This window comes from Podarcis bocagei (assembly GCF_964188305.1).
Source record: "Podarcis bocagei genome assembly, chromosome: 5".
In the NCBI taxonomy this organism is placed as follows: Eukaryota; Metazoa; Chordata; class Lepidosauria; order Squamata; family Lacertidae; genus Podarcis; species Podarcis bocagei.
Window position 1 is genome coordinate 9,731,611 of NC_138129.1, and position 72,089 is coordinate 9,803,699.

The 72,089-nt window shown below is 44.9% G+C and overlaps 1 long non-coding RNA gene across 2 annotated transcripts; it reads right to left on the bottom strand.

The window, feature by feature from the left end:
* Positions 1-2,075: 2,075 nt before the first annotated feature.
* Positions 2,076-27,377, bottom strand: LOC308588417. 2 transcript variants are annotated; one of them, XR_014008735.1, is made up of 6 exons: positions 27,300-27,377; positions 25,982-26,072; positions 23,505-23,575; positions 21,505-21,623; positions 4,871-4,936; positions 2,076-2,130 (listed from the first exon to the last, which is right to left on the bottom strand). It is a non-coding gene; the product is annotated as an uncharacterized lncRNA (long non-coding RNA). The 2 variants fall into 2 exon arrangements; XR_014008734.1 differs by lacking the exon at positions 23,505-23,575.
* Between the last annotated feature and the right edge of the window lie 44,712 nt (positions 27,378-72,089).

The following is a 72,089-nucleotide window of genomic DNA, read 5'->3' on the forward strand; positions in this document are numbered from 1 at the left end:
CATCTAGTCCAGTGTCCTGTTCCCACAGTGGCTGGTCAAATGCCTATTGGAAGCCTGCAATTAGGATTCAAATACAAGAGCATTTTGCCCACTTCAGATACCCAGCCACCCGTATTCAGAAGCATTCCTGCCTCCAACAATGTAGGCCCCTATTCCCCTCCCAAACCTACAATGCCCAAAGTCCTCTGGGAAGAGGGATTGGCTGTGAAACCAGACCGGAAACTGTGGCTCTGGGAGAGGAGCTCTGTGAACTCTCAGCACCCGTGACAAACTACAGCTCCCAGAATTCATCAGAGGAAGCCATTACTCTTTAAACTGGCATCACAGTGCTTTAAAGGTGTGGTGTGAATGTGGCCACATACAAAATTCAGTCTTGAGGTGCCCTTCAGTTCTTAAGTATGAAGATGCAACTCACTGCAGATCAATGGGAGAGCAAAAGAAAGCTGTCAACAGGTTTATTTATATATCTGTTTTAACATGCACCGTAGGTTGGCTTGATGTTGCAGACGATCACATGGCCCAGTGCGGGAGGGGAGGATAATAAATTATATCCCCACTTTATTTTTTGTTACAGGAAACCTTGTGGGATTTTTCAGCAAGCTGGAGCTCTTATCTGCCTTTGGGCAACAGCATTATCAAGCGTTCATTTTTGCTCCCCAGCAGGATAGATGGCCTGCAACATACGATAACCTCTGCTTATGAAACATACTACAGAAATTGCGGATAATAGCTCAGCTTAAAGGGGGAAAGCAGCGAGCAAAGTGCTCAGCTTTTCGGTCTCCAAGGAGGATTAAAGGCACAAGCCCCCTGGGTACACGCGACACAAATACATGCCGTGCAGACTATATGCAAAGCATAGCCGTGCAACCCATTTGTCCGTCAAACGGCAGCAGTGTTTGAAACCTGCAGCAAGGGACTAAACTGTTGCGCAGTGCTCAGATTGTTTGCGGAGGGGGTGGCAAAGAAAGAAGTCTGGCCTGTGGGCGGCTGATGGGGTCACAGTGGGTAGGATCTATGCATAGGCACTGTTGCAGGAATTTATGTACCGTATTTTTTGCTCTATAAGACTCATTTTTTCCCTCCTAAAAAGTAAGGGGAAATGTGTGTGCGTCTTATGGAGCGAATGCAGGCTGCGCAGCTATCCCAGAAGCCAGAACAGCAAGAGGGATTGCTGTTTTCACTGCGCAGCGATCCCTCTTGCTGTTCTGGCTTCTGAGATTCAGAATATTTTTTTTTCTTGTTTTCCTCCTCCAAAAACTAGGTGCGTCTTGTGGTCTGATGCGTCTTATAGAGTGAAAAATACGGTGAATGTAGGGGGTGGTTGCTCCTCCAGCAGATACCATACACACACACCCTGACTACCAAAATCAACACAAACACTTCTGCAAATGTCCCCACAAAACACTTCATCACAGTTTTTCCTATCTCTATTCAAAGCGCCTCTGCTGCACATTACAGTTCACTGATAAATGTCTTCTTCTTCTTCTTCAGCAATCACTCATAGCTGACTAAGATTGCCTTCCATCAACACAGTTTTAACAATGAGTCCGTAAATGACTGTGGAGGCCAGTTCTGGATCCACATGTCCTACCACAGTGGGGAGACTGGTTTCTGGGTGGGAGTTGATCACGGTGCAGATTTGCCAAGAATGTCTTCCTCTTAGCACCTTTCTCCCTTGCGTTCTGAGTTTGAGCGTCTTCAATGTCCATGACACCTTTGGTAAAGGCTGTTCTCCAACTGGAGGGCTCACAGGCCAGTGTTTCCCAGTTGTCAATGTTTATACTACATTTTTTTTTTTTAGATTTGTCTTGAGACAGTCTTTAAACCTCTTTTGTTGACCACCAGCATTCCGCTTTCCATTTTTAAGTTCGGAATAGAGTAGCTGCTTTGGAAGACGATAATCAGGCATCCGCACAACATGACCAGTCCAACAAAGATGATGTTGAAGAATCATTGCTTCAATACTGGTGATATTTGCTTCATCCAGTACACTGATGTTAGTTCACCTGTCTACCCAATTGATGTGTAAGATTTTCGGAGACACTGTTGATGGAATCTTTCGAGAAGTTGGAGACGGTGTTTGTAAGTGGTTCATGTACAATAGCTTTGTAAACAAGCATTTTGGCTTCCCTGCGAATGTATATATATAGATATATATAGAAGGTATATAGATAAATGTATCTATGTGATGGCTCACTGGGAAAGTCATATAAAATTATTCCAGTATGGATTTGCACCATTCCAACTTTGTTCTGTTCAGGAAAGTAATGGCTACGAGGGAGGGGGAGTCTGGGGTGCAGGCAGCCATAATCCACGAAACCTGGGATCATGTTCACAGCAGCCTCTTGCACAAGAGATAATCACTGGCACCCTGGCAGATGGGTGCCAGACAGCCAGTCATCCCAGGAATGGATTAGGTTCTCAGTCAGGACAAAGGAGTGTGATTACCTGACTGGGAAACCCAGGAACTTGTAAACAACAACAACAAAAGAAATGATAGCGCCCCCTGGAATTCCACCACGGACAGAAGCTAACTAGAAAGGCTCTTGAGTAACAGTTAGGTCTAGGGCATTGTGAAGGATGCAAACTGGTGTCCAGGCTACCCACAAAGTAGCTGTTGGTGCCATTTGCAGCACAGGAGGGATGGGGGAAAAGAAGGATCGTGAGCTACTGCCAGAAGCAGTTCAGGTAGGGCAAAGCTGCACTGCGCCTCTTACTAGGATGGAGATAATGAGATATGGGGCTGTGTGGATGCCCCAGCAAGAGTGCTGGATGGACTCCACAGATACGGCCCCACGGCCTCCACCTGCCTCAGGCGCCCCCACCACTCCCTCCCAGTGCACAGCAGCAACACCACTGTCAGGAAGTGAATGCTGTGGCTTCACCCCATTGAATGAGCTGCTTCTGGCTGCAACCACTGCAAATGATGATTCTCCACCTCCTAGAAACTGTCTGAACAGTGCTTAACTTTGACACTGCCTGGCTCTGTGGCACCAAAAGCAAGCAGTTTAGCTTAAGTTATGTTGCACACTCTGCCTAATGCAAGAGCCGGCCCCAACTGCATCACACTGAGACTTAATTGCATTTGTTGAGCAGGAGGTTCTCTCAAGAAGGCCAAAACTTCCCTCGTAAAACTAAGCCAGGCCTTGGTGGTTGTTGACGGTCTCTTATAGCACAAGACATCCGCCAGGTTTTATTTTACACAACCAGAAACCACCGCCATCGAAACAACTTCTGCTCATGCACACATACCAACCCACGGTGCTCAATTTCCTACCCCTTAATTACTCCTACAGGTCTAATTATTTGCATTTCACACACGCTCCTGTCTTAGGGTGCAGACAGTTGGAAGGAGATAGAATTCACCCTTGTTCTCATCTCCTTGCTAAGAGTAGGTAATTATCTTTGCATTCCTGGAGGAATGTTACAATAAATATGGCTGTCATTTTTCATTACTGCACAGCGAACAAAGAAAGTGAAGAGAACAAAAGAGAATGTGATTATGCTAACCTGTGTATGGGAGCGCGTGTTTGCTGGGGATAGTGATGAAGGGGGCTTTATTGCTATTATTTATTTGGTACACAAAGGACTGGGCAGCTGTGTTGCAAACAATCGCTGATACACTGGTTGTTGTTGTTTTTTTAAAAAAAGTCATCATCATCATTATTCATATATGAGAAACCGTGCGGATTTAAGACCAGAGTTTAGGTTGACTCGAGCTACACAAAACTGAGTAACTGGAAGCTAAGCTGTGCCCTGTATATAAGTAACGTTATTGTGTGGTGTCACAAATTGTGCTTGCTCACAACTTACGCACCATACACAGATGTTTTTTCTTGGAAGACACAAGATCTACCCACCTTGGAAGAATGGCAGATGAAGGTGATGGACTATATGGAATTGGCAGAAATGACTGGCAGAATCCGAGACCAGGGAGAAGAGTCGGTGGAAGAAGATTGGAAGAAATTTAATGACTATTTATAGAAATATTGTACAATTAATGAATGATAGAATGATGTTGGATAGCAATTAAGGGGTTTCCAGCTGTAATGCTTTAAGAGAATATGAAAAAAGGGTTATAAATGGGTTAAAATCTAATGGTAAGGATTTGCTGAACCAATAATTTGAAGTGGAATACAAAAAAGGGAGGTATGAGGAGGTCCGGGAAATAAGTTAAAGGAAAATAAGTAATAGAAAATATGTGTGTTTTTAACTGTTTTTATTTTGTATTTTTCTTTTTTCTTTTTCATTTTTACTGTATTATTTTAAAAAAAAAACCTTAATAAATATATTTTTTTTAAAAGACCAGATGTTTTTTCTTGGTCTTTAAGGTCAAAAATGGAGATGATGGAGTGTCTGCTGTACTGGTCCTGTCCTGCCTTATGAAGTATCAGAGTCTTACTATGTTTCTAAAGCAGGGATGTCCAACAGGTCAACCGTGGGATCTTGATCCCCCTCCAAGTGTTAGTTTCTGTTTATGCCACTGGTGCAGTGCTTGAAGTCACAAGACTCTGTTTTGCATTCCAGAGATGCCAGGCTATTGGAAGTTTCACGGAAGACAGGAGACGGATGTGATGTTACTGGTTTCCTGTTCCTTTGTTTTCCAGTTGCTCTCTGCTCACACAGAGAGATGTATTTTCTTTTCTGTCTACGTAGTTAGGAATAAAACTCTTTGCAATGTAGCTCATATTTTCTCGTCCTTCCCTGCGTGCTGGATACTCTGCGTAATGAGGGAATGTGCCTGGAGGAGGAGCTCAACAACTTTGGCTCCCCCCAAAAATCTCAACAACTTTGGTCAATCCAATGGGTAGATCATTGCCAGATTTGTTAAAGCGGGAGTATATTGCAGTTTCTTGGAAGTTGGACATACCTGTGCTAGAGGAATCTTCCTGGGAGTTTACCCATGCCTTTGCTGGTCACAAATCTGGTTTTAGATCTGAAAGACCAAGGAAAAGTGGAGGTGTATATTCAAGGTGTAATTCAGCAAAATTTGTGACTTTGCACATTGGGTTAAACCACAGAACCTAGGACTTGCCAATCAGAAGGTCAGCGGTTCGAATCCCCGCGACGGGGTGAGCTCCCGTTGCTCAGTCCCTGCTCCTGCCAACCTAGCAGTTCGAAAGCACGTCAAAGTGCAAGTAGATAAATAGGTACTGCTCCAGCGGGAAGGTAAACGGTGTTTTCGTGCGCTGCTCTGGTTTGCCAGAAGCAGCTTAGTCATGTTGGACACATGACCCAGAAGCTGTATGCCAGCTCCCTCAGCCAATAAAGCGAAATGAGCGCTGCAACCCTAGAGTCGGTCACGCGTCCCCTCCATCCTAGATTACTTAAACTAAAAGGCTAAAACTAGCCTCTCTAAGCTTCCTCTGAAGCTGCAAAGGGATACATTCTGCTGAACTCCCAAACGCGAGGAAGGAAGAATAATAACTAGCAAATATATCATCTCCCAACATCTATCAACATCCCTACGCCGCTTGACATGTCAGAAGCAGCAGCCAGCTCAACGTATTTCCAGTGTGGCAGTGTGGGAAGAACGCTGGCAGACAGCACTGGGAATGTCTACCACTTCCTGGGTTCACAGTGAACTTGTCTGACACATACTATTCAGTTAGTTTACCTTGGTAGGGTATTACTTTCTTATCTCCTTACATTAATTGATTCTACATCCCTTAATAGCTCAATAGCTTATCAGGCTCTTCCACTCAGTAGACCTGCCGAATGTCTGGAGGCAATTAGAGTGTCATTTTCAGTAATAACAAGTTTCCTCGAGAAGTTCCTGATGAGCCGGCTTTATGGCTCAGATTATAAACTGAAGCCCTGTCCTGTTATGAACACAGGTACAAATTGAAATGACTTCTCAAGAGCAACGGAAATCTCCCTGTTCCAGCCCTGGAAAGGGGATTTCAGGCTTTTACATCGAGGGCTGCCTCTTGCCTTGCCTTCCCCACTGGCCACCAGACTTTCCACTTCATAACATTGTGTAGTCCGCTTCCAATTTTCTGTCAGGTGAATGTCATTTACAACCCTGGAGTTTCTGCGACAAAGTCCCTAGCTGTGTTCATTCCGTTCGTTTCTACCTCAAGGGTAGCGGGGCTCAACATCACAGTGTAATTATTATCGCCCTTGTTCGTGGCTGCCAATCGCATGGTTAAGTGTGAAGTCGGGGATATAAATACCCTGCCTTCAGATTCGCATGTTCAGTTGGCCAGCTGAGAACTAGCAGCTTTAAAAAGGAAAAAGGAAATAATTCTAATTATTTACTCTGTGACAGGCTTCGTTCCCACCTCTCCCCCTTTTGCTGGAAATGAACAGCACCGAGGTATTTGGGTCCAGTCAAACCGGATTTCTGATCTCAGCCTGGGGGAGCAAAGAGAGAGGTAGACAGAAGGATTACAAGCCCTTTATTGGGATATAGACAAGATTAATGTGTTGGGAAAACAGAGACATCACCTTGCCAACAAAGGTCCGTATACTTAAAGCTATGGTTTTCCCAGTAGTGATGTATGGAAGTGAGAGCTGGACCATAAAGAAGGCTGATCGTCAAATAATTGATGCTTTTGAATTGTGGTGCTGGAGGAGACTCTTGAGAGTCCCATGGACTGCAAGAAGATCAAACCTCTCCATTCTGAAGGAAATCAGCCCTGAGTGCTCACTGGAAGGACAGATCGTGAAGCTGAGGCTCCAATACTTTGGCCACCTCATGAGAAGAGAAGACTCCCTAGAAAAGACCCTGAAGGGGATGACAGATGACGAGATGGTTGGACAGTGTTCTCAAAGCTACCAGCATGAGTTTGACCAAACTGCGGGAGGCAGTGGAAGACAGGAGGGCCTGGCGTGCTCTGGTCCATGGGGTCACAAAGAGTCGGACATGACTAAACGACTAAACAACAACAACAACAAATGTGTTGGGAGAGCAGGCAACAGTGTATTTTAAAATATTTTGTTGTGGTTACTTTTTAATAAAAAGTACCAGTGTATCGGTGCAGATCAAACATCTTCATCTTCTCCCCACCCCCAAGCAAAGGTGATTTGTGCCTCTGGTATTTGCATATGCATTGTTCCACTTAATTGTTTATAACAAGTCACTTAGGTATAGAAGTAATTGAGTTTGGTCAGAAGTTTTGTCGCTGCTGAGGAATAATCACAAGTGGTCTGAAATTGTCTCGGCAAGACTTCTGAAACCTCATTGAAACCAGAGAAGTTTCACATCTTCCCTACTAGGTTATATATAGTAAGGAGTTCCTTGTTAGTCTGTGCAGCTGCAAATGAGTGAGAAATTAGAAGGGTAGAGGCCAGCCAAGAGGCAAAACTTCCCCACAGGAAAGACTAAAAGTGAAATACACAACAAGAATAAGCAACGGTTGCTGGCTTTACCCATAGCTTAAAAGGTGAATTGCACAAATTCATAGGGAAGGTTTTATTACCCATGAGAACAACCAGTAGTATAGCTCTGAATATAAGTTGCTAGCAAGTTGGTAGGTATGTTGACGACACCTTTGTAATTTGGCCACACGGGAAGAAAAAACTAGATAGCTTCCTCACACATCTCAACAGCCTACACCCCAAAATACAATTCACTATGGAAATAGAAGCCAACAACCAACTTCCCTTCCTTGACGTCCTAATCTACAAAAAACCTGATGGCTCCCTAGGACACACTATCTACCGGAAAAAAACACACACCAACCGCTACTTACATGCACAATCACACCACCACCCTGCACAAATAAACTCCGTAGCCAAGACTCTCATCTCCAGAACCAAACGCCTGGCTGACAAAGACCACTTGACAACTGAGTTACAGAATCTTTCAAATGTGTTAATCGCCAACGGATACCAGCAAAACAGGGTTACGAAGCTAATCCAAAAAGAAACACCCCCCAAAAACCAAGACACAGAAGAAAACAATGGCATGGCCCTCCTTCCTTATATCAAGGGCACTACAGATAAAATTAGCAAAATCCTCCATAAACACAATATCAAAACAGCCTTTTGCACCAACCAAAAAATAGCCAATATCCTCAGAAACCCCAAAGATAAAATCCAGTTAGAAAACCAAGGGGTCTATGAAATACCCTGCAAAGTCTGCCCAGCCACGTACATTGGACAAACAAACAGACGAATAAATGCACGTATCGCAGAACACAAGAATGCCGTCAAAAAAGAAGAAAAAACTTCCTCTCTTTACCAACACATGAAAGAAACAGGACACGAAATTAATTTTTCAGATTCCAAATTGCTCTTTAACATGGAACACCACCACAAGAGAATAATCATGGAAGCCATCGAGATAGAGAAACACCCTCACAACATGAACAAGCGTGACGATACATCCCGCCTGCCAGACATCTGGAAAATAGCCCTCCCCACAAAAACCGACACCAGAACCAGAGGCACACAGAACGCCATCTCCAATCAACCACACCAGACCCAAACCCAGACCCTCTCCACAGATAAATTACAGACACCATCCAGTAGCCAAACCATAGTGGCACCTCCGGATGCTGCACCCCCCTGCAATCCCTACACAGATCTGGCTGGCACAGGGCACAAAACCACAGCTCGCCCCTATACACGAAGCCAAGCCAGAGCACAACTAAATGCAGTACAGCCATCTTCTCAGAAAAAACTCTTCACTAGCTCAAGAGGTCAAGACACGAAAGCTTTAGCAACTAATCCACACCTAATGACCCTCCTAAGTGGTACTCAGAATATCACTCAAGAAATCACTCAAGATATCCCTCAAGTAATTAATGAACAAAAGAAGAAAAGACACACTAACCTGGGAACCTGGGAACTTCCTCTCTGCCCAGAACGTTGGAGGCTATACACCACACCCCCTCAACAGTATTTATAGGAACTCAAACACTGAGATCCTGCTCTGTTCCAGTAACAAGAAGCCGAAAGCACCAGCCTGAAGATGACGAGTGAGACCTCGTCGAAACGTCGCCTAGACACCCCAACTCTTACACGGGAAGACACCCGAAGACACCAAAACCTGCATATATATATATATATATATATATATATATATATATATATATATATATGAAAAACTCCAAAACAATTTTTTTGGAGAGGAGATGGAAAAGGGCACCTACACCAGCCATTGCTGTTCTCACCCACAGAGAAAATAAGTTATTGGATCTCTCCTCTGTTCAGAAGGGAAGGTGGGTAACCAATCCTGGTATCCAAGGTAACTATCTGGTGCCTCCCAACCCATCTCTACATCCAGCAAGTCCATGATAACCTACAATGAAGTGCATCTAGCCATTCAGTTGGAGCCAGCAGGGCACTGCCACTTTTGAAGAACAGTTGGGATCCACCAATGGTATCGATTCCATTGGCACTGGATTTCAGCCTATAGGTTTCCACACATGTCCTTTCCATTCATGTATTTTTAATCTTTTGTTGGAAGCTGCCCAGAGTGGCTGGGGAAACCCAGCCAGATGGGCAGGGTAGAAATAATAAATTATTATACTATTATTATTCACATGAAGTTAATCAAAAGCCAAGTTCCTTCTTCACCAACAAAAATTGCAGTATTACTTCCAATCAGACTAGGAAGGCTGGGCCAACACTCTTTGGGTCTTCACATGCGCACAAAATCTGGTAAAGTATTATCACATGCAAATACCAAATCTGAGGATTTGAAGTAGTCCCCCTCACCTACTAAACAAATTTCACCTTAAGCAATAATTTGCTCCAGCTCTGAAGATAATTGATAGATTGCTTAATAGCGGCCATTTCCCACTGTAATGAGAGAATCATACAGTACAGTGGATGCTTGGGTTGCAAACGTGATCCGTGCGGGAGGCATGTTTGCAACCCACAGCAGTCACAACCCGCAGGGCTGCATCTGTGCACACGCAGGTTGTGATTCGGCGCTTCTGCACATGCGCAAAGCGCGATTTAGTGCTTCTGTGCATGTGCGACCGCTGAAACCCGGAAGTAACCCGTTCCAGTACTTCCGGGTTTCAGCACGTCCGTAACCCAAAAAAACACAACCTGAAGCATCTGTAACCCGAGGTATGACTGTATTACATCAATAGCAAGTAGCACACACGTCAGTGACTACATTATTTTTGTTGGGTTGTTGAAATAGCATACATATATTATTACTCTTTGTTGTAAATTAAAATGTCAGAACTATTTGTGGATGTTACACCTAAAAAAAGATCCATCTGACACCCAGATTATCAGTATGCAAGAGCCACAAGGGTGTCTATTGGAACCCGCCATGAATGATTAACCAATGAGTTAAAAAATAAATAAATGCAATTCAGTTAGTACTGAATGCTGCAAAGCTGGTGTCAAAAGCTTGGCTTCTTCACCAGTTTGCAAGGTAGTTCCAACACACTGGGTTCTCTCTCCCTTTTTAATGAACAGCTCAAGTTTATTTATTTAATTTCATTGTCACCTTTTCATTCTCAGCTGATTTTCTTACCAAATCTGTGCTTTGCATTCATCTCCCCCCCCCCATAAAAGAGATATCTTGTTTTCCTACCCTCCCCATCATCCCCACCCTTCGATGCAGCTGCCTCTCCTGATGGTGTTATCTTGTGGGCTGCCAGATAAATGTTTCCCATCCATTTTTATTGATTTTATCGATATTTTCCCTCTGCCCATTCATCCATGGGCATTTAACATTCTGCCAAAGAAAAGATGTAGAAATCAGGCTCATATACACCTGCGTGTGCGCATGTGCATGTGTATTGTGATAATTTACAACATTTAAATAGTTTAATATCTGTCTTGTTCCTGTCGGCACAAATATTAAAATACGAGTCTCAGGAACAGAACATTTTGTGCACAAGAGAACTTCCTTCCTTCCTCTTCCTGTTCATTTTCATCAGAAATGCATATAGACTTCAGAACCAAACTGGAAATTGGGCATAAATTGCACAGTGTAGTGAATTAGACACTTCCTGTCTTAACTGCGGCTAACCACAAAAAGGATCAAAGGACCTGTATCTTGGCTTATTAAGATGAGATATGATCGACCAGACCAGTCAGAGACGCTATCATAATGGTCTTGTTTTGTTATAATAATAATAATAATTTTTATAGTTACCGTATTTTTCGCTCCATAAGACACACCTAGTTTTTAGAGGAAAACAAGAAGAAAAAAATATTCTGAACGAAACAGTGGATGTATAATTTTTGTGGTTCATGCTGTGGCCACAAACATGTGATTTGACGGTGTGTATGGGGTAGCCCAATGCAAAAATCCTGAAGATCCACGTGGATCTGTGCTTTGTAACCACATTTTTGCACCATTGTGTCTCCACAAAATAGTGGATTTTTTTTGGGGGGGTGCAGGTTGAGGATCCATGGGCTTTTACCTCCCCATTCCCAGGCAGCCTCCTTTATTGCTAGCGTCCCTTATCTCTCTCCCCGATCACTTGCCGATCAGCTGCTTCCTTTCAACACCCCCTTCCCTTTTTCAAAAAAAAAAACCACGATCTGCTTTTCACCCCTGGGCAATTCAGCTCCAGGGACCACGCATTCGCTCCATAAGATGCACAGACATTTCCCCTTACTTTTTAGGAAGAAAAAAGTGTGTCTTATAGAGCGGAAAATACGGTATACCCCACCCACCTTGTCAGGCATGCTAATCAATTTTGGTGCTGAATCGCCCGTTCCCAAGTCTAGAAAAGTCCTTGCTACAGCTTCTCCTGTTGAGTGGAGGAGCTATTGCAACAATACTTTTCTGAGTCACTCTTTGGCACTGATCCAGTTGGACACTAGTGTCGTGAATTCTTCAGGTACACGCTCAGCATACATGATAACAGGTGTTAATGAACTCCTCTTAGTCCACAGGCAATTAGGATACCTGTTCAACCTCTCATAAGGCAAGAATATACATGGATTCCTACTGTAGCTTTACTGTAAAGAGTCCTCTCTCTCTCTCTCTCTCTCTCTCTCTCTCTCTCTCTCTCTCTCTGTGTGTGTGTGTGTGTGTGTGTGTGTATGTGTGTGTGTGTGTGTGTGTTTAAACTGCCCATATAGTTTATCTCATGTTTGCTAAATATTTAAATTGAACTCAAACAGTGTGGCCACAATATCCAGCGATTAAAATTGTTTTAGAATGCAGTTAGCAGGGGGGAGGAGTGAAATGTGTGTATATGTAAGTGCTAATAAATTGCTATTAAACAGTATTAATCCCTCCTGCTTGAACAGAGATAATGTCAGCTATTGGTACTTAACCACACAATTTATTGCAACTGCCTTATCTTGGGTTAGTGCTTTCTCATTCACACATAAACTTGAGATTTTGTTCTGGGCCATTTTTTTAATGGAGTCCTTCAATTTTTTTTGAAAAAAATAAATAAATCCAAACCTTAATTTCTTATTTCCTCATCTCCTGCTGGGCTTTGCATAAAAGTTTAATTTGGCTGAGATTCCTTTTTTAAAAATCATTTCTGTTTAATGCTTTGCAGATTTTCTGTCACCAAACTGCCCGTCCTTTTGCACAAAAGCCTGAGGAGTGGTAATCACCAGCTCTTTCCTGCGCTTGCAGTAAATGTCAGGTTTTCTTCAGCTGGATTTTTTTGGGGGGGGGGTGATGGGAAAGGATATACTTGCACTCCTCTTGGGAAGACAAATTAATCAGCCTGTCTTTAAGAACTGCTGGCACGAAGAGTTCCAACACTGGCGCTTTCTTGGTGAAAAGGAAACTGGACATGTTGCACTGTGAGGAGTTAGGACCACACTGGGTACTGCACCTGGGACTACCTGAGCATAGCTGTCAACTTACAGATTTGAAAATAAGGGACCAGCAGCCTTGAAAATAAGGGATCAGCAGCCAAAATAAGGGATTTTCCGAACACTGGTATGTTCAACTTCTGAGCCCCTCTGAGCCAAAGGCAGAAAACCCAGCCAGCAGCCAAACGAAGCCTCAAGCGGTGGTTCCCACAGTGCAGCAACCCGGCAAAGGGGATGCAGCAAGGAAAACCACCGCCACCTCTCCGCTGGGAAGCACTGAGCAAAAGCGAGTCCCCAGGCAACGCAGCCGATTTGATTGGCACAAGGCATGCAAGCTCCACCCCCCCGTCGTTCTTAGACTCCTTATTGGGTGAGCAACGCAGCCTAGCAACACAGTTGGAGCCTCCCTCCTCCCTGGCCGACAGGGAGGGAGGGAGAGGAGCTACTTCCTTTGAAACCCGGGAAATTTAAGGGCCATCATCAATAAGGGACAGCAGCGGGACACAGCGCTGGAATAAGGGACTTTCTCACCAAATAAGGGACAGTTGACAGCTATGTACCTGAGGCCCATCTGGCAAAGATTCAGCCATCACCTGGTTCAATAAATTGTGAATAGCTCCAACTACAATCTGGCCCCATGATGGAGGCCTCGCAAGACCTCTTCACCACAAGCAATCAGCACTCTTATTCTTTAAATGGGCTGTTTTATTAAGATATTCCACAGATCCTGTTTGGGTGCAAGATTTGAGGTAGAAATGATTTCATAAACAAATGAATCTAGGTCAGGGTATCTTTGCGGTTTTGCAATTCGGCCTTAAGAGATGCCATCCATATTGAGAAATGGTTTCTACAGCAGGTCTTAGCAGGCTGTCAATCACACAACTAACTTCCAGCTTTCTCTGTACATGTGAGAGAAAGAAGCTTATTTCCATATCTTAATTAAAATTTCTATTAATCCCATCTGAGGCTTTGTAACTTCAGGATGCATGCACAGAAAATAATAGCATTATTATTTCCGATAAACACTTGAGGCAGATTATTCCATAGGGTTTACCATGTCTTGTGTTGATGAACAGCGGCGACAAATCTCTGTTGCAGGACAAGAGTTTAGAAAGCAGACATTGTGTGTGTGTGTGTGTGTGTGTGTGTGTGTGCATTTGCATGTGCGCAAGAGTCTGGAAAACTTAACTCACGTGAACCACAGTTTGGTCAGCTGTGCCGGATTGCACACTGATGTGCACAGTGGGTACATGTTGGCAGCGAGTGCGCATCAGAGAAGGAGATGGAAGAGAAATGTATGGCGTTTTCTGTTTAGTTGTCCTCTAGCGTCAAAACGTCCAGAGCCAGCCCTGGATTCTGTGGATACAGGGAAATGCCTGGCACGCCCTGTTTTTGGACCCATTGCCCACAGGGCACAACCAGCAGAAGAGAAACATTCCTGGACTTTTGGAAAGAGAACTCTGCAACATTCTATGGCCCTCATCTGCCCTTCCAGGGAACATAAGTGTGATGGCCTGGGATTCAGACTCGGAGGCTGAACCTGAGGGATCCCAGCCTGCACAGGATTCCCTGCCTCCAGAACCAGCTGAGCCGGGGATGAGGCATGAGCCTGAAGGGTCCTCACCTGGGCTGGATCCTCAGGTGCAGGCACAAGCTGAGTCTGCTCTGGCTCCTGAGGTGATGGAGGACCCATTGCTTGCAGGTGCTCCACTCTCAGCCCTGTCAGGGGAAGGTGAGGTTGCCTCTGGGTCCGGTAACCCCCCAGCCTCTACTGAGCTGCAGAGGCTCAGAGCAGAGAGGTGGAGGGAACAAAGTTCCTGCAGGAGGAGTGCTCGCCTCCAGGCCAGGAAAGGCGAGTCACCTGTGGACCGGGGCTGCCCTATGCCTCGGGCCAAATAAAAGACAATCAACCCCAGTCTCAGGTTGTGGGAGCAACGTTGTTGCTAGCCTGTTCCTGCCTGCACCCTGTCCTGCTCTTCTGCCAGAGTTCCTGATCCCACCCGACTCCCTGCCTTGGACCCAGCTACAGCTTTGACGGACAGCCTCCATACCGCATCATCAACCTTGGACTGGACTCCGACCTCGCCTCTCAGTTAGCCCCAGGACCAGCACAATAAGGTTCCTCCCTCAATCAGGGGAGGAGGAAGGGACAGTGGGGGCGGTCCGCCCCTGGTGTCACCACTAAGGGCGGGTGACAAAATGCCAGGCGGCACTCATTGCAGGGCCTGAAGTGTGCCCAAGCTATGCATCTCTCCTGGGAGTGACACAGTGACTTGGGGGTCCGCAGGCTCTGCGCTGCCCCAAGCAGTTCGCCCGCCGCCTCTCCCTCAGCTGTAGGGTGGCTGAGTGGGAGGAGGCAAGCAGACTCCTCGGAGGCCCCACAGAGCATCCTGCCCCAGCTGGCCCAGCCCTGTGGGCAGCTGGCCCCACCCCCATGGGCAGCTGCCCCCGCCCCAGGGCGCAGGTCACACACGCTGCCCCTGGCATCCAATCGGCTTGCTCCACCGCTGCCATCAATGACTGATGGCATAGCCCTGTTTTCTTCAAGATATTTTGGGGAAAATTCACTCAGATTTTTAAAGGATCAATGTTGAGCTGAGGGTACATGTCTTAAAGGGATTGATGTTCCCCAATTCAAATAGCACAGGTGTCACCAACCTTTTTGGGTCTCTAAGCATATTTACATATTCGATAAAGCATTGTGAGCTTTAAATGAATTGTAAAAAGAAGACCGTCCCCCACTGCAGTCCAGCACACAGGGCAACCTATTCTATTGGATAATTTCAGGACAGGGTACCAGATGCACCCATAAGTGCTATACTAGCAACCTCTAAAGCAGCATAACAGAAATGAATAAAGATTTATTTATAAACCAAATATTTTATTTTTATTATAGGTGTGAGTGTGTGTGTGTGAGAGAGAGAGAGAATTAATGCATGTATGTATGTCTATGTGTAAGGTACATCTGCAGCTCATAAATGTGAGGAATGTGGGCCATAGAATCCAATACACAGCAGCAAAGCGACTCCGTTATTAAGTCTGTAATTGCCAATAATTAATTTGCTAATTGCATGCAACTAATCTGTGTCCTTTTTGTTTTATATCAATTAACAGAGTAATTTTTTAAAAAGCAATCTACTTGATAGTTCCTCACTGGCAGACCTAGCCCAGCAGAGCTAATGAAACAGGGCAGCCCCTTTAACTAACCTCATTAGGATCCCTCCTTTTGTTGAACGTCCTGGAAGAAATAGTTAATTCTGCTGCAGGAGAGCCTTTGATGTTAAGAGTGCTAATGAGGGGACTGAGTTGCTCTGATGATGTTTGTTTAGAAGGCTGTTTTGCTAGTCGCAGTGGAATCCAGTAGTTTCCCCCCCTCTCCTCTCTATTTCTGAAATCTTGGTACAACCAGATTAATTCCCCCCACCCTCCATCAAGACATTACAGAACACTGCATAGCTGACGTGGTCACTAATCCATTATATATCTTCAGGTTTTATGGGGAAAGCAGTTTTGCACCCACCAGTCATCCATGAGGGGTGTTCCAAATTTCCCATGCCCCCAATGGCATGTGGAGGGGAGAACTCAACTCTTCTTTATGTCTCACAAGTAGTATCGTTTTGTTACTGTGGTTGTTAGTTGTTGTTGTCGTTTAGTTGTGTCCGACTCTTCCTGACCCCATGGACCAGAGCACGCCAGGCACTCCTGTCTTCCACTGCCTCCTGCAGTTTGGTCAAACTCATGTTCGTAGCTTCAAGAACACTGTCCAACCATCTCGTCCTCTGTCATCCCCTTCTCCTTGTGCCCTCCATCTTTCCCAACATCAGGGTCTTTTCCAGGGAGTCTTCTCTTCTCATGAGGTGGCCAAAGTCTTGGAGCCTCAGCTTCAGGATCTGTTAGTTACTTGTTACCAAAGGTCTCCAAGTGACTGAAAACTCATTTAAAAACAGTAGAGCATCACAACTGTCAGCTGGATCAGACCAATGGCCCATTTAGTCCAGCATCCTGTTCTCACAGTAGCCAAGCAGATGCCTGTGAGAAACCAAGGAGCAGAACACAAGCACAAAAGCCCTCTCCCCTCCCTGTCGCAAATTCTTCGCGGCGCTTTAGCAGAAATGCTCAGAGCTCCAGGTTCTTCAGTGCAGTATATTTATTGTGAGCTATCTAGAAGAGTTTGGATTTGATATCCCGCTTTATCACTACCCTAAGGAGTCTCAAAGCAGCTAACCATCTCCTTTCCCTTCCTCCCCCACAACAAACACTCTATGAGGTGAGTGAGGCTGAGAGACTTCAGAGAAGTGTGACCAGCCCAAGGTCACCCAGCAGCTGCATGTGGAGGAGAGGGGAAGCGAACCCAGTTCACCAGATTACGAGTCCACTGCTCTTAACCACTACACCACACTGGCTCTCTACAGGCTATAATACACGAGCACTTCATACAGTCAAACAGAGTACCTGGCTGCACCTTAAGGCAAATAGGAAGACCTCTAACTCTCTCCCTCTCTCTGACTACACTCCTCTACACCACCACCTTTACTGCTGGACAGGTTTCCCTTTTAAACCAATGACAGCCAATCAACTGACAGCACATTACTGGTGAGTCATTCTGACCCAGCACTTGCATAGAAAGTATTGCAGGCTGATTGCATCAGCCAGTTGCATCAGCTAACAAACTCAAGCCTGCAGACTTACTATCTCACACAGCATTCTGTGATCCCGACACTCCCATGGTTTCAAACAACTAGGAGTCACTGACAGCCCTCTCTTCCTCCATGAATTTGTCCAATCCTTTTTTAAAGCCATCCAAGTTGGTGACCATCACTGTCTCCTGGGGGAGCGAGTTCCATAGTTTAACTACATCCTGTGTGAAGAACTATCTTTTATCTGTCCTAAATCTTCCAACATTCAGCTTCATTAATGTCCGTGAGTTCTTGTGTTATAAGAGGAGAAAAAAATTCTCTCTATCCACTTTCTCCATGCTACGCATAATCTTATAGACTCCTATCCTATTGCTTCTTACTCACCTTTTGTCTAAACTAAAAAGTCCCAAACACTGCAACCTTTCTTTATATTAATGCCATTGGCTAAACAGCATTTCCCTCTCTTTTAAACAGCACCCTTGCTTATTGCCTTGCCTGCCATTTATCATACTGGAGTTGGCGTGGCTGCCTATCAACGGCCATACAAACTGCCGGGTGACGACAGCCTTACATTTTTATGTATATAGGAGGAAAGCAGTTTGAAAGCACAAAGTGCAAGTAGATAAATAGGTACCACTCCAGCAGGAAGGTAAACGGTGTTTCCATGCGCTGCTCTGGTTCACCAGAAATGGCTCAGTCATGCTGGCCACATGACCCATAAACTGTACACCGGATCCCTCAGCCAGCAAAGCGAGATGAGCGCCGCAACCCCAGAGTCGTCCGCGACTGGACCTAATTTGACAAGGTGCCCCATGATATTCTTGTAAAGAAGCTGGTAAAATGCGGTCTTGACTCTGCTACCACTCAGTGGATTTGTAACTGGCTGACTGACCGAACCCAAAGGGTGCTCATCAATGGTTCCTCTTCATCCTGGAGAAGAGTGACTAGTGGGGTGCCACAGGGTTCTGTCTTGGGCCCGGTCTTATTTAACATCTTTATCAACGACTTGGATGATGGACTCAAGGGCATCCTGATCAAATTTGCAGATGACACCAAACTGGGAGGGGTGGCTAACACCCCAGAGGACAGGATCACACTTCAAAACGACCTTGACAGATTAGAGAACTGGGCAAAAACAAACAAAATGATTTTTAACAGGGAGAAATGTAAAGTATTGCACTTGGGCAAAAAAAATGAGAGGCACAAATACAAGATGGGGGACACCTGGCTTGAGAGCAGTACATGTGAAAAGGATCTAGGAGTCTTGGTTGACCACAAACTTGACATGAGCCAACAGTGTGACGCGGCAGCTAAAAAAGCCAATGCAATTCTGGGCTGCATCAATAGGAGTATAGCATCTAGATCAAGGGAAGTAATAGTGCCACTGTATTCTGCTCTGGTCAGACCACACCTGGAGTACTGTGTCCAGTTCTGGGCACCACAATTCAAGAAGGACACTGACAAACTGGAACGTGTCCAGAGGAGGGCAACCAAAATGGTCAAAGGCCTGGAAACAATGCCTTATGAGGAACGGCTAAGGGAGCTGGGCATGTTTAGCCTGGAGAAGAGGAGGTTAAGGGGTGATATGATAGCCATGTTCAAATATATAAAAGGATGTCACATAGAGGAGGGAGAAAGGTTGTTTTCTGCTGCTCCAGAGAAGCGGACACGGAGCAATGGATCCAAACTACAAGAAAGAAGATTCCACCTAAACATTAGGAAGAACTTCCTGACAGTAAGAGCTGTTCGACAGTGGAATTTGCTGCCAAGGAGTGTGGTGGAGTCTCCTACTTTGGAGGTCTTTAAGCAGAGGCTTGACAACCATATGTCAGGAGTGCTCTGATGGTGTTTCCTGCTTGGCAGGGGGTTGGACTCGATGGCCCTTGTGGTCTCTTCCAACTCTATGATTCTATGATTCTATGATTCTATGATTCTAATGGTCAGGGGTCCCTTTAACTTTACCATCAAAACAAAGAAACCTCCGTAACAGGAAGCTTTGGCAGCACAATAGTAACATTAGTAACGCTAGTTACTACTTCCATCTGGAGTAATTCTTTCAGACAGGGATGGCCCTAGGACATTCTGCTTCCTGGGAATGAGGGGACGGCTCTCCATGCTCCATATACAAAGAAAAACTAGATGGGCAGTTTAGCCTTACTTCGTTGTTGCAAATGGAGCAATGTCCTCTACAGCACATGCAGGGGGCATCCCAGCTTTGAGGGTACACCACATGGCACACATAGCTCTGTCCTTCAGCTCCTTCTCTGTGCACCCTGCCCCACAGCATCTGCTGCCTGTGGTAGATACCTCACTCTGCCCAATGCTAGGACTGGTCTTGCGCTGTGATTGTTTGTCAGCTGCAGGAGTTCCTCTAGGGCTCAGCCAAAGTTGTGTCCTGGCAATTGCCTATCCTTCACTTCCAACAATACCTCTTGGTTCTTTGGGTGGAGGGTAGAGAAAGATGTGCAACTGTGCATAGACAGCAGCCTAGCATACAAAGGTGAAAATTGCATTCATTGCTCTGCCTAGTTTTGCCTGTGGCTCCACCCTCCACTGGAATATGGCCCCCAGAAAGGAAGGTGGCCTTTGGGCTAGAACAGGTCCCCAAGCCCTGTGTTACAGAGTACTAGAAGAAAGCAGTCCCAAGCAACTTATAATATAAACCTTGGCACAGGGAGGGAGCAGGGAACAGAGGAAGGAGAAGGAAATAGGTCGGGGTAAAAATGCGACTGGGAAGCAATCTATGATTGTTTGGGGTGCCTATGCTTAGACTTGGTTACAGGCTGAGGTACAGTCATATGGCCTGACAACGAGGAGTCTGTGCCAATAACAGCTTTCTTAATGACTTTTTAATGAGTTCCACGGTGAGCTGGCAACTTTCTGGCTCATGGCCAATGCTCCTAACCACTACTCCACACATAGCAAATTAGTCAAACCCTCCCAGTGAGAACTGAGACCACATTTGCATGATGATCATTACTACTGATGGCAATCAAGATCTTTTGTCAATTTCTTGACACCTAGTCTAGTCCCACACCCACCCCTAAAAAGATCTGGTCCTCTAATCAGCAGTGGCTAGCTAAGACTAGAGGTCACACTTTCAATTTCCCATGGTGTCTCTGACACAAGCTATATGTGAGGCATTGTGGGAAAATAAAAATGGCGTCTCCTGGCTTCCTGATACTTATTGGAGCAACTACCACTACTTACTACTACCACTACTGGAAGGGTAGATGGAAAAAGAGGGCACTGCTCCTATACCTTTAATAGTGAGAAATTATACCTGCTGAAATTCCCTCTTCTACATTACTATTAAAGGTGCAGTAGCTCTGTCCTTTTCCCCCCTCTTCCTTTTTTTTGGGGGGGGGCATATTACATTGGAAGGGGGCAGAAATGTAGGATAGGAATCATCAGGTGACACTTCATTGATGATCTCCTCAAACTGCAACTTGCCATGCTAATTCTCATGGAGAGGTAATCCTGTGACTTAACTGTGTTGCTTTATAGTTTCAAGATACTGTCCCTGAGTCCTTTTTTCATGGGGAATTATTGAAATCTGCTTGGGAAAATTCCTTCCATAGAGAAAACTAGCTTGTTAGAGAGTTGCCTAGCCTATGTTTCTATATGCAGGGAGAAGCATTCATGTGCTGTGTTTCCATGTGCTGGGAGAAGTAACTGCCTGTGTAAAAGGAAAGAACTCAACAGTGCCCATGTGCACCTGAACTGCAAGCCCTCCCTCACAACTATTCAAAACCTCAACTTCCATCTGCAACAGAATCCTGAAAATTGCACATGCGTAGCTGCGAAATGCAGGGGTGACTTTTTGCATCTTTTTGAACCTCCCAGATGCACGCTTCCCCCCTGTGCTTTGATGATCTGGCAGCAGATCTTCTTGCAGATGGAATAGCTGCTGCTGCATCCTTCGCACAACATCAAAGTCCTGCTGCCTCTCATCCGCTCTCTGCTAAGCAGCTGATGGGCAGAAGAGGACCCAGAGGACCTGGCAAAACCCTGCTGTCAGCTGGAGTTCCTTACTCCTGATGTACAATGTAAGTGGAATGCTCTTGTTGGAGTGCGTTAAAAAAATTAAACAGCAATGGTATTTTGTAAACAAGTAACCAGGCACAAAATACAGGGAGAGATAGAAAGGATAACTCACAGGGTTCCCGGTGCATTCAGTATTCAATATATATGTCACATTTGCTGTGACCTCACTTCTTACAAGCTTCTCTTGGCTTTTGTTGTGATGTTCCGGGGGAGGTCTATTCCTGCTGTGTTCTGCAGAAAGTGTGATAAAAGCAAAATAAACTGAGATATCAACCCTCTCTCTTTCTCAGCCTCCCTCCCTCATTCTCTCTTTCTCACGCACACAAAACATACACTTCCAAGATGGATAGATTAGTCATTTTTTCCTCTGCCAGCAGTTTATGCGCTAAGGTTAAATGAACTGAGCGGAGGGTATGGTAGTGACATCACACAAAAAAGAGGAAATGTATCATGGGGGGAAACAAGAGCACAGATCCGCATAAAAACTGCATAGGATAATTTAGTCCATTTTAGAAATAATTGCCCTAATTTAAATTGGACCACAGTAGAGCTTAGCAATGATAAAGAAGAAGAGCTTGGATTTGATATCTCGCTTTATCACTACCCTCAGGCATCTCAAAGCAGCCAACAATCTCCTTTCCCTTCCTCCCCCACAACAAACACACTGTGAGGTGAGTAAGGCTGAGAGACTTCAAAGAAGTCTGACTAGCCCAAGGTCACCCAGCAGCTGCATGTGGAGGAGCAGGGAATCGAACCCAGTTCACCAGATTATGAGTCCACCACTCTTAACCACTACACCACACTGGCTCACTGTGACCAGATGCTGTTGATGGGCAACATCAAGTTGTACTTTGACCTGTTCCAGCCCTTCCCACCCCAGTCTCCCTTTAGCTTTAAACCAGACATCGGCTCCCTGGGAACCGGGGCGATTCGGAGAACCTGGCGGAGAGAGATGGAGAATTTGACAGCTGTCAAAGTAGCTGTCAAATCTTGAGAACATAAAGAGGACTTCGTTATAAGTATTTTGCTGGTAAATTTTGTTATAATTGGACATAAATATGGATACAAAATGTCTGGGGAAAAAGAAACAACAACTTGACTTTTGGGTTGAGGATACAAAGTTATTGCAACCCCCCTAGAGGGGCTTTGGGACATTACAAGTGGTGTATGTGGAAAACTACTCTGGGATGTGCACAGGACTTATCTCCTGGGAAAGCAGCTAAACTGAAATATTGTTTTGTCTACAGAGGTGACAACACAATAGAATTTTTCTATTGAAGCAAGGTAGGAACTGGACGTAAGTTCTTGTTCCTGAATAACAAACCTCTGTAGAGATACTAGATTTCGGAATAAGAATGGTTTTGCAGCTGAACAAGAAGAAACCTGAGAAAGTAAGAAATAAAAGAGCAAAGGACCAACTACGCCATGGAAAGAACAATGGGAGGAGCAATTACGATCAAAGGAAATTAAAGGCCTCTATTAGACTGGACTTTTGAAGTTAAACAGCATCAAAACAAGCAAATTTAAAGAAAACCGGCAAGATGGATTGAGGAAAATTTGGCTGTGGACTTGAGACCTCCAGGCCGACAACATACAGACTGATGGACATGGGGAATCTAAACCGGGGAAGGGAGGGGGAATTCTAGAATCCAAAGGCTATGTAACCAACTTTTTGAATCTTCTTCTATCTTTTATCTTTTATCTTTCTATATAACTTTGGTATTTTGATTTAACATGTTTTGAAAAAAAGGGGGGAATTCGTGGAAAGAAACGGGGTAGATCTTGGGGGGAAAATCTTTTTTCTATTTTGTTAAAGATGAGGAGCGATGTTAAGATTGTAATTTAAATTGGCTAATAGGCATAACATATTAGGTTTAAATTGGGAATGAGAACTTGTGGAACCAACTTAGGGAAAGGGGAATACAGTCGGGAGGGGAAGGAGGGAGTCCCAGAAAGAAGGTTATGAAAATAAGGGTTTAAAATTGGTCTTTCTTTTCCTTTCTTTTCTTTATCTTTTCTATTTTTTCTACTCTGTCATTATTGGAAATTTTAATAAATATGATTTTAAAAAAAACAAAAACCCAGACATCGGCTGCCCTTCAACAAGAGTACCCTCATCCATGGAGTAGGAGACACAACAACCCTAGCAGAGGCAGGCTGGTGTGGCCAGACAGGATGGTCATCTGGAAAATCAGAAATAATTTGTCAAGTTGAGAAAAACATGCAAGTGTGTATCCTTCTCTTCTGAAGGAGCGTCTCCACCCCCATCGTTCAACTGAGGTCCAGTTCTGAGGACCTTCTGGAAGTTCCCTCACTGTGAGAAGTGAGGTTACAGGGAACCAGGCAGAGGGCCTTCTCGGTAGTGGCACCCGCCCTGTGGAATGCCCTCCCATCAGATGTCAACTATCTGACTTTTAGAAGACATCTGAAGGTAGCCCTGTTTAGGGAAGTTTTTAATGTTTGATGTTTATCGTGTTTTTAAAATTCTGTTGGGAACCGCCCAGAGTGGCTGGGGAAACCCAGCCAGATGGGTGGGGTATGAATAATTTACTATTATTATTATTATTATTATTATTATTATTATTATTATTATCCCATGGCCACCTCAAGTCAAGCAGATTTCTCAAACAATATGATACTCTGCAAACCATGTTCAATAGAGATGAAAATGGAGTGTAGATCAGAGGTGGAAGAAACTGTTCTCTCGGTTTCTCATTTTTCCAGCCTTAAGTTCTGTTCTCCACATTTCCACATCTCTTTGTGATGGTGAAAGAATTGAAGTCCTCATGAAAATTCACCAGCACATTAGTGCAAATGACTCCTAACATACACATTCTTTGCTATGTGATATTGCCTAACATGCACATTTTTTGCATATCAATTTCATTTATTTTTACGTTCTCTTCACAAACATTTTTGCATGTTATTTTCGCAAACATTTCAATGCATGCTTTATCGCAGTATGTGGTGCTTTTCCCTCCATGTTACTTGACTGGAGAGCTGCATTGCAAAATTCAGAGAAGTGTGAATTTCAAAGGATAGCTGCATTTCGGTTTGTGCATTGTTTCTGAAAGTGTGGATGGGGCAGGTTCACCTTTAAATGTGAACTAAATCTGACTTCTCCCCCATTTGTGGCAGAGAGGGTGGGTGGAAGAGTCTGAATTTCCCTAGAAGCAGGTGCAAGAGGCCGAATCGCAGCTCCAGCTCTGAGCGTTGCTTCTCTTCCCTCCTGCCAGGCAGCATGTCAAGGAGCAGCTGAGATAAATTGCAATGCCTCCCACTCTCCTGGCCCATTTCTTTCTTATGAATGTGTAATGTATGCTAATGAATTCCTCACTTTGGGGGCATATGGGTAAGACATATAGATAGAGCCTAATCTTAGGAGGAGGAAGAAAGGGGCTTCCATGCTACAAGCTGGGGGTGGGCAGGGAAGGAGAGAGGGAGGGGTGTGTACTGGGTGTTGCCAAATAGACATTTGGGCCAGTGGGAGCAACACTGGTTGGTCTCGAGATTTACCGTATTTATTTTGGAGGAAAGGAAGAGGAAAGTGCATGACTGATTTCTCCATGGAGGGGGGTTGAATGAGAGAGAGAGAGAGAGAGAGAGAGAGAGAGAGAGAGAGAGAGAGAGAATATGTATTGCAAGGTTATGGAATAGAGGCAAAGATATTGTTAAAGAGAAAAGAGAGGAGGCATAAATTATTTGACTGATTGATTGATTGATTTTTATTGATTAGATTTATATCCCACCCTTATTCCCAAAGGAGCCCAGGGCAGCATCAGAAAGTCTCCAAGGTGCCCCACCCCCTAGAAAGCATATTAAACTCCCTCCTGACCCCTTCCATACCGCCTCTGTCTCTAGAGGTGGTACATGACCATCATGACTAGTTGCCACTGATAGCCTTCATCTCCCATGAATCTGGTCCAAACCGGTCCAAGTTGAAAGCCATCGCCACATCTTGTGGCAGCACACATGGACACAGAACAAAAGAACATAGAAATCAAGGGTCATCTCCTGCCCACTGCAACACACATCGTTCCTGGTTTCTGTGCTGATCAGAGCCACAGCAGAAAAGAACCTTGCAAGCACGTCTCTGATTCTGGAGTTGTTACACATCTAGACCAAGGAAGTTCTCCCACCTTAAAGGTCTTCTTCTCAAAGGAAGGAGTAGTTTTCCACAGGCAAGAACTGGAGGCATGGAGCCACTCTCCTTGCAGTTTGAAATAAAACAGGAAAGCCTACAGACACAAGAACCCCTTGCACATCACAACATTCCCAAAGGTCTTTCCCTCTTGTCCGTTGAGTTTCAAAACAAAAGGCCTGCAGGCATTTGGAGAATACTAAAAAGAAGGCTGTATTTCTCTCTCTCTCTCTCTCTCTCTCTCTCTCTCTCTCTCTCTCTCTCTCTCTCTGAGTCAGATAAAGCCCAGTGATGGAGCCCCCTTATCCCAGCTGTGGTGCGCTCTGTGGCTGGTACATCATAATGACATGAAAATGAGACTGAGTGACACTGTTATTAACCTTTGTTACCTCAATAAATCACAGCAAACAGCAGCAATTACTCTGGTTTTCTGACAAATACTACTTACACAGCAGATCTTTCCCTTGTTCTCGGCTCTGACGCGCTCTGTCTTTTAACAACTGGAAGTGGAGCCACGCAGCTGCACACATATCAATTTGCTGAAAAGCAATGGCAATAATTGAGTGCTCTTTCATAATGGCCCATAACAGACTTTCATACAGTTCTTCTCTCGCCGCATAGTCAACGGGTGGGTGGGGACAGGCGATGGAATTCCTGCAGTGCAAAGCACTGGCAGAACAGTTGTAAGATACACCCGTCAGCACCGCTTGATGGGGAAGCGATCTCCACGCAGGTGCCATAGGAATGGGCAGAGCCCTCAGCTCAGCTGTGCATCCCAGTTAAAAGGCTCTCAGGCATTAGGGCATGGGCTTTGGCTCAGCAGTAGGGCATCTGTTTTTGCACACAGAAGGTACCTCATTATCTCCAGGTAGGTCAGGAGTGTCCTCCGCCTGAAACCTGGGAGAGCTGTTGCCTGTCTGTATTATTATTATTATTATTATTATTATTATTATTATTATTATTATTATATTAAAATTTGTATGCTGCCCTATACCTGTAGATATCAGGGTGGTTCACAACATAAAATCACAATATAAAAGTGAAATATACTCGGAGTCGAGTGTGGATTTCCTGCTATTTATTCAGCTCATAGTGGTGAGGAGGTATGGAAGTTCCCCCGAAATGTCTCCTTTATATACATTATTTACACAATGGGCCCCACGTGATTGGCTAATTCTGGGATTCTCCTGTAGGCCAATCAGGTTACGGATTCACTTCCACCCAGAGTTGGATTGGGTGGCTCCTGTGGACCAATCAGACTGCTGCATTCTGGACCCTATTGTTCTAGGATTTGTTGTACAGTGGTACCTCGGGTTACAGACACTTCAGGTAAAAGGCGCTTCAGATTACAGACTCCGCTAACCCGGAAATAGTACCTCGGGTTAAGAACTTTGCTTCAGGTTGAGAACAGAAATCGCGCGGCGGCAGCGGGAGGCCCCATTAGCTAAAGTGGTACCTCAGGTTAAGAACAGTTTCAGGTTAAGAACGGACCTCCAGAATGAATTAAGTTCTTAACCCGAGGTACCACTGTATGCAGTGCTGTTTCCATTTCACTGCAGTTTGCCTTCCAGCAAAAACTATGTTGCTTCTCTCACTGTCCGCTGTGGCAAAATTACATAGCTTACTGAACTGATGTAACTAATCATGTAAATTACCATGAGTATAGTCAGGGGGCAGGGGGGCAACTCTGCCTAAATCGAGTAAATAAATAAATATACTTAACTAAAAGTAGAAATGCTTGGAATATTTGAAATTGAAATACTCACCAAGGTCACTTGGATGATTTTGTGGTGCAGTCTAGCAACGCAACTGGCAAGCCAACTAAGCGATAGACATGGCTTCTGTGAACTCACCAATCGCCTCACAGGTAACTCGGTTCTGGAAGAGGACAGGTGGGTGTCCTCCCCGCCCATCATAGATCCTGGCTACGCCCATATAAATTACATTGTCATTATGTTATTCCACCCCACTCATGTCAATTTAAAGGAAATGCCATGCAAATGGGATGGAAATTTAATCAAGTATGGACAATTTGCAAACTGATCATGTTCACTGGATTGATTTCCATTCTGAACATGGAATTGATAAGCAAGCATTGGCAGTTTCTGTTCCTACTGGAATTATCTGGCATCCCGACATCCAGACTACCTGTTTATATAGTGTTCATCCCAATTTGCTTCCACAGGGGTTAAACTATGTCCAGTCTTTATTAAGTATTATATTGGATTTGTTTCCAGAGCAGTTACAGTGGTACCTCGGGTTAAGAACTTAATTCGTTTTGGAGGTCCATTCTTAACTTGAAACTGTTCTTAACCTGAGGTACCACTTTAGCTAATGGGGCCTCCCACTGCCGTCGCGCGATTTCTGTTCTCAACCTGAAGCAAAGTTCTTAACCCGAGGTACTATTTCTGGGTTAGTGGAGTCTGTAACCTGAAGCGTCTGTAACCTGAAGCATCTGTAACCCAAGGTACCACTGTATATGACCATGAGCATTCATCCTGATTTGATTGTATATGCCTCCCCATTAATCATTCATTCCTCCTGCACTTTTCAATAAATTTATCGTCACTTTCCTAACTGTGAAAAATCATTAAATGGGGGGGGGGGATTTGTTGAGCTGGGGCAAATGAGTACTTATAATAATAATAATAATAATAATAATTTATTATTTATACCCCGCCCATCTGGCTGGGTTTCCCCAGCCACTCTGGGCGGCTTCCAAAAGAATATTAAAATACTGTGATACATCAAACATTAAAAGCTTCCCTAAACAGGGCTGCCTTCAGATGTCTTCTAAAAGTCTGGTAGTTGTTGTTCTCTTTGACATCTGGTGGGAGGGCGTTCCACAGGGCGGGCGCCACCACCGAGAAGGCCCTCTGCCTGGTTCCCTGTAACTTGGGTTCTCGCAGTGAGGGAACCGCCAGAAGGCCCTTGGTGCTGTACCTCAGTGTCCAGGTAGAACGATGGAGGTGGAGACGCTCCTTCAGGTATACTGGACCGAGGCCGTTTAGGGCTTTAAAGGTCAGCACCAACACTTTGAATTGTGCTCGGAAACGTACTTAAATTCCCCTGACACCATTTTCTTTCCACAAACATAAATCTCCAGCCTGTGTTTGAACCTGTAAACCCACACAGAGCTACAAATCCCAGAGTTCCCTGGGAAGAGAGATTCCTTGTTTAACCACTCTGGAAATTGTAGCTCTGTGGGGGGCGGGGTGAGGAGTCTCCTAACAACTCTCTGCACCCTTAACAAACTACAGTTCCCATGATTCCTTGGGGGAAGCCTTAACTGCTCAAAATGGTATGATACCGCTTTAAATATCTCGTGCAGATGGGGCCTAAAACTGTTCATCCTCCCTCCCATATTAGTTCAGCACTTTAAGAGTAATTATTCTGAAATGAGAAGCCCCTTCGACACCCTCTCAAAATATCCAGCGTTTGTTTTTAAATTAAGTAACTGCAGCAGTCATTGTGTTATTGATGGATGTTGGGAGGAAAAGTGGCCTCTGTTGCAAACCCGCTTGAATCTAATTTGGGAGAGAAAAGCTTTGTCATACTCATCTCCCTGTGACTTATGTGTTCAGAGTTGACTTTATTTCCCCCCAATCTTATTAAGAACCTATTACACAATGAACAGGGCTGCAGAGGATGTAAGGTTAGGGGAGAGCCAAGCTTTATTGCTGACTGAGGAGGTATATACACAAAGGACAGAAAGAGGGAGAAGAAACCAAATGGACATAAATCACCCGGCTTGTCACCAATAAGTCCAAAAACCATCCGAGAGTTATTTATTTTGCTGTCTCCCTTCAGCACAGAATCCAAATTATCATGGAGCCCAACAGCTGAAATGGAACTGGTGACTCACGTGGTCTTGATCTGAGCATGTGCATGACCAAAAGCCAGCAAAAACTTATCTTCTTGCTTACGGTGCTCTAAAGATCATCAGGTACACCGTTGGCGCTGTATAAACCGTAGCAATAACATCATTCGCCAGCCATATTCCTATTAGACTAGACAGGTAAAAGTTAAAGGGACCCCTGACCATAAGGTCATCTCGCTTTATTGGTCAAGGGATCTGGCGTACAGCTTCCAGGTCATGTGGCCAGCATGACTAAGCTGCTTCTGGCGAACCAGAGCAGCGCACGGAAACACCGTTTACCTTCCCGCCGGAGCGGTACCTATTTATCTACTTGCACTTTGACGTGCTTTCGAACTGCTAGGTTGGCAGCAGCAGGGACTGAGCCATGGGAACTCCCCCGTCGAGGGGATTCGAACCACCGACCTTCTGATCGGCAAGTCCTAGGCTCTGTAGTTTAACCCACAGCGCCACCCGCGTCCCAAGACTAGACAGAGATGCAACCTATTCTAGGCTCGGCTCACCTTGGTTTCCCTTTGTTTTCGTTAATAGCTTTAAACGGAAAGGAAAGAAATCTGATTGTAAAAGGTGAAAAAACCGGGACAATTTTTTTAAAAAAGAATAAAGAAAACTCTGGATGACCATGGCTTTTCTCAGATGTTAATAATAATAATAATAATAATAATAATAATAATAATAATAATAATAATAATAATAAACAGCCAATATGATGTTAATGCTTCTGTCAAAAGTGGAAAGAGTGCCTTCCTGTCAATTACAAGAGGGACAGCTGGAGCCTCTCCTCTCACTGTCAGAATGTGGACATATTGCATGTCAGGGGGAAGGTAACAAATGCAGCAGGGCATCATCCCCATCTGTCACCAACAGAGACATTGCAGAAACAAAGGGCCAGGCTTTCCCGGGGAAAAGAGGCCTGATCCAGAGTGAGAGTCTGACTTCAGCTCGACTTTTTCAAAACACGGCTCGCCTCGTTTGCAGCAACATGGACGTATTCAGGGCTGGCCCCGGGGGGCAATGTGGTCAGGCATTTGCTTATGGCCCTAGGGCCACAAAAGGGCTCACTGCCCTACCCTGGCTGTCCCTCTAATTTTGCATAGAGAATCGAAATCCAGGGGTCAGCCACTGGTGTTGCCAACATTTGTATTTCCTGGTTCCGTACAATGTGAAGTTGGGCAGCTCATAATGTTTGCCACCAGTGCAGGGCGAGGATTTTGACCCTAAAAGTTGTTCTCTGGTTTGAGGTTCTCCTTCCTTGCCTCCTTTCTTCCTGCCTGCCCACCTCCAAATCCCTCTATCTTAGAATAGAGGGATATTTCCCTCTTCCCCCATCTGCTGTTGCTTCGCATGCTGCTGCGAATATAAAATGGGAGCAGGGAAGACATTATTATTATTATTATTATTATTATTATTATTATTATTATTATTATTATTATTAATACCCCACCCATCTGCCTGGGTTTCCCCAGCCACTCTGGGCAGCTTCCAACAGAATATTAAAATACAATAGTCTATTAAACATTAAAAGCTTCCCTAAACAGGGCTGCTTTCAGATGTCTTCTAAAAGTCTGGTAGTTGTTTTTCGCTTTGACATCTGGTGGGAGGGCGTTCCACAGGGCGGGCGCCACTACCGAGAAGGCCCTCTGCCTGGTTCCCTGTAACTTGGCTTCTCGCAGCGAGGGAACCGCCAGAAGGCCCTCAGCGTTGGACCTCAGAGCTCAGAATAAACCATTTTGTTATGTTAACATATTTCAGTTTTTCTAAGCCTTCGGTTTTTCTCCTTACCACTATGGGGAACAATTGGCCCTACTGATGTTCCTGGAGTCCCAGCCCCATGGCCAACTCCTAGGGGCCAATGGGGCTTCATCCCCCCCCTAAAATATTTGAAGGGGCCCCCACCCCAAAATTGATGGGCATTGCCATTCAAATGGTGTGCATGCACCGCATCATGTGATCAATTATGTAGGATGGATCTTAGCTGCCCCCCCATATTGTATTCCAGTTGGCACCCCTGGTATGGTATGATGGGAGCTATAGTGCAACAACATCTGGAGGGCCAAAGGTTCCTCACCTCTGGCTAATGTCCATTGACAGAATTTCCCTATATGAATGGACTAATCCAGAGCCGGGCAGCTTGCTCCATAACTTTCTTATGTTGTTGGGCTCCAGCTCCCATCAGCCCCAGCCAGCATGGTGAAGGTGAGGGATTATGGGACTTGTAGTCTACAAAAACTGGAAGGCCACAGATGCCTCCCACCTTGCCTGACCTCCGGTAACCTCCTTTCTCCCTCCCTCCATGTGTCTATTTAGTTCAATTTATTTAATGTCTCTCCTAAAGGCACAAGGCAGGGTACCAAAACTTTAAAAAGAAAGCAATAATAATAATAATTTTAAAATGTTCATGCACTGTGCAAATGGAAGAAGAGCCACAAGACAAATATATAATTGGTACAATAAAAAAGGAAGGCTACCAAAAGGCACCGTTGATGCCATGGCATGCCATGGGCAGAACCCTGAGTGCATGGGAAGGCATTCCTCACTGTGAGTCTATTAAGCCCTTCACCTTTCGCCATTGACTCTCACCTGGGTGTGAATTGTGTTTGGAGCTCCACACAGAGATATACAGAGACCTGCTCCTCTTAGGTATATAACATTTTGCTTGACTCATCTCTGAGTCAAGCTGTCCAGCCTCCTGAGATGCTGGTGTCAGCACTGGATTGTTAGGCAGACAAAGTTGATCCAGACTTGTCTCACTGCAGAATCAAGGCCAAGTGTTGCCAGGGAGCTCTGGATGGATGGATGGAGATGTAAAGCCTGGACCACGCAATCACAAATATTGTTTTTGTTTAGTCGTTTAGTCGTGTCCGACTCTTCGTGACCCCATGGACCAGAGCACGCCAGGCACTCCTGTCTTTCACTGCCTCCCGCAGTTTGGTCAAACTCATGCTGGTAGCTTCCAGAACACTGTCCAACCATCTCTTCCTCTGTCGTCCCCTTCTCTTTGTGCCCTCCATCTTTCCCATCATCAGGGTCTTTTCCAGGGAGTCTTCTCTTCTCATGAGGTGGTCAAAGTACTGGAGCCTCAGCTTCAGGATCTGGCCTTCCAGTGAGTACTCGGGGCTGATTTCCTTAAGAATGGATAGGTTTGATCTTCTTGCAGTCCATGGGACTCTCAAGAGTCTCCTCCAGCACCATAATTCAAAAGCATTCATTCTTCGGCGATCAGCCTTCTTTATCAGCTCTCACTTCCATACATCACTACTGGGAAAACCATAGCTTTAACTATACAGACCTTTGTTGGCAAGGTGATGTCTCTGCTTTTTAAGATGCAGTCTAGCTTTATCATCACTTTTCTCCCAAGAAGCAGGTGTCTTTTAATTTTGTGACTGCTGTCACCATCAGCAGTGATCATGGAGCCCAAGAAAGTAAAATCTCTCACTGCCGCCATTTCTTCCCCTTCTATTAGCCAGGAGGTGATGGGCCCAGTGGCCATGATCTTCGTTTTTTTGATGTTGAGCTTCAGACCATATTTTGCACTCTCCTCTTTCACCCTCATTAAAGGGTTCTTTAATTCCTCCTCACTTTCTGCCATCAAGGTTGTGTCATCTGCATATCTGAGGTTGTTGATATTTCTTCCAGCAATCTTAATTCCGTCTTGGGATTCATCCAGCCCAGTCTTTCGCATGATGAAGTAAGCAGCAATTCACTTGGCAATAGGGTAGCAGCTGCAATGCCAGTGTTGTTGGGCAGGGCAGGTCATTCTCATTGCCTTCTCCTCTTTGGTGCCTCAATGCAAGCAGCAGCTGACCTTTTTCTCTTCCTTCTATTTATTTTTATCGGGATATTGGGATGGTAGACAAGCCTACCTGTTATGTACTGAGTTGAATAGGATCCAAACTGCAGAAGTCTGATTGGTCCTAGAACAATAGGATCCAAAAGGCAGCAGTCTGATTGGTCCTAGAACAATAGGATTCAGAATGCAGCAGTCTGATTGGTCCTAGAACAATGCAGCAGTATGATTGGTTGGCAGGAACCACCCAATCATGCTCCAGATAGAAGTGAATCCACAACCTGATTGGCTTACAGTAGAATTCCGGAATTAGCCAATCATGTGCAGCCCATTGTGTAAATAATGTATATAAAGCAGATACTTTGAGGGGACTTTCATTCATTCCTCCTCACCACTATGAGCTGAATAAAGAGCATGAAATCACTTTGTGACTCTGAGTATATTTCACTACCATTACCAGAAAGGGACAGTGACAATGGTAGCGCCCCTCCAATGAGCAGCCACTGTTACAGTTTCCCACAATGCCCTGCAGCATTGTGCCAGGGGATTGTGGGCAATTCAAACAGCAGTTACCCAGCACTCATTGGAAGAGTCCCAGAAAAGCGAGGCCAGTGCAGTCGTGTCGGCTGCTGTGGGATAATGGTCACTGGCCAAGGATACCACCTGCCAACACTGCGCTTGTCTGTACTGGATGAGTACAGCTGGGGTGGAGGAGACCCCTAGGCACACACAAAAAACACACACACACTAAGTACAACTCACAAACTAGTTTAGCAGCCAATCACTCTGCACAGGGAACTCTGAAAATTGTAGCTATGTCACCGAACAACTCTCAGCATCCTTCACAAACTACAGCTCCCAGAATTCTTTGGGGAAAGAATCCATGGATTTTTAAAGTAGTATCATAGTGCTTTAAATGTATGGTACAAATACATAGCCTCCAATATTTCTTCGATGAAAATAGGGATATCCTATTCCATCATCCAGGGATGCAGGTGGTGCTGTGGGTTAAACCACAGAGCCTAGGATTTCCTAATCAGAAGGTCGGCGGTTCGAATCCCCGCAACGGGGTGAGCTCCTATTGCTTGGTCCCTGCTCCTGCCAACCTAGCAGTTCGAAAGCACGTCAAAGTGCAAGTAGATAAATAGGTACCACTCCGGCAGGAAGGTAAACAGCGTTTCCCTGCGCTGCTCTGGTTCGCCAGAAGTGGCTTAGTCATGCTGGCCACATGACCCAGAAGCTGTACGCCGCTCCCTCAGCCAATAAAGTGAGATGAGTGCTGCAACCCCAGAGTCAGCCACGACTGGACCTAATGATCGGGGGTCCCTTTACCTTTACCTATTCCAGCAGCAACAGCAGCAGCAGCATTTTATTATTTATACTCCACACATCTTACTGTGTTGCCCCAGTCACTCTGGATGGCTTCTAACATATATGTAAACATAATAAAACTTTAAGCATTAAAAAACCTCCCTATCCAGGGCTGCCTTCAGACGTCTTCTAAAGGTTGTACTCCTTGGCCCGGGGGCAGGGGTCCCTCATAACTCCTCATCCTCCAACATTTCACCAGTGAAAACAGGAAAAGTGGGATATTCCAGGATCAAATCAGAAACTGGGACGACTTCTGGAAATCCAGGACTGCCCCTCGAAAATAAGGACACTTGGAGGGTCTGCAAATGTGGTCAGAAAGGGGATGGACCCACTTAGTTGTGCATAATGCTGAGATCCAGCCCCTAACAGATTAATATAGTGATCAATGGGGGCGACCTTGCCCACCTTGCTTTATATCATCCTTTAACCCTTATAGCAAGTGGTGAAGAATTTGCTATTCCCTGAACCCACACCTCAGTCCACAGGCAGGACTGACCATTGTGTATCCTTCCGATCTTTTACCATTCCCCTTTCAAATTTACAAACTAAACGAACATTTTAAAGAAGAGAAAGATTGGGAACGGTTCCTCTCCCCAACCCCCCGCCGCCCCCTGTTTTCAATTACATCAGCTATCTCATGCTCATTAGGAAGATAGTCCCATATTCATTAAGTGCATAAACTAACTTTCCAGCAAGAAGGGGGATTGGGTGAAGAGGGTTAATGATTTAATTTTCTTCATTTCAGAGAATTACATCTCTTGTCCTGGGGCAATATGCCTGTAAATGCAGACAAAGTGCCATTTCAGACTCCATTTGCAGTGCTAATTTGGCAGAAGCGCGAAGGCGCCTGGGTAAAATGTGGTAGGCCTCTCGGCGCCACCATTTTGTTCGAAGGTTTTCTGCTTCTCCCCGCAAACTTTGTACCTTGTTCATGTCACATGACAGAGCACTCTTTGTGCTCCGCAAAAACACTAGGTGGCTATTGTTTTTTTTTATAATAATAATAATAATAATAATAATAATAATAATAATTTATTTATACACCACCCATCTGGCTGGGTTTCCCCAGTCACCCTGGGTGGCTCCAAACAGAATTGATGATGATGATGATGACGCGATAAAACATCAGACATTAAAATCTTTAAGGGCTGCCTTCAGATGTCTTCTTGAAGAAGATAGTTGTTTATTTCCTTGACATCGGATGGGAGGGCATTCCACAGGGTGGGCACACTACCAATAATAACAATAATAATAATAATTTATTTATACCCTATCCATCTGATAGGAGAAACCCAGGCACGCCGAGCGGCTTCCAACAAAATATTAAAATACAATAGTCCTTCAGATATAAAAGCTTTCCTAAACAGGGCTGCCTTCAGGTGTCTTCTAAAAGTCTGGTAGTTGTTTTTTCCTTTGACATCTGGTGGGAGGGCATTCCACAGAGTGGGTGCCACTACCGAGAAGGTCTGCTGACTGGTTCCCTGTAACCTCACTTCTCGCAGGGAGGGACCCGCCAGAAGGCCCTCTGGACCTCAGTGTCCAGGCTGAAAGATGGGGGTGGAGATGCTCCTTCAGGTATACTGATCCGAGGCCGCTTAGGGCTTTAAAGGTCAGTACCAACACTTAGGTCCGTATAGTAAAAGCTATGGTTTTCCCAGTAGTCATGTATGGAAGTGAGAGCTGGACCATAAAGAAGGCTGATCACCGAAGAATTGATGCTTTTGAATTATGGTGCTGGAGGAGACTCTTGAGAGTCCCATGGACTGCAAGAAGATCAAACCTATCCATTCTTAAGTGAGCCCTGAGTGCTCACTGGAAGGACAGGTCCTGAAGCTGAGGCTCCAATACTTTGACAGCCTCATGAGAAGAGAAGACTCCCTGGAAAAGACCCTGATGTTGGGAAAGATTGAGGGCACAAGGAGAAGGGGACGACAGAGGACGAGATGGTTGGATAGTGTTCTCGAAGCTACCAGCATGAGTTTGTTTTTTGTGGTTTTTTTAAATGATATTTATTGAAACAAAAGAATTTTTTTTAAAAAATACACAAGAAAGACAAAATTACAAAAAAGAAAAAAGAAAAATAGAAACACAAAAAGAAAAAGAAAAAATAAGACCATTTTTTCCAAATTCTCCAAATTTCATTACCTTCTTTCCCTGACCTCCTCCCCCTCCCATCTCTTGTATCTTGATTAGTAATTGTCCCAGCAAATCCTTTCCATAGTTCATAATATTTTATCATTATGTTATCTTACTGTATTCTCATTTTATCTTATAAAAACAACCTTAAAGTTTAAAACTCAAATCTTTTTTTATCAATTTCTCAAAACCAACCCTTTTACCAGATTCTTTAAATATTTTAGCCAGAGCCAATTAATTTCATTTCAGCATTTTCCTAACATTCATAAAACTTTTATAATATTAGTAGTAATAATATAAGAAAGTTCAATCCAATCTTCTTCCAGCGTCCCCTCCCCCCGGTCCCGGGAATGTCAGCATGAGTTTGACCAAACTGCCAGCATGAGTTTGACCAAACTGCAGGAGGCAGTGGAAGACAGGAGTGCCTGGCGTGCTCTGGTCCATGGGGTCACGAAGAGTCGGACATGACTAAACAACTAAACAACAACAACAACACTTAGAATTGTGCTCAGAAACGTACAGGGAACCAATGTAGGTCTTTCAAGGCTCACTGCTTCAGTTTAAACGCTTCTATGAGCATATGTCATACCCTCCAAGTGTCCCTGTTTTCCAGACACAGTCCCAGAATTGCAAAAGCCATCCTGGCTTCTGCTTTGATCTTGTCATGTCCCTAGGTCTATTTCCCCTGCCACCCCTGCCAGCACCGAGCTCAGGGATGAGGATGAGCTGGCGTTTGTCTGGAAGAGAGTGTCCCGTTGCCTCTCCATGGCCATCGCAACCAGGTTCCTCCCTTCTGGCAGCTTGTAGTGGCTGCTGGAGAGCAGGCAAGGAGGAGGAGGAGAGCTTGTCCCCATTTACTCGTGGGTTACATTGTGAAATCATGTACTTTTGAAACACAATTGGAAAAGCCTACAAACGCCTCAACCCGCCCACTTTCGGTGCCTTTCTTGTGACATTTGCGTTCACTTACAGGTTCGCCACAATTCACGTTTGCACAGTTGCGCATAAATTGAACGTGTGTTGCTAACGGAGAAATCTGAGGGCTCCCTTGGACTAAAAACAAGGACACCGGCCAGGAATATCAAAGCAAAACAGCAGCCAGTAGACTTGGTCTTTATTGAAGACTGTCGCAACAGGACTCCCACCTGCCACAAGGTGAAACAAGATGGAAGGCCCATACAAAAGAGAATCCAAACTTTTATTAGCTGCTAATCCCCATGTTAGGTAAAGGTAAAGGGACCCCTGACCATTAGGTCCAGTCGTGACCGACTCTGGGGTTGCGGCACTTATCTCGCTTTATTGGCCGAGGGAGCTGGCGTACAGCTTCCATGTCATGTGGCCAGCATGACTAAGCCGCTTCTGGCAAACCAGAGCAGCGCATGGAAACGCCATTTACCTTCCCGCCTGAGTGGTACCTATTTATCTACTTGCACTTTGATGTGCTTTCGAACTGCTAGGTTGGCAGGAGCAGGGACTGAGCAATGGGAGCTCACCCCGTCACGGGGATTCGAACCGCCAACCTTGTGATCAGCAAGTCCTAGGCTCTGTGGTTTAACCCACAGCGCCACCTGCATCCCAATCCCCATGTTACACCCCCCAAACTACATCACTAATACATCATGGTTACATCATGAAAGGGGAGGTCTGGTGGCAGTAATCTGAGCATCCTGGACCCTGCCCCATGCCTCCCCTTGCCCTCCACCAAACAGCCATCAAGCGTAACAAAAGCAATATTTACATTTCCCTGTTTCCCAGCCAAGTTAATCACACCCTTTTGTCTTCATCTGGGTTTGGTATTTCTGGAATGGCTACCTGTCTGGCACTCAGGTATCAGGACGCCAGGGATTATCACTCAGGCAGAGGGGCTGCTGAGTAGCTGAGCTCACATGTCTATATGAATTTCTGAAGTTTTCACAGTACATAAATACATTTATCAGTGAATTGTTACATTTCGTATTGTGCAGCAGAGGCCCTTTGAACAGATAGGAAGAAACTGTGATAAAGTGTTTTGTGGGGACAAATCTCAAAAGTCGCAAAAGTGATTGTGCTGATTTTGGTAGTGGGCTGCATGTGCACGATATCTGCTGGAGGGGCAACCCCCCTCCCAACCTATATATAAATTCCGGCAATAGTATAAATGGGGGGACCAAACTGCGGGAGGCAGTGGAAGACAGGAGTGCCTGGCGTGCTCTGATACATGGGGTCACAAAGAGTTGGACACGACTAAACGACTAAACAACAACAACAACAACAAAATAATAATAATAATAATAATAATAATAATAATAATAATAATAATAATAATAATTTATTATTTATACCCCGCCCATCTGGCTGAGTTTCCCCAGCCACTCCTGGGAACAACAACAAAAATGGGGGGGGGGGATTCTTATACTAAAAAAATAGAAAAATGAGAACTGCAATGAACAAAGTATGGGCGATGAGTCCGACATATCATCACCTGAAATGGTACCCAGAATTGAACAGCATCCCTCCTAGAGACCAAAGTGAGGAAAGACCATTCAATCTGGAGAGCTGGTTTTTGAAGCAGTTAAGTTGCCATACTACAGGTTGCAGTTGGGCCAGAACACTTGCCCTTCTATGTGCAATTACTATAATTAATGTGCATTTTTTAAAAAACCAGTTACCCTTTCCTTTTTCCATTTCTCTCTTCTAATTGAGTTCTCTTCTTTCAAAAAAAAATATGGTTTAGGCGTAGTTGGGGGAAAATATTGATGACAGGCCTTAGCACTAGCAAAGATGTTGCCTTCTTATTAAATTGCTAATAACATTTCAAGTGCTTGTTTCTTCACTTTTCATCATTGTAAAGAAGAAGGAATAGAGCAGCGCAGTGGGCCAAAGTGATATTTGAGTGCTGATCTCTCTCTTAATTGCATGTTTTTTCTACTTCCATTTATTTTTGTAATCCCAAAGCTTGATTCTGACCACACAGAACAACTTCAAAGGGCAATCTTTTAAAGATAGATGCTGCTAGGAGATAGATTTGGGGAAAGGGGAGCTTTTTATTATTATTATTTGATACATTTGAGTCATTTATGCTAAAGTCATGAGCTTTTAATGAAAACTGATGTGTAGTTGCCAAAAAATGGGTGGGCAGGGTAGTGTCTTCCTCGCCCATGCAGGCTGTTGTCTTCCCTCGTTTTCCCCCCTCTTCAAGCTGACTCACACTTTATCTCTTGAAAATATAGTTGAAATCCCACCCTTAGAATTAGAGATAGATCATCTATCATCTACATGCTTCATTACTCTCAGACCTGTGAATGTTTTCATACAGCAAGACTGGGAAAGGGCCACATTCAATTCTGGACAAGCTCCTGAGGTCCACATGCCAATACTGGGCATTTACTTTTGTGCAGTAGGCTCATTTCTTACCAAGCTCGCACAAACCTCTCTATCCTCTATCCTGGCAAGCAAGAGTTGAAGCAGGCATCCCCAAACTCGGCCCTCCAGATATTTTGGGACTACAACTCCCATCACCCCTAGCTAACAGGACCAGTGGTCAGGGATGGTGGGAATTGTAGTCCCAAAAAACATCTGGAGGGCTGAGTTTGGGGATGCCTGAGTTGAAGGACACATTCAAGGAGGGAGTGCAACAAGGCTGGGAGGCGATGTGGCTGGGTGTGTTGTGGTCTGGGAAGAGTCCTGAGGACCAGATAGATAGACCTGCAGGGCCACATTTGAGTCTCAGGCAAGAGATTCCCTGTCATAAAGACTGCCACCTCCCTGCCACTGCACACAGAAAAGGTGATATCAAAAAATATTTTATATATCTATATCTATAAATGAATACATCAAACCTCAAAAACCCAACATTGTCTGATTCACTCCAAACTGGTGCCAAAGGTAAGGCGATCCTTTGATGTCACAAAGGCCTGAAGAGGGATGGTCCTGGGATGGTTTGGAGCAGTGGAGGACCAGGAAAAGGCATGAACCCAAGTAATCCATAGCCTTCCCAACTAATAATAATAATAATACCTTTATTGTCAATGTACAACCTGTGTACAATGAAATTAACCGTGCCTCCCTCCCTGCCCCCAAACACTCAGTCTCAATGCACTCTGTGTGCTTGTCACACAACACACCAACCCTGAAAGTCAATTGCGCTATATTATTTTCTGTTCAGCAGCCTAACAGCCCACGGATAGAAACTGTTTCTTAGCCTGTTGGTACGACTGATTATACTTCTATATCTCCTGCCCGAAGGTAGAAGATTAAAGAGGTGGTGGGTGGGGTGTGAATCGTCCCTGAAAATTTCTCGCTCTCCTAAGGCAACGATCCCTTGCGATGTCATCTAGCGAGCTCAGGGGACAGCCCATGATATCATGTGCTGTGTTCACCACCCTCTGTAAAGACTTTCTGTCCGTGGCTGTCAAGCCAACATACCACACTCTGTTACAATATGAGAGGACACTTTCTTCTACCGGAGAAGGAGGTCATCAATTGTTGTTTAACATAGTTCTTTTGCAAGAACCTGAGAAAATGGAGTTTCTGTTGGGCCTTCCTAACCACCTGAGTTATTTTTCGCTCTATAAGATGCACTTTTCCCCTCCTAAAAAGTAAGGGAAAATGTGTGTGCGTCTTATGGAGTGAATGCAGGCTGCGCGGCTAAGCCAGAACAGGGAGAGGGAGCACTGCGCAGCACTCTGTCTCACTGTTCTAGCTTCGGGATTAGCGGCGCAAAGCCTCCACAGGGCAGTGGGGTGCCTTCATCCTGCTGCCCTGCAGAGGCTTCGTGGGCTGTCCCAGAAGCCTCCGCAGGACACGGGGATGAAGGCTTCCCGTGCCCTGCGGACGCTTCGCACAAAGCTAGACCAGCTATCCCAGCGGCTATCCCAGAAGCCAGAACAGCAAGAGGCTATCCCAGAAGCCAGATCCCTCTTGCTGTTCTGGCTTCTGGGATTCAGAATTTTCCCCCCTTGTTTCCTCCCCCCCCCCCAAACTAGGTGCGTCCTGTCGTCTGTTGAGTCCTATAGAGCAAAAAATACGGTATATTGTTTTTTCCAAGTGAGGTCTTCACTAAGGTAAACTCCCAGGAATTTGAAGGAAGAGACTCTGAGCATGCCACCATACCTGGTAGCTGGAAATGCAGCTTAGTTGCACTTCTTTCCCACCAATTGAAATATATATATATATATTCAATGAAAGCTGCTCACCCCTCCCACCCTGGTATCAAGAGCCTAGCAAGGTATCAAAAGCCTAGAAGAGCCCCATTGGACTCCCTCCAACCTCCAGCCAAATCAAGTTACTGCAAACATTTTTCTAAATTTCACCGTGACTCTGTTGCTATCTATTTCTAACTCCTGCTACATGCCAACTGTTTGATACTGTCAAATATTGACTGCTCCATGTCAGATCCTGTCTGTTGCTGCATGCCAGCTGTCAGAGGCTATCAAATTGCAACTGCTACTTGTCAGATGCTGTCAAAAACTGATGGCGACTGCAGGTCTGCTGTCAAATATTATCAAATGATGACTGCCACGTGTCAGATCAAATGCAGATACAGGATGCCCAGTGTTCTCCAAAGCTTCTGAGAATATCTGCATGCCCAGAGAATTTTCAGAAAACGTTCACCACCAAAATTCTCAGTGAAGTTGAGATGTTCTTTGTCCCCTGTTCTTGCTTTGACTCTCCTCGCATCTCAGCACTGACTGTGCCTGTGTTTTCTCTCAACCTGCTTATTTGGACTTCTTGTAATGTACTGACCTCTGCTTGTCTCCTTGGACATGAATCTGGCTACTCCCTTGACAAAATAAAAAAATTCCTTCCCGTAGCACCTTAAGAGACCAACTAAGTTTGTTATTGGTATGAGCTTTTGTGTGCATGCACACTGTATCTGAAGAAGTGTGCATGCACACAAAAGCTCATACCAATCACAAACTTAGTTGGTCTCAAAGGTGCTACTGGAAGGAATTTTTTTATTTTGTTTTGACTATGGCAGACCAACACAGCTACCTACCTATATCTACTCCCTTGACAGTATGTCTGCACTTTCTCTGTACCTCTGGGACCCCAAGCAGTGCAGTTTCATAGTACAGGTTTGGACCACACTCAGTCCTAGGGGCCGAATGCTGCCCTACGGCCCTTGGGATTCTCAGTAGGCCACAACCACTCCTTCAGGCACACCCCTCACTGGTCCTACCCTGTACCATGGGGTCCCCCAAGCTGATGTCTATGGGTAACATGGGGCCTGCAAAAGTCTTCACTTGAGGCCCCAGGCAGGGCCCCCAGATCCCTACCCTTCTTTCTTTTTTAAAAAGAAGTCTCTAGCCCTCCTAGAAAGTTATGAAGCAAAATGTGCAGGCAACCTTCTAAGCAAATTCTGCAAAACGAGCTAATAAGTCAGAGCTATGATTGATAAGCGAGTTGTTTGGACACCAGGCAATGGGACTCTCTGGAGTTCTAAAGGGCTTATGTTTTCCTTTCCCCTTTTGTGTGCTTCTCCTGCTTTTGTCTTAGTTTCCAGTAGTCCTTGGAATCGCCATAGTTTGCCCTTCCACGTTTCCTAGCAGCCTATGCATCTTTCCTATGGTGGGTTTCTCTGAGAGCAGATACCTCCCAGAAGTTATTTTCTGCAAACACTACTACACAGCAAGTATGGGTGGATTTCATAATACCCCCACACACACACACACAAATGCAAAATGTGAATACATAGCAAAGAGGCTTAGGCATGCCTTCTGCTGTCCTAGAGAAGTAGAGGCACTCATTAGGAATTTATTGTATAGTTTGTACAATGGTATACATGTCTCATTAGAAGTCACTGTCTTAGTGTTTAATTGGGTCCTCCCTTAAAGAGGGCATGTGTTGCTGTGAGACCTGGAAACCTAACCCTGTGTTGTGGGTGGGTACGTTTGGATAGCCACAACACCCGATTGGTAGGTCCCTTGATGCAGGGTTCAATCAGGCCAATGGGATGCAGGCGAAACAGATCAAGGGACCTGTATATACCTATGCACGTGACCCAGAGCTTCCTCTTTCAGTGCGTGCATCGGAACACCCACCCACCTCTCCCTATATTTAGGGCTTGTGCGCTTGACCTTGCTATGCCGTCGTGTGTCATCTGTCATTGGGACAGAGGCATGGCAGGAATTTTCCCCAGTTGGCTGATTGGCTGGTGCCATTTGGGTTTCGCCTGCTGCGTAGCAAATCGTCACTACTCGTAAGGTTGTGGATAGGCTCAGGTGATAGGGATGGGAGAACGCTCTCGCCATCCCTATGCGAAGGGTATTCCGTTAAAGTTATCCAGGGACTTGATGGTTTGGTCAACCCCTGTGAGGGGGTTGTGCCCGTGCCTGAGTCGAGGGGGGCATTTGGGTGGCGGAGATAGCCTGTTTCCGGCTTTCCACTTATCCAGGTGTTCACCCTAGGCTGACCTATGCTGGTGCCCTGGGTCAGCGCTACCTGCAACGGTGCAGGGAACTAGTCAAACCAGAGCCTATGAAACCATTCACTTGCTGTAGTCAATAAAGTTGTGGCCTAAGTTCTGCCAAAAACCAAACCAAAATTTGAGTCAAGTGTGTCTGAATTTATTTAAGGCGGAGGTTTAAAGGTCTAAACATGCAAATGGGGAAAGATGGGTACACAATCAAAGAACTGTAGAGTTGGAAAGGTTTCCAAGGGTGATTTAGTCAAGCCCTCTGCAATGCAGGAATTACAGCTAAAGAGTTCGTGACAGATGGCAATCCAATCTCTGTTTTGAAACCTCCAATGAAGGAGAGTCAACCACTGTCAGATGGTGGTGTGGTTGCTCGAGAGCAAACAGGCAAGACTCCGACCTGTCTTTTCCAGGCTTTATTCTTAGTGCAAAACTATTTACAGTGAAGAGTGTCGCAAGTCCATGTCTGGCTCAGTCGCTAGCAGAATCTGGGAGTGGTCGGTCCTTGTACCTGCCCCAGCATAACAGTCGCTTGACCCCCAACCTTCTCCTCTCCTCTCTGCACAGAAACCTACTGCGCAGAGTGGGTGCTGGCAAAGGGGTACTTCCCTCCTCCCCAGCTTGCTCAGGGTCGGTGTTGAGGCTCTCCCTCGCATCCCCTGGTCCCACACCTCCTCCCCACTGGAGTTGGGGCTTTCCTCCTTGCCAGAGGAGGAACTGCTTTGCAAGACTTTCGGAGGTTCCCTATAACACAACTGCCCTTCCACCTCTCACGTCTGAGCTGATGGCAGTTTCCTGACAACCACCTTCTGAAATAATCTGTTCCACTGTAGTACAGTGGTGCCTCGCAAGACGAAATTAATTCGTTCCGCAAGTTTTTTCTTCTTGAGAGTTTTTCGTCTTGCGAAGCACGGTTTCCCATAGGAATGCATTGAAAATCAATTAATGCGTTCCTATGGAAACCGCTTGCCAGGCTGGCGGTGCGGAGAAGGGCTTTTCTCCCCACCGCAAGCCTTCAGGACAGGTACGGGAACAGAGGGGAAGGGGCGCAGCGCTTCTCCTCTGTTCCCGGGGCTTGCGGTGGGAGGAGGGTTTTTCCTCCCCACAGCCAACATTCAGAACAGCATTCTGAATGTTGGCGGTGGGAAGGAAAACCCTCCTCCCACCGCAAGTCTTCAGGACAGCCATCCGAAGGCTGGCGTGGGGAGAAGGGCTTTCCTCCCCACCGCCAGCCTTCGGAAGGCTCCTCCGAAGGCTGGCGGTGGGGCGGAAAGCCCTTCTCCCCACCGCCAGCCTTCGGAGGAGCCTTCCGAAGGCTGGCGCGGGGAGAAGGGCTTTCCGCCCCACCGCCAGCCTTCGGAGGAGCCTTCCGAAGGCTGGCGCGGGGAGAAGGGCTTTCCGCCCCACTGCCAGCCTTCGGAGGAGCCTTCCAAAGGCTGGCGCGGGGAGAAGGGCTTTCCGCCCCACCGCCAGCCTTCGGAGGAGGTCTGAGGACAGTGGGGAAGAAGCGCTGCGCTTCCCCGCTGTCCCGGAGATTTCCCTATGGGCTTTCGTCTTGTGAAGGAAGCCCATAGGGAAATTCATTTTGCGAAGCGCCTCCAAAACGGAAAACCCTTTCGTCTAGCGGGTTTTCCGTCTTGCGAGGCGTTCGTCTTGCGGGGCACCACTGTATTTGGTTTGAGTGGGGAGGTGCAGAAGAGAAAAATGTGCTTTTCTGGCAACTGGCCTTAAATCAAAACATGGAAAGAAGTCCCAAGAAAGGATACAAAAACTTTTGGAATATGCAGAAATGGCAAAACTTACCGGAAGAATAAGAAATCAAGATAACGAACTTTTTATAAAGGAGTGGAAATGGTTTATTGAATATTTGCAGGTAAATGGTAAACAGATAAGAACATTGGCAGGATTACTGTAATAACCTGCAGTTTTATAAGAGTAGATAAATAAATGAGTAAATTAACTGAATCTGGATATGCAGAAGCTGTTAAAAATAAATTTAAGGAACCACAGAAAGAGGGGGAAGGAAGTCAAGTTTTGACTCGTTAAAATGACTGCAAAATTAATGAAATGTATAAACCTGAAAAGCATAAATAAAATTATTAGAAAGCAAAACAAACAAATCTCTAGCCACATCCCCTTTTCTGATGGGCTGGCAATCATACCTTGACTGTATGTATGTATAATTTCCCCTGAAATATATAAACCCTCCCCAACATACACACACAGTCCAATACATGCTTATTAGGTGGGAGTGCGTTTTGCTGAATTCAAAGTCGTTTACTGATCGCATAGGGTTGCACTGTTCACATTATACTTAATAGAGAAACTGCCCCCCAAAAAACAATTAATGCCAGAAATCTCATGCATTTCATAGAACTGTACAGTTGGAAAGGACCACAAGGGTCATCTAGTCCAACCCCCTGCAATGCAGGAATATTTCACCCAATGTGGGGCTCCAGCCCGCAACCCTGAGATGAAGAAGTCTCATGCTCTACCGACTGAGCTATCCCAGCTGCATTGGAAGGGGTGCAACCAATTCTGAACCAATTCCCACTCTTCTTTCTTACCCAGGAAACCTGACCTGAACACACAGCCTGGTGAAACGCAACCTGCCTGTGAATGATGAAGGGCTTGATGCGGCAAGATGCAGAGACCTCGAGTCGCAGCGGAGGGCATTCCACGCTTCCCAGAAGCCCTTCAGCTCCTTGCAGGATAGGGCCCTTGAACTTCCCATGTGCTAAATTGGCTGGTGAGTGCCCTAGCAATTAAAATGTCATTGCTCACCCATTATGTGTAAAGACCCCCTTTGCTCACAAGAATTTCTTCAGAGAGGCACAAAGGACTGTTCTCCTGTGTGTTCCCCCCCCCCCGCTTTCTTTTATTTAGTGCCAGGGAGGGGGGGTGGGGGACTGCAGTTCTTTTTATTGTCCTTCATTAACACTTTCCAATTTGGGAGGGGAAGAGGGATGGGGATTATAACTGTTTCAACGCATGACATCATAATAAGTTCCTGTCCCAGGAAACAAAAGTCTCTGGGAGACAGCTACGAGACAAGTCCTATTTATGATGTCACCGAGAAGACAGTAGTGGAAATAAAGAATGGGAGGAGGAGGACTGGGGGGGGGGGTAAGAATAAACATCTGTATATTGAGGATAACAATAACATTTGTTCCATCTTTCGTATTTCTCAGAGTCCCACCAAATTGTGCGCCTCGCATGAGAGAGAAAAACAGATTTTGTGTGTGTGCAGGTGTAATAATAGTAAAAGTAAAGTTTGGGGTTCCTTCTTAAAGTTAGCTTCTGTTATGCTGCATGTGTAAGGAAGGGAGAGAGAAATGCAGGTCTTTTTACGTGTCTGTTGAAGCCACTCCTATATGAAGCACATTTGTACTAAACATATTTATTTAAATAATTCTGATTCCAATCTTTGGCCAAAGAAGGCTCCCAATGCAGCTTAAGGAACAGTTGGGGGTTTTTTATATATAAAAAAGAGAGAGTTCTAGCTCATAGGTTTGCAATCTAAAAAGACACAACATGAAAGGAAAATGGATTGGGAGGGAGGAGGAAATAAGCAAGCACAGTTCTTGGTTACATGTTCTGCTAATGTCCAGCCAGGGTAGAAAAGTTCAAGGAGAGGAGGCACCAGAAGTTGCTGATGTTTCAATTCTGTATTAAAGAAAGTTCTGCCAGTGAAAGTATGAATAATATTCCCATGGCCCTGGACGATGCTTCATTTCCAAAGGTGTCAGTTCTTATGCTTCCAATCACTTCAAACTGTGCAATATTTAATATCTGCGACAGCTTCCAGCAGGGCAGAGCAGGGCTGTGTGCTGACCTGGCTTCTCAACTTGGACACCGCTGCTGGTAACAGAGAGGGGGTGGGGTGAGTCACTGGGGAGGCTGGCGCAGTGCAGACATGGTGGCAGGAGCATTGGATTGGTCCAAAGGATCTTCAGAGGGAGCTTGGTAACCTGTACCACCCCTGCAGCATTAGCTACAACCCAAAGAGTCCAAAGTGGCTGCTCTGACCAATATCAGGGTTTTGTGAGCATTTGGGATTGAACCTTAGTGCCTCCTCAAATGAAATGTGCATGCACACATACACACAGTGCCGGATTTATGTACAGTGGACGCTCGGGTTGTGAACGTGATCCGTGCAGGAGGCACGTTCGCAACCCGCGTGTTCACAACCTGCAGCACCACATCTGTGCGCACGCAGGTTGTGATTTGGTACTTCTGTGCATTTGCAAAGCATGATTTAGTGCTTCTGCGCATGTGCGAGCGCCGAAACCCGGAAGTAACCCGTTCCGGTACTTCCGGGTTTGGCGCAGTGCGCAACCCGAAAATGCACAACCTGAAGCGTCTGTAACCTGAGGTATGACTGTATAAGCTAAACAAGCTATAGCTTAGGGCCCCTGTGAAAAAAACTGGATGTACATTTCCAAAATAAAAAACCAAAAACAAATGCTGTAAAGAATACCTATATAAAGCAACAGTGTTTTGTGTTGTGTAGGCTCCTATGACGTAAGTAATGGGCCCCGCCTGCTAACCTGCTCCTTAAGATATCCCTGGTTTGCTCATTTCTATATATAGGGTGCCTACATTCTGCATGGACCAGTTGCATGGCAAACATGTGCAAATGGCTTTAGATACCCATTAGGTCCATAAATTACCATATAGCATACATTCAGCAGAAAAAAAACAGTAACAATTTGTTGTTGACAAAGGATAGCTGGACATATAAAGGGCCCCATTACCTTCAGTAGCTTAGGGCCTCATCAAACCTAAATCCAGCCTTGCATACACCTCCCCCCCCCAAAAAAACCCCCCAACCCTTAACTGTTTTTGAACCAAACACCCCTGAGTTTGTGGATCCATAGTTGAAACTGCTAACATATTGTGCCAGATGGTGCTTATCTAACAAGCATAGCTTTGCTGGGCGGTAGCATTGATCAACAATCTGCCTTGCTAAGGTAGAGTTCTGAGGGTTTTCTTTCCCTCTGAACTAATCGAGGGCAAATGACTGGGCAATTGCTCTGAGCTACTCCGGGGCTATGGCTCTTATATGAATCCCTGCAACAGTCTGAAGAGACCGGGAGCTATTTCAATTTCAGATCATTCCGCAGCTGCGAAGTGTAATCGCAGGGATAATAAACTCGAAGCTGTGCCATCCATTAGAAAAGAAGCTCAGACGCTGCTGACGCCTCTCTGCTTTGCCTTCTGTTCCAGGCATTAGGCAGCAGCTGAAAACGTTCAGACGCGCTCCGTGAAGGCACCTTAGATTGTGCTGCAACAGCACATGTGGAGCTGTAGAATAGCCAGCTTATACAACCAGTGGGGGCAAGGGATAAAACTCCCCCGCCCAGGATTTTACCATTTCACACGGCATGTGGAACATAGGAAGCTTGCATTATACCTATGTCAGACAACTGGTCTATCTAGCTGAATATTGCCTGCACTGACTGGCAGAAGCTCTCTGGGGTTTCAGGCAAAAAATCTTTGCCAGCTTTAGCTGGAGATACAAGGGACATGCAAAGGAGATGCTCTGTCACCAAGTTGTTGTTGTTGTTGTTTAGTCGTTTAGTTGTGTCCGACTCTTCGTGACCCGCTGGACCAGAGCACGCCAGGCACTCCTGTCTTCCACTGCCTCCCGCAATTTGGTCAAACTCATGCTGGTAGCTTCGAGAACACTGTCCAACCATCTCATCCTCTGTCGTCCACTTCTCCTTGTGCCCTCAATTTTTCTCAACACCAGGGTCTTTTCCAGGGAGTCTTCTCTTCTCATGAGGTGGCCAAAGTATTGGAGCCTCAGCTTCAGGATATGTCCTTCCAGTGAGCACTCAGGGCTGATTTCCTTAAGAATGGATAGGTTTGATCTTCTTGCAGTCCATGGGACTCTCAAGAGTCTCCTCCAGCACCATAATTCAACAGCATCAATTCTTCGGCGATCAGCTTTCTTTATGGTCCAGCTTTCACTTCCATACATCACTACTGAAACACCAAGCTATAGCCCCACAAATATCTCAAATTATCAGAGTGCTGTACACAATAATGATTTGGGAGGGGGACACCCCCTAAACCTTAGAAATTAATAAATGGTAGGATTTTGATGATTTGGGGTGTAAAGGGAAAATACCAGCTGCAGAGGAATTCCTGGGCTAGGCTATGGAAAACAACCTGAGACAAGCTAGGGCCATTAAGAAACAATACAGGGCCATTGAGAGCAATGCAGGAAAACTGCCCTTTTCTCTGCCCTGTGGTGTGAACAGAGATTGAGGATTTTGAAGCTTGCCAGAGTAACTGGGTGACAGGAAAAGAGAGTCTTGGTTGCTGGGAAGAAGGAGGGAAGAATGATGGGGATCCATCTTGGGCAGGTTGGCTGCAAGTGGGATGCAGAAATGCCTTGGACTCCATGTTGTGGGGTGCAAGGCCCTCTTGAAAGATCTGCCCATTCTGTAAGATTTGGGCTCCCTCCATGCAGGCTGAAGGTATAAATAGGTGATTAAACCATATTTCTTAAAGCTATGACATTCTCCGCTGTGCCAAAGGACCATGGACCCTGGGTGAGTGCCTGGCAGTGGCGTAGCGTGGGGGGTGCAAGGGGGGCCGGCCGCACCAGGCGCAACATCTGGGGGGGCGCTCGCCGCCTCCGGAGTCGCCGAAGAGCCTCGGGCGCAGGCTGTAGCAGAGCCCCATGTCTCGCGGAACCAACGAGCTGGCAGCGGCTCTCAGCGCTCGCCGCGGGCCATGCAGCTGCTGGGCCATGTTGCATTTTCATCGCCTCTCTGCCCTCCTCCTCCTCCGGGCAAGCAGCGTCATTTGGGCGGCAGCGCCAGCGGCAACTCGCCTCAGATCACCTGACGCGGCAGGTTAGGGGTTAGGGGGCACAAATTACTTGCCTTGCCCCGGGTTAGGGGGCGCAAATTACTTGCCTTGCCCCGGGTGCTGACAACCCACGCTACGCCGCTGGTGCCTGGAACCCCAGTTTTGCATCTGAAAAAGTTGGACGGCATGCAATGAAAACGTTGGATAACTGTATAACTACAGTGGAAATAGTGAACTTCAGCAATAAATAAAAGCAAAGTTTTATTGGGTTTTATTGTTTCTGCTTCATTCTAACCAACGGCATTGTAATTCTAGCTTAGATATAATTTCATCCTTTTGTTCTAACACAAGTTAGAATGCTATGATTGACTCGACCAAATGGTGTTATCTTATTGGATGTTTACTCATAAGTAACCCCACCGAGTTCAAAGACACTTGCTCCCTAAGGCTCCAGTCTTATACAGTGGAACCTCGGTTGTTGAACATAATCCATTCCAGAAGACTGTTTGACTTCCGAAATATTCGACAACCGAGGCACAATTGCCAGTCGGCAAAATCCATTGGAAAAACAGAGAAACGCGCCTCAGAAGCCGTTCAATTTCTGAGGCATGTTTGAAAATGGAAGCATTCAATTCCAGGTTGTCAGCATTTGGGTTCTGAATTGTTCGGTTTCTGAAAGTGTTTGACAACAGGTTCCACTGTACACCCTTTCCTATGGGAGTAAGTCCCACTGAAGTCCTTGGGACTTACTCCTGAGTAGACATCCCTAGGATGACACTGTAAACGTTGACACAATAGTTTGAAAAGCTAAGGGAGGGTCAATGGTAATCTCTAACAGGACAATTTGCACATGGATCTCTCATGTCCAGTTTTCTTTTTGAGCAAAGCAAGAACAGCATTAAAAAAGCATGTTACTAAATTAATGAAAGAGTGTCCTATTAGACAACATAGGGTAAAATAACCTAAAGATATTGCTTCCAAACTAGGGATGGCAGAAAAATTGGATCCAGTTCACATTTAAAAGCAAACCTACCTAATGCGAGCCTTTCTACAAGAATTTTTGGAACCGAAACACAGCCGACTCGCAAAATTCACACTTTTCATAATTTTTGCAGTGTGATTCTCCAGCCATGTGTCCAAAAATGCATTCTCAAGGATAGATTTGTGCATAGAAATGTATATATTACTGAAAAATAGCACACAGAGATGCATTATACAAGGGGGAAATTGCTTTTCGAAAGTGTGAACTGAATAAAAATGTGTGTACTAGGAGAAAATTTCACTCGAATGCTTTTGAATTTTCGTGAGGTCTTCAAAAAAATAGATTCACAAACTAATGTGGACAACTGAACTTAAGACTAGAGAAATGAGAAGCTGAAAGGAACCAAAACTGACCGACTCACCCATCCCTACTCAGAAAAGCCATGTGTGGTTTAGCTGGTTTGCTCAAATTATATAGAACTTGAAGTTAAGTTTGTGATTTTAAAAATTAAACAGTTTTGTTTTGTTGGGGTTTTTTTAGGAACAAAGCATACACATGCCAGAAACAAGCAACCAAAAAATATTGCCTTTTTAAAGCCTCCACAAAGGGAGAGGCCCTGAAGGTTTATGTGCCTCTGAAGGTTCCGCTTTCTGAGGTAAAACTGCGAGGAACTTTTTCTGAAGCAAGCTATTAATGGACAAAAGATTTCTGAGGTACTTTGGCAGGCCCTGAACAATTTGATACAGGTCACCAGGAAGTAAAAGAAAGGTTATTAGAGTTTTATTTTATGTCTCTCTCTCTGCGTTATTGTATTCTGCCCTGGGTTTTATGATTCTGTGACAGGGTTTGCTTGCTGGCATTCAAAGCAAAGAAAGAGAAATGATTCCCGTACTTTGACTTTTCCTCGCTGCTAACAGTAGTTTACATAACCAAGATATGATTTCCATGGATGATCAAATAAGCCCTTATTCCCCCTATTACAATGTAGAGACACACTTTAATGCTGTTTTGCTTCTGTTTCTTTTACAGTCATACCTCGGTTTACAGATGCTTCAGGTTGCGTTGTTTCGGGTTACGGACTCGCCGCAACCTGGAAGTACCGGAACGGGTTATTTCTGGGTTTCGGCGGCCGCGCATGCGCAGGAGCGCTAAATCACGTTTTGCGCGTGCGCAGAAGCGCTGAATTGCAACCCGTGCATGCACAGACACGCTGCTGCGGGTTGCGGGCGCTGTGGGTTGCGAATGTGCATCCTGCATGGATTGCACTTTGCGCATGCGCAGAAGCACCGAATCGCAACCCGCGCGTGCTCAGGCATCTCACAGCATCAACCAGACTTTGGTTAGGGAATATCTCATATATATCAGGGAAGGGGTACAAAGGTGTTCTGTCTCCACTATCAGGGCCAGTATGTTCTGAATACCAGTTGCTGGAAGCTGCGGAAGGGGAGCGTGCCACTGCAGCCACTGCGTGCCACATAAGCATCCGGTTGACCATTGGGAGAATGGTCAAATTATTGGGAGAATGCCAAATTATCACAACGCTGGCAACATTGATTTCTTTCCCTTTTTTGCAACTTCTCAATGGACGTGGAGGCTTGACTCTAGCCAGGCTTAACTTTTTCTAACAGGGAGGGGGCCTAACACTGGTAAATATGTTGTTACTGATTTAAAAATCTATTTGTTCAGTAATTTCGGCTGGAGCCGTCATTATCTTGCCAAGGCAGCTGTTGGAATATTAACTAGGCACAGCAGTAACAAGTGGAATATAATTAGCCCTCCTTGTTCCAGTGAATTTTTCAGTTATAACTGGGAACAATTTGCAATGAATCTCCACACGGTTGTAATTAACTTAACGAATGTGCCACGCATACCGTACAGCGCTGCCAAGTGCCACAGGAAATCACAAAGGTTTTCTGTTGATGGGGCAAAGCTATTTCTTAATTTTGACCTGATATCACACACCAGGGATATGATATCTTCCCCTTGTTTTAGCAAAGGCCAGTTCCCGTTAGAGATTTTATAGGTAGCACTTAGGAAGTGATGACAGCCAGAACTGTAAAGGTGTTCCTATTATTGTATACCGACACACGGACAACATCTTTCTGGAATAAGTGGGAATGCTCTTGTTCTCTTACAATTAGAGATCTTTCTTTCGTTCTTTTTCTCCTTCATTGATTCCCACCCTCCCAGCCCGCAGCACAAAGACCATGAAAGACATGTGCCTTCCAGGCAAGTTTTAAAAGATTGCTTCTGAGAACTGTGCTACAATTTGCAAAAGCAAACAATGAGGGTTAGGCCTGGGGTTGCCAACTGACCAGAAATATGTCCGCAGAGCCTGCTCTTGTGCCTTGCATATCAGATTGATATACAGTGGTACCTTGGTTCTCAAACGCCTTGGTACTCAAACAACTTGGAACCCAAACACTGCAAACCCACAAGTAAGTGTTCCAGGTTGCGAACTTTTATTGGTAGCTGAACGTGCTCAGTTTTGAGTGTTACGCTTCCATTTTGAGTGTTATGCTGAGGTCTGTCTGTTTTTGTGTTTTTTTGTGTTTTTTGTTTTGTTTTTGTGACTGTGTGGAACCCAGTTCAGCTACTGATTGATTGATTGATTGATTGTGCAACGACAGTACATTGTTTATTGCTTTCATTGTATGGATCAATGGTCTCATTAGATAGTAAAATTCATGTTAAATTGCTGTTTTAGGGGATGTTTTTAAAAGTCTAGAACAGATTAATCCATTTTGCATTACTTTCTATGGGAAAGCACGCCTTGATTTTGGAACGCTTTGGTTTTGGAATGGACCTCCGGAACGGACTAAGCTTGAGAACCAAGGTACCACTGTATAGGCATTGGCAAATGGCATTATCACCTGCAAAATGTAAAAAAAAAAACCCAACAAAACATTACAGCTGCTCGAGCTGCGGTTAAAGGCAGTGATACAGGGGTCGTTTGAAAAGCTGGCAGCCACAACCAAGCTAAAAATAGAGATCTCTGTGTGTGAAGGGAGGAATTGTGTCATCAGAAGCATGACTTCTGTCAAGTCTAAAAGAGGACAGAAATGCAATACCCCTCACTATAGTGGGGAAGAATGGTTGATGGGAAACTTTAAGGCCCCTATTCTCCCTTCAACTGGACAGCCCTTCAAAAGCCAACACCTCTAGGAGAATGAAATAATGGAATACGCAGAACTTGATAAACTAACAGGAAGGATCCGGAACCGGCGAGACCAAAAATTCACTGAAGACTGGGTTAAATTTACAGACTATATGAAAAGTATATGTGATGATCAGACAACGTTTGTAAGTTTTCAGGAAGTTCTGTGAAAATTAATAGTAGAAATATTGTATAAAAAATAAGGTAAAGGAAGATTTTATTATAGTGCAATATCAAATTAGGGAATGTGAAAGAAGTGATTAAGACGGAGAATTATCAGACGAGTTGATAGAAGTCCAAAAAGATGACGTTTGTGATAAATTGGATGTTTTGCTTTGTATAATTTTATATTGGAAAATTAATAAATATATATATATATATATATATATATATATATATATATATATATATATTTAAAAAGCCAACACCTCTAAACAGAGGACTGTCCTCTGTATAGTAGGACACCTGGCCACCCTAGAACTCAACCATCCTCCCCCCCAAAGGTCTCTCTTAATTCAGTCCCTCGGTCATGTGCAAGCTTTGCACACCAACGAGATCAAAAGGAAAGAAGAAGAAGAAATCAATTGGGCCTGCCTCATCCTGGAGGCAGAGATAAAATGATGTCAACCAAAAGTGTCATCGAAGCGTAAGATGCCGTCCTGGGGGAGGAGCAGGGAAATTTATGAAGCCTGAGCTCTCGAAAGCCCCCGTGCTTGACATGTAATCCCTTGAACGTGAGAGGGAGAGGAGGCAGCGGGGTGGGATGCCTGCTTCCTTTCCTATTACTTCACGTTCTATCATCTTTTCCCATTAAGAAACAGCACACATGGCCATTCATCCCCCTCAGCACGCTACAGCCAGACTGTTTGCTGCAGTGATAGATGAAAAATTCATTTCGTTTCCCCCCACCCACCGCCCTCCTTCAGAGGACGCTTAAACATTCAAAGCAGGCCTGTGGCTGACTGCCGTGTAACCGGGTTAATAGTCTCGCTCTGGATTGCATGTCTCGGGCCGCAGATTTATTCATTTGTTTATACATATTTATTTCATTTTAATTTTCGAGCCGGTGTCTGTTAAAGAAAATTCTGGGTTGAGAGACTACTCAACAGCCCAGCTTTCCAGGGTCCAAGTCCCCCGCAGGTCCATGCGGTCAGTAAAAGAAGGAAATTCCAGCCAAGCAATTTGGAGCAAAACAGTGGTCAGTAGGCTTATTTTATTGTTGCACAACAAGTTCCAACAGCAGCGAGTGAGCCCAGAGTATGGGGTGACATTGACTTTTAAAACTTCCCACCATATCCCAGAATACACTTCGTCCAGCATCATTGATACATCATCGCTACATCACTGACATGTCACAAAAGGGGAGGGGTAGACAGGGGTTTACACTAGTTCAACCTTGGCAAACATGTCCAGTCAAGTCTTTGGTACCAGATTAGCATAGGCAAAACATGGCAGGGCAAGACCCAGATATAAGATTAGCATAGGCAAAAACCTCTGAAGTCTAACCACCCAAAGTACAATAGAATTTCCTTTGCGTGTCTGGACCCCTAGGCAAATCTGGTGATGGGATTAGGCCAGGGGTCAGCAAACTTTTTCAGCAGAGGGCCGGTCTACTGTCCCTCAGACCTTGTGGGAGGCTGGACTATATTTTGAAGGGGAAAAAATATGAACGAATTCCTATGCCCCACAAATAACCCAGAGATGCATTTTAAATAAAAGGGCTCATTCTACTCATGTAAAAACATGCTGATTCCTGGACTGTCCGCAGGCCGGATTTAGAAGGCAATTGGCCTGGATCCGGCCCCCCGGCCTTAGTTTCCCTTCCCATGGATTAGGCTTTCCTTGGTCAACAATCAGCTCAGCAATTGTCACCTCTGGGCACTTCCTGGAGTCCCTTTTTCAAGGGCAAAATAGCGCTGGAATGTAGGAAACTGGCAAAGGAGTTGATTTTAACGTTTTATTAAAGGGATTATATGCTGCTTGGTGTGACGCCGTGTAGGGGCTGTAGCAGGTCCCAAGCTCATCGTTTCGCCCGTGGGTGTGGGTCAGGTGGGAGGGTGGAATGGAAACAGGGTTCTCCTTATGTGCCCCCCCCTTTCTGTAACAGCAGCAAAGACAGGATACATGTGGCTATGTAAAAACGTTTTAAAAAATAATAAGAAGGGCTGTGCTGGACCAGTCCAAAGGCCCATCTATTTTCTTCTGTGAACCGCACTGCGATCTCTTGGTGAAGAGCAGTGTATAAATTTAATTAATAATATTTAATAATAATAGTCCAGCTTCTCACGGGTGTGTGTGCGAAACCCACAAGCAGGGCAAAAGCATAAAAACACTCCACCTTTTTTTATTCCTCTCCCTCTTTCTTTTTTCTTTTTCCTTTCTCCTCCCGTGATGAGGCTGCATTTTAATATTTTAATGGTTCAATATTTTAATGTTGTATTTTAATCTTGTTTTTAAGTTGTATTCATTCAGCTTGTTTTTGTTATTGCTTGTTAGCCGCCCTGAGCCCAGCCTTGGCCAGGGAGGGTGGGAAATAAATAAAAAAATATTATTATTATTATTATTATTATTATTATTATTATTATTATTATTATTATTCCCAGCAGCTGTTATTCTAAGGCAAAAGGCCTCCAACCGTGGAGGCGCAGAGCACAAACATCATGTATTGCAAATATTAACATGGCGCAGTTTGAAGTGACTGGATGTATAAAAACTGACTCCTTCTGGAAATACGACATTGTCAAGCCCCACAAGTAATAATAATATAATAATAGTAATTTATTATTTATTATTTATTTATACCCCGCCCATCTGGCTGGGCTTCCCCAGCCGCTCTGGGCAGCTTCCAACAGAATATTAAAATACAGTAGTCTATTAAACATTAAAAGCTTCCCTAAACAGGGCTGCCTTCAGATGTCTTCTAAACGTCTGATAGTTGTTGTTCTCTTTGACATTTGGTGGGAGGGCGTTCCACAGGACGGGTGCCACTACCGAGAAGGCCCTCTGCCTGGTTCCCTGTAACTTGGCTTCTCACAGCGAGGGAACTGCCAGAAGGCCCTCAGTGCTGGACCTCAGTGTCTGGGCAGAAAGATGGGGGCGGAGACGCTCCTTCTCAGAACCACTGGCAGTCATCTTTGAGAATTCCTGGAGAACAGGCGAAGTCCCGGCAGACTGGAGGAGGGCAAATGTTGTCCCTATTTTCAAAAAGGGGGAAAGAGAGGACCCAAATAATTACCGCCCAGTCAGTCTGACATCAATACCAGGGAAGATTCTGGAGCAGATCATTAAGAAAACAGTCTGTGAACACCTAGAAAGGAATGCTGTGATCACCAATAGTCAGCATGGATTTCTGAAAAATAAGTCATGTCAGACTAACCTGATCTCGTTTTTTGACAGAATTACAAGCCTGGTAGATGAAGGGAACTCAGTGGATGTAGCCTACCTTGATTTCAGCAAGGCATTTGACAAGGTGCCCCATGATATTCTTGTAAAGAAACTGGTAAAATGTGGTCTTGACTATGCTACCACTCAGTGGATTTGTAACTGGCTGACTGACCGAACCCAAAGAGTGCTCATCAATGGTTCCTCTTCATCCTGGAGAAGAGTGACTAGTGGGGTGCCACAGGGTTCTGTCTTGGGCCCGGTCTTATTCAACATCTTTATCAACGACTTGGATGATGGACTCAAGGGCATCCTGATCAAATTTGCAGATGACACCAAACTGGGAGGGGTGGCTAACACCCCAGAGGACAGGATCACACTTCAAAACGACCTTGACAGATTAGAAAACTGGGCCAAAACAAACAAGATGAATTTTAACAGGGAGAAATGTAAAGTATTGCACTTGGGCAAAAAAAATGAGAGGCACAAATACAAGATGGGTGACACCTGGCTTGAGAGCAGTACATGTGAAAAGGATCTAGGAGTCTTGGTTGACCACAAACTTGACATGAGCCAACAGTGTGACGCGGCAGCTAAAAAAGCCAATGCAATTCTGGGCCTCATCAATAGGAGTATAGCATCTAGATCAAGGGAAGTAATAGTGCCACTGTATTCTGCTCTGGTCAGACCTCACCTGGAGTACTGTGTCCAGTTCTGGGCACCACAATTCAAGAAGGACACTGACAAACTGGAACGTGTCCAGAGGAGGGCAACCAAAATGGTCAAAGGCCTGGAAACGATGCCTTATGAGGAACGGCTAAGGGAGCTGGGCATGTTTAGCCTGGAGAAGAGGAGCTTAAGGGGTGATATGATAGCCATGTTCAAATATATAAAAGGATGTCACATAGAGGAGGGAGAAAGGTTGTTTTCTGCTGCTCCAGAGAAGCGGACACGGAGCAATGGAGCCAAACTACAAGAAAGAAGATTCCACCTAAACATTAGGAAGAACTTCCTGACAGTAAGAGCTGTTCGACAGTGGAATTTGCTGCCAAGGAGTGTGGTGGAGTCTCCTACTTTGGAGGTCTTTAAGCAGAGGCTTGACAACCATATGTCAGGAGTGCTCTGATGGTGTTTCCTGCTTGGCAGGGGGTTGGACTCGATGGCCCTTGTGGTCTCTTCCAACTCTATGATTCTATGATTCTATGATTCTATGATTCTATGATTCAGGTATACTGGACCGAGGCTGTTTAGGACTTTAAAGGTCAGCACCAACACTTTGAATTGTGCTCGGAAATGTACTGGGAGCCAATTTAGATCTTTCAAGACCGGTGTTATGTGGTCTCGGTGGCTGCTCCCAGTCACCAGCCTAGCTGCTGCATTCTGGATTAGTTGTAGTTTCTGGGTCACCTTCAAACATAGAGTGCATTGCAGTAGTCCAAGCGGGAGATAACCAGAGCATGCACCACTCTGGCGAGACAGTCCACGAGCAGATAGGGTCTCAGCCTGCGTACCAGATGGAGCTGGTAAACAGCTGCCCTGGACACAGAATTGACCTGCACCTCCATGGACAGCTGTGAGATCAAAATGACTCCCAGGCTGCACACCTGGTCCTTCAGGGGCACAGTTACCCCATTCAGGACCAGGGAGTCCTCCACACCCACCCACCTCCTATCCCCCACAAACAGTATTTCTGTCTTGTCAGGATTCAACTTCAATCTGTTAGTCGCCATCCATCCTCCAGCCATCTCCAGACACTCACACAGGACCTTCACCGCCTTCACTGGTTCTGATTTGAAAGAGAGGTAGAGCTGGGTATCATCCTCATTGATTTAAAGCTTTACTTGCAGAATGTTCTTCAAAAAACAGAAGAAAAGCCGTCAAATATACATCCAATGGTTTCATACAGTATCTTGAGCATGGGCTTCACATCAGGATAGAGGAGAAATTTTACTCCTGTGGTGTAGTGGTTAAGAGTGGTGGACTCGTAATCTGGTGAACCGGGTTCGCTTCCCCGCTCCTCCACATGCAGCTGCTGGGTGACCTTGGGCTAGTCACACTTCCCTGAAGTCTCTCAGCCCCACTCACCTCACAAAGTGTTTGTTACGGGGGAGGAAGGATCCCTACTCCTCTCACAAAGCTAGAATTCTCAAATTGGTTTAACAACCAATCCCTCTCCGCAGGGAGCTCTGGGAACTGTAGTCCTTTGAGGGGAATGAGGGGGTCTTCTCTTAGCCCCCTTACCAAATTATGCTCCCCATGATTCTTTGGAGGGAGCCCTGACTGTTTAAAGTGGTATGCTATCATTTCAATATGATATTATTTGATATTATTTCAAATGCATAATGCAGATGTGGTCTTTGAATTCTTTCAGACGCTAGGTAAAAACACACCTTTTCAGTATTGTTTTTTTAGCAGCTAATTGGTTAAGTGAATTCTCTTAAAGTAAATTAAAATCATTATACATTGTTTATCTGCTGATTTTTTTGTTTGCTTCCATTTAAAATCTCCCAAAGCCATTTAACAATAATAACAGCAATGCAAACAATTAAAACCATTTCCAATATAAAAACAATTTCACATCCAACACAGATATAGGCTGAGTTAAAGACCTTTGCTTAAGAGGCTCTTTGAAAAAGGAAGGTGTTCAACAGGTGGCAGAAACACAGCAGAGATGCCACCTGTCTGATATGAAATGGGATGGAGTCACTAAGCGGGGCTGCTCCCACACGAATAATAATAATAATAATAATAATAATAATAATAATAATAATAATAATTTATTTGTACCCCGCCCATCTGGCTGGGTTTCCCCAGCCACTCTGGGCGGCTTCCATAGAAACAAAAAATACAGTAAAATATCACAGATTAAAAGCTTCCCTGAACAGGGCTGCCTTAAGATGTCTTCTAAATGTCAGGTAGTTATTCATCGCTTTGACATCTGATGGGAGGGCGTTCCACAAGGCGGGCATCACTACCGAGAAGGCCCTCTGCCTGGTTCCCTGTAGCTTTGCTTCTCGCAATGAGGGAACCGCCAGAAGGCCCTCAGAGCTGGACCTCAGCGTCCGGGCAGAACGATGGGGGTGGAGACGCTCCTTCAGGTATACAAAATGCCCAGTTCCTGTGTTGTATAGAATGGACCTGCTAATGTGGGAGGTCTTCTCCTGCGAAGAGCAATGATCAGTTAGTTACATGAGAGGTGAGACGATAACAAATGTATACCAAATAGCAAGTATAATAATAATAATAATAATAATAATAATAATAATAATAATAATAATAATAATTATTATTATTATTATTATTATTATTATTATTATTATTTATTTCTACCCGCCCTCTCCAGTCGGAGCTGGGCTCAGGGTGGCTAACACCAGTAAAATTACAATAAAAACATAATGGAGGGCGGGGAAACCAGTTTAAAATGCAGGCAAAAAATACAATTTAAAATGCAGCCTCATTTTAATAGTAGCCCATAGATCAAAACCATAAGGGGAGGGAAACATAAGGGTCAGGCTGAGTCCACACCAAAGGCCAGGCGGAACAGCTCTGTCTTGCAGGCCCTGCAGAAAGATGTCAAGTCCTGCAGGGCCCTGGTCCCTTGTGACAGAGCGTTCCACCAAATGGGGGCCAGTACTGAAAAGGCCCTGGCCCTAGTTGAGACCAATCTAACCACCTTGCGACTTGGGACCTCCAAAGTGTTGCTATTTGTGGAACTTAAAGAGAGGCGGTCCCATAGGTACATGGGTCCTAGGCCACATAGGGCTTTAAAGGTCAAAACCTGCACCTTAAACCTGACCCTTAAAGGACAAAACCAGCACTTAAAACCTGCATGAGCCACATACCGGTACTTACGACAGCCTCTTTCCCAGCCTCTGATCCTGAGATATTGTTGGAAGTCCTAAAATTGGTTCCTGGAAGTGTTTCTGGGATGGATGAGGGTAAATTAACTCAAGTTACATCCCAACAAGGCAGAGGTTCTGTAGGCTGGGAAATCCCAAGTCCAAAGGGAATTTTGCAGCTGGTTCTGAAAGGGTTGACACTCCCCCTGAAATGCAAAGTGTGCAATTTAGGAATGTTCCCAGATATGGTACTGACAGGGTAAACCCGGGTGTTGTTCGTAGCCAGGGATGCATTTTGTCAACTTCAGCTGGTGCACCAACTGTGGCCCTATCTAGATTGATCCAACATACAACCTCAGTGATCCATGCCCTGGAAATGTCCAGACTTGGCAACTTAATGCAATATGTGTGGGTTGGGCTGCCTTTAAAGACAGTATGGTGGCCAGAGGCCCAGAGGAAATAAGTGTTGAAGTTACAATATGTCACAGACTGGCTGGTTGCAGAGCAGTGATGGGAGGCACCAGCTAGGGAACCCCCAAGGGAAAGAAGGCCCAGAGCCAGGGGATTGGTGGGGGGGGGATGACGGGTGGTCAGAGGGAGAAGAGGGAGCAGACTGGGAAGAGGTATTGGAAGCTGAAGAGGTAACAGGGCTTAGTGAGAAAGAAGAGGCAGTGGCAGAGAGCAGTCCAGTAGCAGAGGCAGAAGCAGAGGCTGGAGAGGAGGAGGGCCAAGAGGGCAGAGTGGAGGCAGGTATTGGCAAAACCTATTTGGTGTTTCGCAACCTGACTAGTTGCAGGACCTTAGCCAGGCCTAGCAGAGTACAATGCAGAATCCACGGAAGCAACTGGCAACTTGGCTGCAGACACGATAGACGAAGCAGGAACCAGGAACTTGTAGTTAGGTGTTTATTATTTACAGGAACAGAACTCGGATCTTTTGCTAGCTCTCTCTGACACAACTCACAACTCCTACACTGACACACAGAACTCTGCACCTCTGAACTCTGAACTAACACATTCCAGTTAGTAGGCCATTAATTATCACTCCCTTGAGAGAACTTGACCAATCAGGGAGCTGTCTCCATGCCTCTGTTATCACCAGGCAGACTTACTCCTTCAGATTGCCTTCTGGCTGTCTGCCAAACCTTAATTGACTCTGTGTGAGTAGCTGCACGTACACAGTTTCCCAACAGCAGGGTGCTCCTTTGTGGCATTTGTGGGAATGTTAAGGATAGTGGGAAAGGATATATTTAATAAATATTATCCTTCACTCGTGCTAGTAAGTGATGTAGCAGAGCAGATTCCCCTCAATATAGCTGGAAGCTAGTTTGCAGATTCGTTTGAATCTCTTAGTTAAGATCATTTCCTGGTTTCCCCTTTTGTCCCTCCTAAAAGAATAAAGACACAAGAGTCTTTCTGAGTAAAGTAACAAAAAGTTTACTCACATTTCAGTTTATGATATGATCCCCGAAAGGCAGGCTTTTCTTAGTCATTACACACAAAAAGTGTGAGTTAATCCCATATGAAGGCTGAACTCATGTGCTGCTGGCTGAGAGCCAGCAGACAGCAAAATTACATTGAGACAACAAAATGGCTGCAGGAGAGCAGCATGACAGCAAAAGATAGAACAATACAACACAATAGAAAGATACAACTAGACGACCGAGAAACTGACCAAATGGCTGTTTGACTCGGCTCTTTTATGGAGTCAGCCAGGGTCATGCTCATTTTCCAGGTCACATGCGGGGGGGGGGGGGGAATGCTCCAGACCAGTGGAACAGGAAGTTTCTCTGACTGGATGTCCTCCTGCTTGTGCCCACTCTAGGGAAATAAGGAATGTTGCATTTGACTATACCAATGGATTACATCCCACAGCATTGTGCATTTGAAATATACTCAGAGTCGAGAGTGGATTTCATGCTCTTTATTCAGCTCATAGTGGTGAGGAGGAATGAAAGTTCCCCCAAAATATCTGCTTTATATACATTATTTGCACCATGGGCTGCACGTGATTGGCTAATTCCGGGATTCTCCTGTAGGCCAATCAGGTTGTGGATTCACTTCCACCTGGAGATGGATTGGGTGGCTCCTGCGGACCAATCATACTGCTGCATTGTTCTAGGACCAATCAGACTGCTGCATTCTGAGTCCTATTGTCCTAGGACTGGCAGCGACTCAACCAGGGTTTTTAGGAAGGGGCTGTTCCCTTGAGATGTCAGGGACTGATCCTAGAACTTTCTGCATGCCTGGCAAATGCTCTGCCACTGCGCCACAGCCATTCCGCTTTTTAATGACACATTTGCATTTTAATGGCAACTTCGTTAGTACAGCATCTGAGAAGGCGCAGGTTTCATAACTGGGCTGTACCACATAGTGGGTTCCCCCCACCTAGGAAATGACATATGAAACACGTGTGTATTGCTTCTCTTTCTTGTTCTTTGTAATGATGCACCATGGACTTGTTTTTATTCCTTAAAGAGCATCACACTCCACACAGAATGCACCCCGGGTGTGCTTTTTTGCATCAAAGGCAACAAGGGAGATTTCATGTATAAAAACATCTCTCCTGCTCAGACCCATATCTAATAGGGAGGAAAGGTCAGTAACAGAAAGATTCCGCCCCGGTATGGCAGAGGATTCAGAAACTGCCATTAATCACAGGCAGCAGAACAAAGCCTCGCGTCTTCTTAAGCTTGTAAAATTTCAATATGTAATAAAGCTATGATTTTAGCTCGTAAACTCTCAATACACAATAAATACAAGTAACACCAGCATTTCATTTGTACCGAGTCTTTATTGCCCACCAGATATCCAGCACATTTTTACAAGGGTATTCTAGTAATAGAATTTAGCAAATTTAGAGAAAGCGCTGACCTTAGCCACCTGCCTTTGAACATCTACTAAAATGATGCCTTTTTCAGAGACGCTGCTGATCTTTCCTAGTAGGAGCTTTAACTCTGTATTTTTGTTAGGGTTGCCATATTTTGAAGAGCAAAAAAGAGGACACGTTTGCCGACTTCTGCTTCTAGCTATGGATCACTAGGATGACTCTACCCATGAAAAAGAGGACATGTCCTGGAAAAAGAGGGCATATGGCAACCCCAGTTGTCCCAAAACACTGCATGCTGACTTGGTATCACCTTTGGGGAACCGGACCTCCAACCCCAGGCCAACACATTGCAATCAACCATGGCAAGTTAAACTACCATGTGCAGCTACAGAGGCAACCCACCTCTGAATACAGTGGTATCTAGGGTTACAGACGCTTCAGGTTACAGACGCTTCAGGTTACAGACGCTTCAGGTTACAGACTCCGCTAACCCAGAAATAGTACCTCAGGTTAAGAACTTTGCTTCAGGATGAGAACAGAAATCGTGCTCCAGTGGTGTGGCTGCAGCGGGAGGCCCCATTAGCTAAAGTGGTGCTTCAGGTTAAGAACAGTTTCAGGTTAAGAACGGACCTCTGGTACGAATTAAGGTGTTGTTGTTGTTTTTTTTGCTGATAAATTTTTATTGGTATTATACATATATACATATAAACTTATACAAAATCCAATACTTAAATTGCACAAAATATATTCATTCCGTAAGTCATAAATACATGTGAGGGCGATCTGGCTGCGACATCTGTCACCCCATTGATCGCCAGGGTTGATTCGGCTGATCTGGCTGGCTAGGCGGGTATCCCCTTCCTCCCTCACCGCTCCATGTGCGTCCCTCCCGAAGCTGTGCGATCGGTGGAAGAGAACGACCATCCCAGATAGAAGGAGTGTACCGTTCTTCGGTCAAGGGTATACGATAGCTGCGCTCCCCTGCTAGAACCTCCAAACAAGCTCAAGGTACGAATTAAGTTATTAATCCGAGGTACCACTGTACTAGACGCAAGGAGAAGGGCCAGGGGAGGCCATCATTTTTATTCCCTGATTGTGAGCTCCCAGAAGCATCTGGCTAGCTATTGGTGAAGCAGAATGCTGAGCTAAATACTTCTTTGAGCTCTTGCACACATATTGTTTTGTTAGACTGCATGCATCTTGCTCCCACTTGCATAGAGATGAACATATGAAGAGACAGGTGGATGTGGCCAACGACCCATCGAGTCCATCATCCTGTTCTGACAGTGACCAATCAAAGATGCCTGTGGGAAACCCGCAAGCAGGATTCCAGCACAATAGCCCTCTCTCCTCCTGGGTTTCCAACAACTGGTATTCAGAAGCATTAGTGCCTCTGAACTTGGATGGCAGAGCACAGCCATAATGGCTAGTGGCCATTGACAGCATTATCCTATTATCCTCCATCAGTTTGCCTAATCCTCTTTTGGACCAAACCTTTGGTTTGGACTCAGTCTGACCCTTATGTTTCCCTCCCCTTACGGTCTTGATTTATTGGCTGCTTTAAATGAGGCTGCATTTTAAATTGCATTTTAACTTGTATTTTAACTTGTTGATTTTCCCCCCTCTCTTTTTCCCCTGTTATGTTTTTACTGTGATTTTATTGGTGTTAGCCACCCTGAGGCCCGCTTTGGCTGGGGAGGGCGGGGTTATTATTAATAATAATAATAATAATAATAATAATAATAATAATAACAACAACAACAACAACAACAACAACTATTATTATTATTATTATTATTATTATTATTATTATTATTATTATTATTATTATTATTATTATTATTTTAAAGTGCTCTATGTGGGGCTACCTTTGAAGGTGACCCGGAAACTACAACTAATCCAGAATGCAGCCGCCGAGACCATATAACACCGATCTTGAAAGACCTACACTAGCTCCCAGTACGTTTCCGAGCACAATTCAAAGTGTTGGTGCTGACCTTTAAAGCCTTAAACGGCCTCAGTCCAGTATACCTGAAGGAGCGTCTCCACCTTCATCGTTCTGCCCGGACATTGAGGTCCAGCGCTGAGGGCCTTCTGGTGGTTCCCTCACTGCGAGAAGCCAAGTTACAGGGAACCAGGCAGAGGGCCTTCTCGGTAGTGGCACCCGACCTGTGGAACGCCCTCCCACCAGATGTCAAAGAGAAAAATAATTACCAAACTTTTAGAAAACATCTAAAGGCAGCCCTGTTTAGGGAAGCTTTTAATGTTTAATGGGTTATTGAATTTTAGTGTTTTGTTGGAAGCCGCCCAGAGTGGCTGGGGAAACCCAGCCAGATGGGCGGGGTATAAATAATAAGTTATTATTATTATTATTATTATTATTATTATTATTAAGCCATCCAAGTTGGTAGTCATCACTGCCTCCTGGGGAAGTGAATTCCACAACTGTACTTCACACTCTGTGAAGAAGTACTTTTCTTTTAGCTGTCCTGAATCTTCATTGGATTTCTGCAAGTGTACACACACACACACACACACCAAATTTGCTGCAAAATTCATTTGGGTAAATATCGGAAATTTACCAGACCACTTTACAATGAGAGCGGCAGCACGACTCTTTCCTTTATGTGAAAGGTTGACCTAACACAGCTGTCCGAGTCTGATCTTCCTTTACTTTTAAAGTAGAAGTGTGTGTTTGTGTGTGTTTTGTGTGTGTCAGATAATGGCTGGAGGGGAAGATGGTGCTTGGCAAAATCTAACAATATTGCTCATCACAGAAGCAAGCAATATGCAAAAACATCTGGATAGAGGTTCTGCGGTTTCCAGGTCAAGTATGTCAGCACATTCGCCTTTTTTAGCCTTCAAACATTAAACACCTGGACAGCTGTAGCACTGTATAAAGCTTCTATTAGGTGAGCACCTATATTGCAAGGCTTAACTAAAGCCCAGCCCATGGATCTCTGAGTTATTGGGTGGAAATTCATTTGGTGAGAGAACACCAGCTAAGATTTAAAATCACAAAATATGCAGCAAGGTAAAGCGAGGAAATGAAGTATGTTAAACCTTTAAAATATCCCCTTCTAAGTTGCTTCCAATGTTCCCCACTTCTCTTAGCATAGAAAAAGACCATATGCTTGATAAGTTAGAAATGGTATACTGTACTTACAAACTCTTCAAAGGTCAGGTTCATGTGCTTTTTCAAACAGCAGCAAGAAAAAACAGGCAGTATAACTTAGGTTCCAAAATGGTAAGTGTTTCTAACTTATTTGTATAGAAACACAAAGTTGGGTTGCTTAAGTCACATGGTCTAAGCTTGGAGCATCCATCTTAGACCTGCTTAGTAGCAGGGTTCACATGGTGGAAGGGAGACAGTGGGAGAACAAAGAGCTTGATAACCCTTCTTCCCAGGCCTTTGTTTAATTACTCTATGGCCTTTTAAACTGTGTGTGTGTGTGTGTGTTTATTTGTTGCTATGCTATGTATTTTTGTGTTTTTATATTGAAAACTACCCTGTGATCCTTGGATGAAGGGTGGTATAGAAATAATAATAATAATAATAATAATAATAATAATAATAATAATAATAGTAGTAGTAGTAGTAGTAGTAATAATAATAATAATAATAATAATAATAATAATAATAATAATAATAATTGCTTAGGCAATCCTATCCAGCCACATAGGTATTGGTGTGTCTCACTCTCTTTCACTGTTAATTTTAATTCTTCACAATTGTCTTTAACTGCTTTTATTGATTATTTTAGTATTTGCTATGAGCTTCTTAGAGCTTTTATTGTGATCAAGCAGTATATACATCTTGTCCGATAAGTACAGTCATACCTTGGGTTACAGACGCTTCATGTTGCGTTTTTTCGGGTTACGGACCGCTGAAACCCGGAAGTACTGGAACGGGTTACTTCCAGGTTTAGGCAGTCGCGCATGCGCAGAAGCACTAAAATCACGCTTTGCGCATGCGCAGAAATGCCGAATCGTAACCCGCGCGTTCACAGGCACGCCCCTGTGGGTTGCAAACACTGTGGGTTGTGGACATGCATCCCGCACGGATCACGTTCACAACCTGAGCATCCACTGTAAATAAAATGCAAAGCCTTTGCTATACTACTGAGCTATGGCCCTTTAACCACAAAGACAACCACAGTACTCTGGACTGATCTACTGTTTCTTTGTTGAGGTGTACTCAGCAGCAAATAGAATCCATAAACAGCTGGATTCTGGAAATAAAGGACTTGGTTTGTGGTTTGTCACTGTGGGGGTGTTTCACAGTGATCTCCAGCCCATCCTGGCTCTTTGATGTTGCTAGTCTAACCATTAGATTACAGCAAGATAATCCATGCTAAGTGCTGTGATCGCTCAAAGGTGCTATATAAAGGAATGCCAAGTAATATGACTGTGAACAAATAATCAATGTGCCATAACGGTAGCCATGCAATTTATGTGCTGATTGGATGGGGGGGGGGATGGCGGAAAGAGTCTAAGGTTCAAATAAAAGCACACTTAATAATAAACATCTTTCCTCCTCGTCTTACTTTATTGCTTCCCTTCCTTCCCTTCCCTTCCCTTTCCTTGTTTTCTTTTTTGCAAAGTTTCTGCCTTTTGGCTGTTGTTGCATTACATCCTGAGCACAGTGCAGAGGACAAGAACATTACATGGCTTTTCCTGTCTTTGAAAGCAGAGTGCATGTCTCAGAGTAATTACTCTGTAATTACCAGCTGATCTGCAGGCACAAACAGAGCAGAAGTGGCAAGGCTTTGCGATGTGGCACCATTAGCGCCCTATTAGAACTGCACGGCATCATTAACACTTAGTGCTTTCCCAGCTTCCATTGTCTTGGGCGTCTGTTGCTCCCTCTCTTTCCAGAAAGCTGTGCCCACCAGAAATTCTACAAAGTAAGCCTCTGGTGCTTGGCATTGCCCATCTACCTGCAAACCTACCTAACAACCCTAAGATAGGGAGGTTATCACCTTGGGACTCCTTTTGGGCTATGTGAAGGGATAACGGAATCTAATGAAATAATATTGACCTCTGATCATGAGGGCTAGAAACCTGGCTTTAAAAGCAATAAGCACTGAAGGTCATAGAATCACAGAACTGTAAAGTTGGAAGTTACCTCCAGGGTTATCCAACCCCTTGCAATGCAGGAATCTCAACTAAAAGATTCTTGACAGATATGGTCATCCAACCTCTGCTTAAAAACCTCCAAGGAAGAGGAGTCCAAAAGTTTCTGAGGGAGTCTTTTCCACTGTTGAACAGCTCTTACTGTCACAAAGTTCTTCCTAATGTTTAGTTATAATTACCTTTCTTCTAACTTGATCCCTTCTCTGTACATGTTCCATTTTATAAATATCCTTCTCAAACTGGTTACAGGTAGGTAGCCGTCTTGGTCTGCCGTAGTTGAAACAAAATTTAAAAAATTCCTTCCGGTTGCACCTTAGGGACCAACTAAGTTTGTTATTGGTATGAGCTTTCATGTGCCTGCACGATGTATCTGAAGAAGTGTGCAAGGACACGAAAGCTCATACCAATAACAAACATAGTTGGTCTCTTAGGATTTTTTTTTTTATTTAGTTTCTTCTCAAACTGGTGTGCCCAGAATTGGATACAGTAATCTAAGTGGGGTTTCACCAAGGCAGAATAAAGGTAAAGGTAAAGGTACCCCTGACTGTTAGGTCCAGTCGCGGACGACTCTGGGGTTGCGGCGCTCATCTCGCTTTACTGGCCGAGGGAGCCGATGTTTGTCCGCAGACAGTTTTTCCATGTCATGTGGCCAGCATGACTAAGCGGCTTCTGGCGAAACCAGAGCAGTGCACAGAAATGCCGTTTACCTTCCCGCCAAAGCGGTACCTATTTATCTACTTGCACTTTGTGGCGTGCTTTCGAACTGCTAGGTTGGCAGGAGCTGGGACCGAACAACAGGAGCTCACCCCATTGTGGGGATTCGAACCACCAACCAGTTGCCCTGTCAGGGCCTGGCTGAACACCAGGAATGGTTGGAGCCTAAAACTCTTATGTAAGCTTTCAGTCTGAGCTGCAACAGCTCCAAGCGTCTCAACCCCAGACGGGGATTTGAGCCACCAACCTTCCAATCGACAAGCCCTAGGCCTTGTGGTTTAGAAGAGTGGTACTATTACTTACATTTTTCTGTACTTCATTTTTTTGCTTTTGCTTTTAATTAGTTTTTATTAAAGATTTTTCTGTGTTACAAATCAAGCAAACAACATATAGCGTCTCCACTTTTGATTCAGAGTCTGTTGCAGCCCACTCCCTTGTATTGTTGACCCATGTTAATCTTAGGCATAGCATTCAGGGTGTGACTGGTCCTTGTGGATCAGGACAGGAAAATAGCATGGAGGGGGGACTCTAATCCTTTGTTCCCAACATGGTCCTTATCCTGATCTACACACACATGTACAGCTGCTGTTTGCCCTGGGAGAAAAGCTCCCATTGGTTTTGATGGAGACGTTCTTCCTGATGTAAATAGCAGTTGTATTTCTGTGAGCGTCCAGATCAAGGCTGAAGAAACAGTTACAAAAACCCCTGCCCCCCACACTATGGTCCCGATCCAGGACAGGATTCCCTTGGTTGCTGTTTAGTAAAAGAGCTTGTGTCCTAAAGGAAATATCAAATCCGACACCTGTTTCACCTCTGAAGTGTTAGAATAGAGACTGTGCATTACCCAACCAAGCCTTCACCACAGGGAAGTAAAACTAGATTTATAATAGGTCAGATTTCATCAGAATAATTTATCCAGCAAGACTTCCAAGCCCTCTCTCTTTTTTTTACACAAACTCCCGCTGCTTGCTTCACAGTTATGATCAGAGCACTTAATCAATCATCCTCCGAGGACTGATATAAGTAACCCCAATTAGAATAAACTGGGGCGCATTTTCCATGGGAACAGCCCAGTTTTGAAAAGACAAGGCTTTGACGGGGAAATTGTATGAGGCAAAACCTGCCT